A 67,039-nucleotide genomic window follows, 5' to 3' on the forward strand; every position below is an offset into this window, starting at 1 on the left:
AAACAGTTTTTAGACCAAATATAGATCTACCAATATCTACCAGAACATGACATGATTACATTACAAAGGTTTAGATGCCTTTTCTTTGTGGGGGTTTTATTTTACACTTACATTTTTGTAAAAACTGTTCTATGTGTTGCATTTGCTCCTCAGTGGCTCCTTTAATTGATCCATTTTACAGGAAAAACTATGGATATTTGAAAGTTTTATATTAAAAAATGTAAATGTTATATATGTTAAAAATGAATCAGCGATGTCATCAGCCATGTTTTTATCCAAACACGTTCTCATCCCAAAACGTAACATATATGTGACAAATCGTCGCTATGTTGCTCGTTCCCAGGCGTGAGAGCGGGTTGAAATTGATAAATGTAAGGTGATGGTTAATGCTAGGGTTAGGGCCGCGAAGAGAATAAAAAGGGGAGTGCTTCAATTAAGAATCCTGAGCGTTCATAAGGACGCAGAGGGGTACCTTTCGCATTACTATGAATCCTCGGGGCCGTGAAGCTGAATGAGTTTTATCCATAAATCATCCAAAGCCTCATTAATCTGTTTTTCAATGTCATCATCTTATTGTAACTTGAAACATAGTGACAAAGATTTACTGTCCTTAAAAAAATAAACCAAAATTAAACTCGTGTTTTTCTTGTTCATTTTGATGATTAATTAAAACGTTTTATAATTTAATCTTTGAAATAAAATCTTCATTTTTATCAAATGATTTATTCAAATAATAATAATGCAGTGTACATTATGGAGGGACGGGGGAGGCAGAAAATCAGAATATTCATTCAAAAAATATGATGGTAAAACACTGGGAACAATTTCTGCACAAGATTTTAAATGATGTTTTGCATTTGTTGTCCAGATATGCGGACATCCCATTTTGGGTTGTCTCGACCACACTACTAAATTTTGCTCTACAAGGGCCTGATATCCACTTACGGGGACATTATACTGCCACTGTTCTATCGAAATCTAAAACGAATGTGCTCATATGTGAATATCAGGCCATTGTAGAGCAAAATTAGGTAAAAAGATAATTCTTTGTTTTCACATTCATCACGTCCCAATCAAGCGCTCGGGTCTTAGGAAGTTACAGGACTTTTTTCAAAGTGGCTAAACAAACACTTTCAACTCCTTAATCAACTTCATCTGTGAAGATTTGAGCATCAAACTTCACCCAAAGAACCTAAAAAACGAAACACTGAATGAATCACTCTGGCACAACATATGGTCTGAAATCATCTGCTTCTGGACTGCAGAGAAAACGTGAAAAAGGCGCGCGTAATGTTAAAAAAGAGGAAGTAGAAGGGAAGAGGTCACAGACTTTACCGCGGAGGAGGCGCTTCGGTGGTTCTGGAGATCCTGAAACGAATCGACAGCAGCGCAGAGGTAAGAATCTGCGATTAGATTCATATTTTAAACCCGACACAAACCGCTGCGGTAGCTCGGTGTCAGGGTTTGAAGACTGAGTGTTAGATTATTGTATCGTACGGAGCGAAACCTAATAATGAGCAACTACTGGAAGGACCGCTGACGTATCCGCACATCTGTACAACAAATAAAGTTTAAAACGGAAGCAAAAATGTTTAAAAAACAAAATAAACAAAAAACTTCCCGCTCGTCTTTGCTCTTCTTTCAGTTTCACTTTCTTCTTCAGAGCCTCTCGATTTTACCCCCCAGTCCCCGTTTATAACAGCTAACAGAGTCACTGATCCTTACACCGTCCGAGAACATTTTGTTCCCAAATCGCAGTTTTAAAACGCAGTTTGGCGAATTTGTGCGAGTTGCCTACAACGTATTTCCACGACGGTGTTTCAGCTTATATTTGTCCCCAGTGTGATTCCACAGTGTTCCAGATGTTGCTTCCGCAGGTTGATCATTTTCACTGCCTCTGACTGCAGATGTCGTGTGGTTTGACAGGATTAAAGACCTCGGATGAAGAAAAACGTTGTGGAATAAGGTGCAGGTTTATGAGAGAGAGAAAGCTAAATAATAAAAATGAAATTAAAAAGCGTAGGTCTCCGCGGCTAAGAGGTTCAGCTCCACAGCTCCAGTTTCACATTACAAATGAAAGTCTTGACTTCTTGTGTAATAACAATCATATATAATGTGCTGATGGAGCTGCTTCATTCTTCTGTATAAATGTGGAGCTGAAGCCATTATACGTAACGGCTGTGAGGGTCACTGCGTTTAACCTCCAATAGTTCTTTAATGCCTGTAACATTACACCCATGTATGGTATTTTAATATTACTGCTCTTAGCACCATCACACATTCATCACACATCAAACTCTGTGTCTTCCTCATTTCCGCAGAGAACGCTACAGGTGGACAGTCCTCAAAACGTGGTTCCAGTGACGGTGAGTTCCGTATGGTTTATCAAAATGACGTAGTATAAGCTTAAATTTTAGTCTAAATTATTGAGCCGTGTGCTTTGACTATAGAACTTCAAGAGTGGAAACTCGTCTTTATTGTCCCAAAATACAAAAACAACAGAAAAAAGCCGTAAAAAACGAAACAAATGCAGAGAATAACATTCTCAGTATTTAAGAAAATGGATAACGTGCAGAGTTGTTGTTTTCTGCAGATTTGCAGCTTTTAATTTTAAAAGCTGGAAACTAATCAAAGCTGAAACGATTTTAATCAAAGGAAGCCTTTGAATAAATATCATGGTTTCTTTCTGAAGGGGGAACATTTTCTCAGCTATTCTCACAGTTGTAATCAGCACATTGGTTATTAGGGCAGCGTGCTGTTTTTATTAGCAATGTTTTATTAGCAATAGATCGAATAAAATAAAGAAAAGAAAAGATAACTTAATCCTGAAATGAGCTTATCTATGTATGTCCAGTGGAGCCAAATATTAATAACCTAAAGAAGAGCCATGATTTAGTTGGTTTTAATGTTTTCTGGTGCATCAGCCCATCGTTTATTGTTTCCAACCAACTGGAAACAAATAAGGTGCACAGTTTTAAATATGAGCAGCCCTTCATCCTGTGGACGGAAGGAAGTTGTTTATATTCTATCAGTGTAAAACATCATCATCAGTATTTGTAGTGGCGAATTTCTGTCCCAAGCTTCGAAAAAATAATTCTTCCACTTTTTAATGTGAGCTGTGCAGATTTATTTCTGATTCGTACATACAAACAAAAGATGTCACGGTCAAAAAACTATTTGCTGCTACAGCGCACATTTCCATTGCCATCCTGGCTCACTCTAACCTGCTACCACACATGCGCTGTAATGTTTTTCTTACCCGACACAAATTAAACGCGCAGCATTTATTCTCTAACAACATATCATACAAAATTAAACATGTAACATAATAACTGAAACAGTATCAAAAATATTTCTCTATAGATTGGCTCTAACAGTATTAATCAATAGTTTTTCCCCTCTGCTTGTTCCAGCTGGAGCATCTGGTGGATGTACAATGGCAGACGGTAGGTGCAGCATGAAGTCCTCTCCCTGTAACTGATCCTGACTCAAACTATAACTTAGCCTGAGGTCAAGAGTAATGAGAAAAAAAAAAAAAAAAAAAAAAAAATGATGTGTGCACTGTGAGGCACAGAAATGGAAATAAGTCTTTGAGATTTTGGTGACGTGCTTTGTGGTGTTCCTGCAGTCTAAAAAGAAGTATCATTTTAGCCAGCTCCTGATTTGAAAGAGTCTGCACTCAGCTGTTTGGTCTCCAAAATCAATGAAATGCAGCCAGATGCTGCTCCTTTTCCATTTTTGCTTGTTTCTTCACTTTTCTGTGGTGCTCTGAGTACCTGGTCCGTACCACTACACTCGCTGTTCGCCCCCTTCCTTTATTCACATAACTGTCTGATCCTTATCTGTCCCTGCATGCCATTGGTCACACGGTGTGCCCATCAAAGCTGCTGGTTGCATGGATTCTCAGCAGGGCTGAGTGGTTGAGGCTGAAGAGTCGGCTTTTGTCATTTGCTACAAAGAATGAGCTCTTTGTGTCGGCTCGTTTGTGAATGACACATCACTAAACCCTAAGTTCGGCTGTGGTGCTGCAGCATGAGGACAGAAATCACTCAAAAATAAATCATAATAATTTCTCTTGTGAGCACAGGTGGCTTCTGTGTAAAGGTTATGATCAGCTGACCGACGCTGCTACTATTTGTGGATTTAGCCAACTGAACTCAGCAGGCTTAGCTGGTGGTGGTCAGAGGGCCCGGTGGCGCCTGTGTCCGGCAGCCTCGCCTCTGTCAGTGCGCCCCAGGGCAGCTGTGGCTACAATGTAGCTTGCTATCGCCAGTGTGTGAATGTGTGTGTGAATGGGTGGATGACTGAATGTAGTGTAAAGCGCTTTGGGGTCCTATGGACTAGAAAAGCGCTATACAAATGCAGGCCATAAGCAGATGTTCCATGAGCTGTGATGGCTGATTTCCAATTCAATCAGTTCAATTTTATTTATATGGCACTGAATCAACGATTGCCTCAGTGTTCTTTAGTATGAAGAATGAAGCTGCTGTTAAGGTGGAATTCAGTATCATTACCTTAAATTTAATTTGGTGTTTGCTGCCCTTGATGTAACCTTGACCATGAGCACCACAGTCTGTTCTGCACAATCCAAAAACAACAACTAAAGCAACCATTCCCAAAGTCAGGAGTGCTGCTGCTAAAAACCCAGGACAGGTCTGGGCTGAGACAAAAATCTGTGGGGGCTCATCATGATGGGTCTGTCTGTCTAAAAAACCTGGACCCCCCATGGCTGACAACCAAGATCACGTGAAGTACCCTCTGAAAGTCAGCTAAAAGATGTGAATGAAGCATCCAGCAGCGAGCGAAACCAGCTCATTAGATTCTCTGTAATAAAAGAGTTAACTGCAACATTAACTTGACTCTTGGAAATTCAGGAAACACAATAATGTTTCAATGTCTGGATGAAAAAAGTGAAAGACATCATTTATGTTCTATTTTTAACATTTAATTAATTTTAATTATGAAATAAGTGTGATTTTTTTTAAAGCATTTTGTTATGAAAGCTGAGAATAAAGTGAATAAAATTTTCACATGATAAACAACCGTAAACTTTTATTGTATTTCTTTCCTTTTTTCTCCAGGAAAGCATTTTGTGGACAAACACAGAGTCCAGCTGATCCAGAGAGTGAGCAACATCGCACCCATTTTGGATGAGCTCCAAGACAAGGGAGTTATCGACCAAGAACAATATGACAAAATTAGAGCTCTGCCTACCTCTCAGGACAGGATGAGGGAGCTCTACAGTGGTCCCCTGAAAGCCAGTGCAGCCTGCAAAGACATCTTCTATGAAAGCCTTTTGGCAAATGAGAAATTTCTCGTTGAAGACCTTTCAAAGAAGTAAATGTGTTGGGAAAAAAAAACACATTTTTAGACCAAACGTACACGATCTACCTGAACATAACATGTTTACATTAAAAAGGTGGAGATGTCTTTTCTTTGTGGAAAATTGTTCTGCTATGTGGTGCCTTTGCTCCTCAGTGACTCTCCTTTAATTGATCCATTTTACATGAAACACTTTGGATATTTAAAAAATTTTTATATTAAAGCCTTTTGGCCTTTTGTTTCTGATGTAAACATAAGAAATATCAGACTCTTTGTTTTATGCTTTAATATCATAGTGGGCGGATTTAAAACACTGGTTATAATTTGGACCTGGTGACATCATACAGGCTACGAACGTTTACTCTGTTGTTAATAATTATTCCAGAATAAATGCACTTAAAATAAACTTTAACTTTTTATTTTATTTATTTTATATTTTGCTCTCCATAAAAATATATCCTGTCAAAATTATGCAAAGTAGAAATATGAACATGCTGCCAAAAAACCCAGAAAAAATAAATGAAAGAAAACACAAGGTTGGAGCCGCATGTAGACGAGCAAAGTGCGCCAGCTTTGTTCAACATTACTCGGCAACAGGGAAAGTGAGGCAGGTTGCACTGGTGCATTTGTGACAGCTTCACTTGAAATGCCTCCACCGCATCATACATGCCATGTCCATGAACTGACAGGTTTCCTTGCTGAGCTCAAACTCTGTTGAGAACTTTTCCCCAACTCAGCCAGCGGACCTCTGTATGATGAGGAATGTTGGCAAACTCTGAATCTATTTCCCACATAAAAGACTGAAATTGACGCTGATTTAAACCTTTAGCTCAGATCAAATTTACGGTCTGCGTCACGGTGATCATTACATGCTCCATTTTTAGGACTTTACCACACAGCCTTTCCTGGTGTGTGATGCAGTGATATGCTGTTAACTCACCGTACAGTTCTCCTACATCTTTACTAGATCCTACATCCTGCACAACACCAGCGCTCCATCTGTTGTCCCAGGGCAGTTTCATGTCGGTTACACTTTGAAATACCTTTTCAAAAATGTCTTTTCCTGTCGTTGTCCCGTGCATTGATTTAATGTTCAATATTTACACTCCACGGATGAAGATGGTCAGCTGTGCAATGTCCATCATGTCTGTACTTTCATCCACAGCAAGAGAGTATGCAATGAAGTTTTTGCTTCTTTCACACAACTGTGTTCTTAAATCAGTGGCCATCTCACCAACCCGATCAGCAATCGTATTTCTGCTCAGGCTCACATTTGCCAAGATCTGCGTTTTGTCTGGACACAAGACGTCGCACAGCTTCATCATGCAGCTCTTCAGAAACTCTCCCTCGGTAAATGGCCGGGCTGATTTGGCTCCTCTGCTACAATAGAACTTGCTTTCACAACAGCTTCAGTTTGTGGCTTTGCTCTGGTGACAAACGTCTGCTGAATTGGTAAATGGCCTGTATTTGTATAGCGCTTTACTAGTCCCTGAGGACCCCATATCGCCGGGGCATGCATAACAATAATAATAAATCTATATAAAATGATCTTGCGGGCCATAAAATGTTATTCCACAACTTAGACATCCACATTACTCACACTCACACATACATATAGGGCTGTGGGGGTGGACACACTATACAGCGTCCAGCCTCACCTCTGGCGCCACCTCTGAATTTTAAATTCATGTAAACATTGAGGGTTCTCAAGAGGGGCCGTGCTGACACTCGCTGCTCTCTGGCAGGAAGCCATGCCCTGCCATGTTTTAAAAGCACTTTAGAACAGGACACAGCAACACTACACATGAGCGGGTGGAGGGAGGTTCGGGGTCTTCGTACACCTCTGGTGGGCCTGGGGCTCTGGTAACAGGTTTGAACGTAGGAGCGTTAGGATTTAAAACGCCCAAACGCCCCTGCTCTCGTTCTAAATACGAATTCATTCCATCAGATTTACCATTAACCGCACTTGAGACTCGGGACATTTCAGAAACTTTTAAAACATTCACCTCTGCTGCTGAAGCTGCTATTTCAGTTTCTAAGTCAAGCAGCTCCTTTCTTTTCTTAAGCTGTGTTTCTTGTTCTTCCAAAGCATGCTTTTCTTTCAACAACCTCTGTCGAACAAGAAGGGCAGCCATGTCAGCTTCTGCCATTATGCGTGCTGACAAGGCAGATGAAACCATTGAGCCACTGAGTGATGATTTACTTTTCCTACAACTTCTGCTTGCAACATTAGAGACGCTATCACTTGGATTAACATCATCTATCGCAGCACCTTTACCAACATTCCCGGTGTGCCTAGAAGCACCAGAACCATTTCCAGCAGGTAATACATCAGAAGACTCAACACCAGGTGGATTTAAATGTGGCAAATCAAGCTCAGACACCTGATTTTTGCTCTGAGGGTTTCCCTTTGCATCACGAAGCCATTTCTTTATCTCTTCCACAAACTCAGTATTATGTGCTTTCACACTTATAAACCAAGCAGTTTGTTTCTCTTGCTCTTCTTGAGGAAGCAAAGGAAGCAAGGTTTCATGCAGACGAGTTGCCTCATTAAGCAACACAGACAAATTCTCTAACTGAGCCTGAACAGTGGAAACATTATCCTCAGATTGCTTTAACTCTTTAATAATTTTTACGACCTTTTTAATTTTATTAATCTTAGTATGACGTTCTGTTTGCAGCCTTTCAATCTGATTCTCCAAAGCCTTAGCAGTCGATTTCGGCTGTCTTTTCTTTCCATCCACATCACCACATTGTATTAATTGGTGTGTCTCCATTTTTCTTCAAAACATTACAAAATCCAAACGCTGAACTGCACCTATGCCACACAGCCTCATCCCAACACATCAACTTGATGACATTCCCTTCAATCAACCTTGGACACACACAATTAACAGGAGCAATATCCCCCTCTATCTGCCTATTAAACCTAACTAACTCAACCTAGTCTTCTGTACATACTAGCGGTGGGTATTTATGTACCTCCATACCGTCAGCTGTGAGGAAGACAAACTGTCTTCAACACAAACTGCGGCGGTACTCCCAAGCCAATGGCTTCAGCCGCCTGATGCACAATAACTAGAAAGCAAATCAGTACAACGCCTTGTGCAGCTGTACTGCTGAAACCTAACAGGGGAATAAGACTCCTGAAAGAAATCTGTATTGTGTAGCCAAAGGCTTAATCTAAAAGCTGCGTGGACAAAGGCAACAGCAAACCATAAGACTCTCACCAATAAAACTCATCTTATATGTATAAACAATCCAATAAAACCTATAAACTTTTCTGTTGACAATTTGTTGTGGCTCTTCCAACTATGGCCGCGGCAGGCTAAACATGAGGATACAGATGACGCGCAACAATAAAAGCATAAAATACACTTCTGTACCATTTGCTTCTTTTATTCCACATGCAGCTGTCCAATATACAAATCAGCATGTGGGATTAACTATTAAACAAATGCACAGACTGCACAAACAAATAACTGCTACTCACAAAGAACTGCACTAACTACTATACCAAACTACAACTTGGCCTATGGCATCAATTAGTGCATAAATACACATAAACCATCAAGTTCCAGTTAAAATACATCAAAATCATTCAAGCTGCGGTCAACAGAAAGTTTTGCCTCATGCTCACCTTACCTTTCTGCTCATCAACATCAGGTGCTGTAAACAGGTGAGTGCAACCACATTTATCATCTACCACACCCATGAAACACGCCCCACACGCCTGTGCACCAATACAGTGAGTCCATTTAAACCAACCCACTTAGTCAAAAAGGAACAACTCATATGGCTCCTACAGACATCATTTATGTTCTATTTTTAACATTTAATTAATTTTAATTATGAAATAAGTGTGATTTTTTTTAAAGCATTTTGTTATGAAAGCTGAGAATAAAGTGAATAAAATTTTCACATGATAAACAACCGTAAACTTTTATTGTCATTTCTTTCCTTTTTTCTCCAGGAAAGCATTTTGTGGATAAACACAGAGTCCAGCTGATCCAGAGAGTGAGCAACATCGCACCCATTTTGGATGAGCTCCAATACAAGGAAGTTATCGACCAAGAACAATATGACAAAATTAGAGCTCTGCCTACCTCTCAGGACAGGATGAGGGAGCTCTACAGTGGTCCCCTGAAAGCCAGTGCAGCCTGCAAAGACATCTTCTATGAAAGCCTTTTGGCAAATGAGAAATTTCTCGTTGAAGACCTTTCAAAGAAGTAAATGTGTTGGGAAAAAAACACATTTTTAGACCAAACGTACACGATCTACCTGAACATAACATGTTTACATTAAAAAGGTGGAGATGTCTTTTCTTTGTGGAAAATTGTTCTGCTATGTGGTGCCTTTGCTCCTCAGTGACTCTCCTTTAATTGATCCATTTTACATGAAACACTTTGGATATTTAAAAATTTTTTATATTAAAAATGTAAATTGTATCATTTAAAAATGAACTGACGATGTCATCAGCCATGTTTTTATCCATGACTCAAACTGTCATAAATTTATTTTCAGATTTCATTATCTTCTATAAAGTAAAACATAATGCAAACATTTATTGTCCTTAAAAATAAACCAGAATTAAACTCGAAGAATTCGTTTTAGTGAATAATTAAATTTTATAAATTGACCTTTGAAATGAATAAATAAATATAGTGACATAAACGCAGTGTACGATGTCTGCATCCGAGTTTAAACAATGTTGTCTACTTTTTTCCAACTGGCTAAACAAATATTTAAACACTTTAAAGTCACGATCCTCCTCAATCAACTTACTTTGTAATTAATCTGCAAAGCTTTGAGCATCAGACTTCACCTAAAGTACCTAAAATGAAATCAGGATCATTTACATGATGTCACTGGCCTTAATTACTGATTCATTAATGTGTGTATTAGCCTTTTGTTGCAGCTGATTTGAATTTGTTATATAGGTGACTGTATCTATATTCAAACTGTACATATTTTTAAATTTGCATTTTTTAAATGTAAAACGACCCTCAGGACTCTCCTCTGGCATCAAGTAAAATGTCAGATTTTAAATTCTAGTGTAATGAGTATTGCACTGTGCCTGTCTGCAGTAAAAAGGGTTTGAATGATGAGCCAATAATATCTACCTGAGCTTCCCAAAACAAGATATCAAACACGGTTTAGGAATCAAACATAACTCTACTTTTCTCCTCCCTCTTCTTTGAACCTGTTTTCTAGTTTTTCTAGAGGCAAAGTCATTTATTGCATCATTGCAAGAAATATGATGTCCACTCGTCTCCTGTGCCACTGAAGATATCAAGTAGTTATTTATTCACTCGAGCTTGGAACTCCGTTCTGTGGATACAATGAAGTTATCATTGCTTTGGGGAATTCGGGAAGGCTCTCCATCTCGGTAGGCAGCGCATTTCCATCAATATCAGCCTCTTTTCTGGTTTGCACCCTGTTCTGGTCGAGTACGACGGCTTCAGTCTTCATTTGTTCACATATCTCTTTTACTGAGACCTGTGCATCTTTGAAATGCGTTGCCCCATAACTGATTACATGTTCTTTGCTTTTCTGAGTGAAACAAACAAATGAAATAAGATATAATATTATGCACATATATATAGTATGTATATATTTAATTTTGTTTTGATCACTGATATTGAAACCATTTTTTTAATTAGGCTAGTGAAGTTGTTGTTGGTTTCTTATCAGTTGCACTTCTCCATGGATGGTGCTATCAACAGCCGCCTACGGTGAGTGTGAGGTCTTGTTACTATGCTGGTACTGCTGTTGACGGTGCTGCAGCAGCAGTCCCTACAGCTAACATGTTGGTTAATTTGACACATTTTGCTTTATGTATATTAATTTTTTAGAGCAGCAGACCCAGACTTCAAACACAGGTTTTGGAGAACCTGTTTGGCTTCTATGCCTTGTCCAAGCCGTTGTTTATATTTATGTTTAACACAGAGAGAAGCTCAATTGTTTGAATTTATTTACAATTACAGTTTTCAAAAAATTCTGACCGTAAACAGCTTTCAAAGCTTTGATATTATTTGAGAATATATATCAGGTGATGGAATTTAATTTAAAGGTTTCTATGTCCCATTGAGCTTTTTGCACTAACTAGTGACAGTATAAAGGTAACACAGTCGTAATTTTGATCTCAAATTTCTGAGAGAAATAACTGAATTTAAAACATGGCAGACCTCAGGCCAGATTTAATTGGTAGACATATATGCATGCAATATGAAATTTATTATCCCAGATAGTCTAAGGAGCTTGGAAAGAAAAGCGTCTGGACTTCTTTAAGTTGCTTGAAGACGTTTCACCTCTCATCCGAGAAGCTTCTTCAGTTCTGGGGTCAAATGGTGGAGAGTCCCAGATATAAACCTAGTGGGAGTTTCCTCCCACAGAGGGACAAAAGGACCCCCTGATGATCCTCTAATCGTCTGAGCCAAGGTGTGAAACTGGGTGTGGGTCCCAATCAGCCAGAGTTTCGGGTGTGTTCATTGTGAAACCTGGCCCCACCTTATCATGCGAATTCCTGAGGTCAGATGGCCCAGGATGTGAGTGGGCGTTAAGGCGTCTGGGAGGGATCTCAAAACTGGATTATAGATGGCAGAGAGTTGGTGTCGTAAACCCCGCCTCTGTTCAAAGATGGTCGCTCACAGTGGACATAGATGCTTCTTTCACTCCTCTTTCAAACCATCTGTCCTCTCTGTCCAAAATGTGAACATTGGCATCCTCGAAAGAGTGTCCTTTATCCTTAAGATGCAGATGGACCGCTGAGTCTTGTCCTGTGGAGGTGGCTCTTCTGTGTTGTGCCATGCGCTTGTGAAGTGGCTGTTTGGTCTCTCTGATGTAGAGGTCTGAGCATTCCTCGCTGCACTGTACAGCATACACCACGTTGTTAAGTTTGTGTTTTGGCGTTTTGTCTTTCGGGTGAACCAGTTTCTCTCTGAGCGTGTTGCTGGGTCTGAAGTACACCGGGATGTCATGCTTGGAGAAAACTCTCCTGAGTTTCTCTGATACACCGGCTACATAGGGGATGACAATGTTGTTGCGTCTGTCCTTCTTATCCTCCCTCGCTGGTGTCTGGTCTTCTTTTCTGTGCCTCTTTGCTGACTTTAAGAACGCCCAATTAGGATAGCCGCACGTTTTGAGTGCTTCCTTTACATGTGTGTGTTCCTTCTTTTTTCCTTCAGGCTTAGAGGGAACATGTTCTGCCCGGTGGTGTAGGGTCCTGATTACTCCAAGCTTGTGTTTCAGAGGGTGATGGGAGTCAAAGAGGAGGTACTGGTCCGTGTGTGTGGGCTTCCGGTAAACTTCGATGTTGAGTTTGCCGTTCCCTTCAATGTGCACAGCGCAGTCCAGGAAAGGCAAACAGTTGTCCTTTGTGTCTTCCCTGGTGAACCCGATGTTCTTATCCACAGCGTTAATGTGCGCAGTGAAGGATTCCACTTCCTGTGTCTTGATTTTGACGCAGGTGTCGTCCACATATCTGTACCAGTGGCTGGGTACTCTTCCTTTGAAAGAGCCAAGAGCCTTTCTTTCCACTTCCTCCAACCTTTACATTTGTTTTACATGAATGTTGCTGTATCATTTATGGTCTTTTAATGCTTACACTCTGTACACGTCTACATTAGAAATGTGGCTCACAAAATGAGCCAAGTTATTCCCTTTGTTCCAAATGATTTTTTAGTATTTGGACACTACAAAGAGTGAATCAGTCTATTAAAGAGGCTCAATCTGCTTGATTATTTTTTGATTGAACTGCACTTTCCAGACCTCAGTACAATGATACTTTCAACTTAATTTTGCAAAAGAGCACTTTTGTTTGTCTCACAACCACATGTAATCATATTTACGAGGGAGTATTAGAACCACATTAAAAATATATTTATCAGTGATCATTTAATGTCGAAAATTTCAAGATTAAGTTGAAATAGTGGAGATTACCGTTGTTGTTTCAAGACAACCGCTGACTGAGTGAAAGCATACATCAGAATTCGTTTTACTACAAGGAAGGAAATTATTCCTGTTTAGCACACAAACATATTCAAACGTTGAAAAGATCAGACGCAAACACACACAAACTCAGAAGAGTGGATTTACACAAAATCAAATGTCTAATAATGGACAGGTGCAAGGTTATCGATGGTTACATCCTTGTGCATAAAACGTCTTGTGAATTAGTTTCACTAACTCGTCTAAATAAGGCATTTTGTACAGGGTACGACGGAGTGGCAGTTTGTCGTGAAACAACAAGGATAATTCCACATTTCAATGCATTTTTTCTTAATATGGCTCTAATACTCCTTGCTGACGCCAGCAAAAGAAAGGAGGCATAAAAAAAAGCCCAGGTTGCCCCTCCTTCAGAGCAGTGGACCCCAGACTTCTTTGGCTTCAGCTCTGAGCGAGCTTGTAAACTTGTCCATGATCTCAAAGCTCCGAGTTTAAAGGGACTGATCAGAAACGGGTGAGTTTAATTGCAACATTCAGCAGAGCAGAAAGTCAACGGTGCTTCTCATAGATGCAGTAGGCCTGTCGGTGGTTCTTGCAGCACTTTAGAGATTCCCAGAAAAAAAGAGCATTTCACAGCCCATGTTGCAGTGTATGATAGAAATACACAGCCTGCTAAATATTGAAAACCGCTAACAACGGCGCCAAATTCTAAACCAGAATAAGCAACACACAGATACTGCAGTGAAGGAATTGAATGCGCCTGCAGTTTTTCTTTTAATGAACTCATTTTGTCACTAAATGGCTGTGAACATGATATTCGCATAGTCCGTTTATAATAATAATAATAATAATAATAATAATAATAATAATAATAATAATAATAATAATAATAATAATAATAGCCTAATATATAATTTTAAGGTTTTGACGTTTAGGGACATCTGATTGTTTCATGGTGAACTTCACTTGTTGGACTGTTACTGTCTGTTTGCCCTGATGTGTGAGTGTGGAAGTTGTTGCATCTTTGTGCGGAAAAGAAAAACTACGATTCTCGGCGTGAATGTTCGCACCACTCCGTAGTCAACGGATCTCGTAACATATAAATAACGAAATGGTCTCTTTTGTGACTCCCTTTTTCCAAAACCCTCTGCCAGAAGTGTTCTTTGTGCCTCAGCCTCATATACTGCCTCTCTGTTAACGGTTTGTAGACACCAAACAAGTTCGTGCGAGCCTTTGTCTCACTCTGCTTTTACGAATATTTGGCAGTAGGGGGCACTGAAAGACCTGTTTGTGCTTGTGTAGCACAAATCAGGACCAACTAAAGTTTGGACTTTCAAAGTACAAAAACAAAGAACAAGAAAATACCCACAAATATTTATGAAAACGTAGTGTTTTGATTCTTTTTTAAAAATTAAAATTATTGTATAAAAAGACAAAAATGCAAATGTGAACATTTCTTTCTCGCTCTTAACTAACTGAAGCCTTTCATTGAACTACAAACAACACATTACTCCTCTCTTTCTGGCCAGGCATCTGGCAGCACTTCTGCTCTGATTTTGTTCTTATTTAACAAAATAAAAATGCAGACATAAGTGTACACATTAGTTTCTAATTGCTAGTCAAAACTATTTCCTCTGCTCATATTGCCTTTTTATAAAATCATTCTTTACTTTTAAAAGAACTTATTTCAACAGTGCACATAACAACAAACGTAATGCACTAACAAAAAGTAAATTGCATTATATTTCTTAACGTCAATATACGGGCCACAAGTAGAGGTGAGGGTGGGCCGCAAGTGGCTCCCGGGCTGCGAGTTTGAGAATGCTGTCCCAGCAACAGCAACAGTCTTAATTGGCACTGTGTGAACTGAATACAGAACACGAGTCTTAACCTGTTTCCTGTCTCTTTCAGTGCTGTCTGGCAGAGACATGACGGTGCTTAGGTGCAAAGTTCTGCTGTTTCTAGCCACCATCCTGGTGTCTTGCAGCTCTTCACCCACTCACCTGAACATCAGAGTAGATCGTGGGAAGCTGCTGAGGTCGAGCAGGTCAGTCACTGTGAGTCACCAGCAGGACAATGCTCCAGAGTTTGACAGAAGTCACTACGAGGCCGAACTCTTAGAAAACAGCCCGCTGGGACAGTCTGTGCTGCAGGTCAGTCCAAACACAGGATCATTTAGAATTATCATTTTATATAAACTAATAAAACAATCTGTTTGATCAAGGGACTGAATCACATATGCACCATATGTTCTCTGAATCCAGCTACCAAGTGTCAAATGTTCCTTGCAGCAGTGCCACGTCCACAAATAACTTCATTTAAAAACATTGGTGCTAATAATTCATCAATAAATGATGTCAAATGATTTCTACAGTATGTCCATGACCCAAATAACTTAAGTTTGGTTGTTTTGCTTAAAAGAAAAAACAAGGCGTACATAATTGTATCCCACTGGCAGATATTTTTTTTATTATAATTTTATTATTCTTTTATTTCCTATTATTTTAGTACTTGTATTATTTTAACAATTACAAGTAATTTAGTGCTAATTTTGGAGTGTTTTTAGGGACTTCTTTGCAAACTCTCCTGAGCTCCATCCCAGTTTTAAAGGTTAAATGACATTAAAAAAAAAACATTACTGTAAATCCCAGATGATCGTTGCACAAATGCTGTCAGTCAACACTCACTCTTTGAATTGCATGGACTGAATGCAATTAAAAAGAATAAAAGTAGCTGTGTAGACAGAAAGGCCTTCTAACATCCAGTGAAATATTTTGCTGACTGCTTGTACCTCCAGAAATATTAAGTAGGTTATTTTTCTCTTCTAGCCATGCAACTCCAAACTGGGTTCCTGCAAATTTTGTGGTTTTTGTTCTTGTCTTGGACAATGTGAGGCTGAATGAAGTGCCCATGTTTTTCTCCCTTGTAGGTCAGAGCCAGTCATGCAGACATTGCCATTGGAGAGATGGACTACAGCCTTCATCAAGTATCAAAGACTGTTCAAAGGCTTCTGCGCATTGACAGTGTGACAGGCATCATCTATGTGAAAGGCCTTGTGGATCGAGAGGAAGAAAGCATCCTCAAGTTGTTTGTGGTGGCCAGAGATCGTGACCCCAGTTCCAGGATGAAGAGTTCCAAAGTTCTGGTGACCATAAATGTCACAGATCAAAATGACAATGCACCGACCCTTAACATCCAAGGTATAGGCTTAGTAAAATACCAGGATGGTGTGACTAAGATTTCTGAGGACCTGCCTGTTGGTACACCAGTGGCACTGGTCCAGGTGTCAGACTGGGATGAAGGGGAAAATGCTGTGGTAACGTGCGCAGTTGATAGTGATGTTCCATTTCAGCTCCAGCCCGCGAGTGATCAGAAGGGCAAATACTTCCTGCAGACAACGACCCTGCTGGATTATGAGAGCGTTAAAAATTACAGTATTGAAATTGTTGCGGCGGATTCTGGAAGCCCAGCTCTGTCCAGCACTCTCTCCCTCAATGTCCAAGTTACAGACGTAAATGATAATGCACCGAACTTTTCCCCTGCAACGATTGAGGTGGACTTTCCAGAAAACAACTACAGAGGACAAAAATTACTGGATCTTGTGGCAACAGATCCAGATTCTGGCATAAATGGACAGCTTGTCTATAGCATCATTGATCGTTTTGTCAAAAGGCTCTTTGAAGTTGATGCCAACACCGGGGAGGTTCGTGTGAGAACCGTGCTGGATCGGGAAGAGATGGACCGTTATGTGTTCTGTGTGGCAGCAGCAGACATGGGTGTTCCTAGTAAAACCGGCACTGCCACAATAATTGTAAATGTTCAAGATCAAAATGACAATGACCCTGTGTTTATACTCAAAGGCTACAGCTTTACTGCCGCAGAGAACATGCCTCCACCCAGTCGTGTTGGTGCAGTTGCTGTCTCAGATGCTGATAAGGATGAAAATTCCCACCTAAGACTGTTTGTGGAACCGGAAAATGGCATTTTTTTCATCCAAAATGGCACAGGAATCATCTTGTCTAGAATCTCCTTTGACCGTGAGAAGGAACGTTTCTACACGTTCCGCCTAAAGGCCGTGGATGGAGGTGACCCACCTCGATCCTCCTACGTGAGTGTGGTCATCAGTGTCTTAGATGAGAATGATAACGCTCCATATGTCACCAAACCAGACAACTCCTCCTACACATACCTATCATATTTCACCCCAGCAGGCACGTATGTGGAGGCAGTGAAGGCTGAGGACTCTGACACTGGGCTCAATGCTGAGCTGGACTATTTCAGTGTAGGTGGAAATCCACATGGTCTGTTTCAAATATCTCCCTACAATGGGCAGATCACACTGGCACAGGAAGTGACCGGCAAGCACAGTGGGCTACATCGGCTGGTAGTGAGAGTCTGTGATAAAGGCAGACCTCCTCTCTGCACCACTGCACTGGTCCACATTTTTATCAACGGTACCGAGTCCAACATCTCCCTCATTGAGGCGCTGGTCACAGAGAGCCTCTCCACCCCTTTGGAAAAGGATGTTGCCGGAGATCTATTAGGGAGCTCTGCTCTTGTTCGGCATAACAATATCCTGTACGGCAGCCTCGCAGGTATTGCTCATGTGATTCAGACATTCAGCTCTATAGTTTCTAATACGGCCAAAGAGGATTCCAACTAGAGTGGTTTGAAAATATATTTTACAATCAATCTGTCATGTCTCTGGGTCACGGAGCCAGTGCTTTATGTTATGAACTGTTAGTTCTGGTTATTATGATTTGTGATCTTCTTGTTATATTCGTAGTCTTTGATTAGGGTTTTCTGTGTTGCTTCCCCGTGCCTCGTCATGCCTGCATTGTCCCCAGCTGTGTCTCCCTCCTGTTTCTGTGAAGATTCTCAGTCATTATAGTCTAAGGAGCTTGGAAAGAAAAGCATCTGGACTTGAAGAGAAGTCCAGATGTTGCTTGAAGAGATTTCACTCTCATCCGAGAAGCTTTTTCAGTTTTAGAGTCAAATGTTGGAGAGTCCAACATTTAAACCCTATTGGAGTATCCCCCTCTTGTGGGGGATACTCCAATAGGGTTTAACCTCCTAGGGCCTGCCCTCCTAGGAGGTTAAATGTGGACATCCCATTTTGGGCCGTCTAGGCCAAAATACAAAATTTTGCCTGATAAAAAAGGGCCTGATATCCACATACGAGGATGTTATACTGCCACTGTTCTATCAAAATTTAAAGCGAATGTCCTCATATGTGGATCTAATTTTTCTCAAAAACTAAGATCAGGCTAAAAACAAACTAATGTTATTCCACTTCCAGCCACACAGCTCATCGTGACACCTTCATTCACTGATTTCAAACAACTTTTAGAGTCTTCCAGTTCTGTCCTGTACGCTATATAAGCTGATTTTTCTTTCTAATCTTGTTTTTGACATATTCAATATCATGTACATGAAATCATTCATCCATCTGTCTGGTTGAGCCGCATTCTTGGTAATGTAGGAATCTACTTTTGACCAGGAATACGTGGAAAATGAAATATGATACTTCTCCATTTTGGGGGTGAAATGTAACTCACTGCATTGTTTTCATGTACTTCATGTGAGCATTTTCATCGTAGATGAATATATACTTTTACTCTACAATGACCTAACACCTTCACTGTGTTTAACTTTGTTAATGATTAAATAAGTGCTTCTTAAACATTGTTGTTTCAATGCATATTGTAGCGGGTCAGGGCTGTTCGGGGTTCTGTTTGTGATGGCAGCTACATTGTAGCCACAGCTGCCCTGGCAGAGGTGAGGCTGCCGGACACTGGCACCACTGGGCCCTCTGACCACCACCAGTAGGCAACGGGTGAAGTGTCTTGCCCAAAGGACAAAATGACCGAGACAGTCAGAGCCGGGGCTCGAACCGGCAACCTTCCGATTACAAGACGAACTGCAAACACTTGAGCCACGATCGCCCGTAAAGCTCAGCTCTCTCTTCACTACGATAGACAATATAGCCTCTGGATCGCTGCAGTCACAGCACCGATCCATCTGCATCGTTCATAATAGAATCTTATGTGTCTTTGTTTGTTGTTGTTTCTCTTTTTGTGAAAGATGCTGGAAGCCAAATTTCCCCCGGAGACAATAAAGACTGAACAGCTCTTCAGAGGTGATTATTCTAGTTTTTAAAATTAAGAAAACATTTTAAAATGATCGTCTTACAGTAAACAGACATCACTGTTGTAGCTATTTGTACAGCAGCTTTGACAAACAAGGCAGTGATTGGTTTAAAGTTCTTTATATCAGATAAAAGAATATTTTGAAAATAATTAGTAAAAAAGCAAAAAAACAAACAAATACATGACAGTAACAAATTCTCAAATGTTTATCCAATTAAAAAATTCTCATTGATTAAAATATGACAAACAGACGTGTTGTAATCCTCAGTAACGTCAAACCTTCACCCAGTTGGTCCTGAAACTTTTCTCCTCCAGACGGAGCAACGACCACAAGAAGAGGGGAAAAGATCATGTTCAATATGAGCATCAAACAACAATATTTATATGAAGTATGAAGAATATGAACGAAGAAAAGCACAACAGGAACTCTGTAAAGTCTGTCACACACTGTACTGCTAGAAAAAACTGAATGTGCTGCTATGACAGAAGATATAGGAACTCACTGTAAAATCATCTCTCCGTGCTTCAGGATGCAGTCATTCTACATATGAGTAACAAAAAACAAACAAAACCACTAAAACAAATTCATTTCTTTTTACATTTCCTCTCATCGTCCACACAGCCACAGATACCAACATTGTCACATTAATAAAGAAAACATGTGGATAAATCTGATCATATTTTTAGCCCCATGTCACCAGTGAAAATATAATAATTTATCAGAGTTGATCAGTTCATGCAGCAAGCACCAAATCAAAGCCATGCTGTGTAGATTCACACAGATGTTGCTTTGCTCGCTGTCTGGATCAGGTGTGTGCAGGTAAAAGGGAAACATCATGGAGGCTCTGTGCAGGTTCACAGCTGCAACTCTGGAGTTTGAGGTTTAGAATCTCACGAATGTTAAAGTACAGATTCTGATCCATCGCCAGGACTAAGAGTGACGCATCTATCCTGCAGCAGGACAGCGAGCCCGAACAGAGAGTCAGAGACATAAAGAGTCCTGCAGCAGATGGTCAGACCCACAGACCTGATCTCAGCATCACGTTGATGTCAGTCTGAGAATAATAAATGAAACAACTTTTCTCTGTCACAAAATGCCCAATCAGCAAATCCTGAATCCATCACTCTCTATGATCCAACAGCCAAGACTGACTCCAGACAAAGTGAAGGAAACTTTGCTGACAATCAGCTCACATCCAGGTGCTGATCACATCAGACCCTTCTTAATGATTCAGGCAGCCTTTCAAACATTTCCTGTCCAGCTGATATTATTGTGTTATGTAAATATAAGAATCACAGCATCAGTGATATTAAATATGAACACTCTGAGATGTGGTCCACAGTAAGTAACCCTTAATAAGGACTGCCCCAGGTTGCAGTTTTTGTTGCTCTGCATTATTTTGATGAGTTCACAGGAAGGTGAGTGAGACAGAAGTGTACACAGTGTGAGCACTGCAGTGCACCGTCTTGCTCCTCATCTTCTTCAGCCTCAGATTCAAGCTCCACTCCAGTGTTTACTGTGGATCTTTCTGTAGAGTTTTATATCACATCTCTCCAACTGCTGCCACATTGCATGCAAGTATTGATGACATGATAAAACATCCACAGACAGCTGTGAAATGTGTTGTTCTTGCAGAAGACTAAGGCTTACAGAGTTGCACCAGGAATGGTAATTTTTCTAGTACTGCTCATGTGATTAGGCAGAGGATCAATAGGGGGTCCACGACCCTCTTGGGGACACGTCCCATAGGGCTTAAAATCTGGGACGCTCCACCAGTCGCTTCAAGAAACTGAAGAAGCTTCTCGGATGAAACGTCTTCAAGAAACTGAAAGACGTCCAGATGCTTTTCTTTCAGAGCTCCTTAGAACACCTGCTGACACTTCCAGTTTCCTGAACATCGTCCCCATTAAGGATAAAACTCTATCCCACCTGTCTTCAGTCAAGTCAGGGACACCAGTTCAGTGCTGCAAACAATAGATATCTGAGAATATCTCAAACTGATCGTCCTCATGTCCACAGAGCCAGCAGCTTCATACAGAAAATGGCACTATGTGGTTCAGTTCTATATTTGGTATTTTACCACAAGTTCTGTTGAATTCTTTAACATCTAGAAACATTCGTTAACTGGTGCTAAAAACTGGTGGTAAAAGTAGAACTGACTCGATTTATGCATTTTGACAGTCCAGTCAACAGCATCAGTAGATTTGGAAAAGCTGGTTGGTGCCATTGTTGAACAAGAGCTTATTCATTCATTCCCTGGCATTTTGCAGTACTTCAAATATGAGGTCAGCAACCAAAGGGAACCCACCACAGCCAAACACAAAGTGCAGTTCTTTTTATACACAAATCATGTGAAACATCTTAGCTTGTACTTTACCACTTCTTTGGGATTCATCTGAAAGTGAAACAGATGAACCAGTAAAAATACAGAAACACCGTATTTACTGGGCTGATCTACCAGTAGGCGTTAGCTTTAATAATAACTGTCGTTAGCTGAATACAGCCACAGATGATGTCGTCTTCACTGCCCTGCACTCTCTCTTCATACATGTGAAATATAACAAACTCTCTCTCAGCAGGCTGTTTGTGAAGCTGACTGGCAGACTCGTCACTCTGGTCTTCAGGAACACATTGTGCAACTGGATACTGGACTTCCTGTCAAACAGGCTGCTGTTCAGATTGTTAATCTTCATGAAGTTAGAAGACAACACAACCATCATCACTCTGTTGGAGGAAATCAGCTGTTCAGGAAAAAGCCTGGGACTCACAAACCCCTCCAGCATGATAAGGAAGTGATTCACAGAGGGCTGAATACATGAATATTATATTTATCTCTGTAAAGAAATAAATATAAGCAGGATTGAGTTTAGTGACTCGCTGCCACCGAGAGCTGAGAGACTGAGAGCTCCTCCTTTAGAATGAAAACTTGAAGACAGAACAAAGTATGTAAGCTAACGAAAAGTAAAATTGTGGCGGGAGAAAAGGTGTGATTGACTGTTCACTAGGATTCATCAGCGTTCTATGTGTCACATTATATAAAACCACAGAACAGGTAACATTGATGAACCTACCAGCCGACTGAGAGCTGACAGCAGCTGCTCCCACTGAGGATCCTGCAGCTGTTAATAAATAACAAGGAAAGTTTTTAGTTTCTTAACAAATGTTCAAACTTTTTAACTTTCATTATGCTAGCAAACTGAAACATTAGAGACTCAGTGCCACCAAATTAAAACAATTAAATAACTACACCAAAGGATATTCCACTAAACTCTGGTCTACTAAAAAAAAAAAGAAAATCATTCATTTATAATATCAATAAAAGGTTGCTCTAAGTTTTTGAGGAAAATTTACTTCAATAAATTAATTGGTCTGATTATCTGCCATGATAACAGCAAACTAATAAAAATGTCTAATGGAAACACAGACTGTAGTTCCTCTGCTTTCCTACATTTTTACTTTTTAATGACTGCACTAGTGATCATTTCATTTGTTGGGCTCGTCAGTTAGTTATATTGCTAGAGACAGAAGGGCAGGCACGCAGACAAAGGCAGTTACAGGGAGGCGAGTCTCCCCACCAGCAGCTTAAACTGATTTCTGGGGTAATACTCTACAGTAAAACAGACCCCAAAGCTTTTGTTGGAGCTATTTGTTCTTATTTTTTATTATTTGGAAATTTGTTAAAGTTTGTTGTTAGTTTATTTATATTTTGGGGTTTATTTACAAGTTTATTTGTAGGTTAATATTTGTTTCAGTGTTTTGTTTGTTTGATGTTTGTTAAATTAGGCAGTAAGAGCTGTAGGGCCATTTTGTTTCTATAAATAAAGAGACTGGTATAGGACCAGCATGCACTGGGGTGGGCCTATGTTTTTTTTACCAGAGCAGGAGAAGCAGCAGGGAGTAACAAAAAAAAATGGATCTTGTTATTGCCAAACTGGATAAAATAAACCATAAAAACGCAACTTTCAAGTTTGGACAGTGGACTTCTTTTGCCTGCGTACGAAATAGTATCTCGGTGCAGCAGTGGCTTGTGGACTTTTAATTGTGGGATGTTTGGTTTGTCAAACAAAAGGAATTGCCACTATAAAAAGTAAAAAACCTGCCCGTGGACAAAGGAATAATCTTTCATTAATGGATATGTTGGATATATGGATTTCAAGGATCACCGTCAAACTCGAATAAAAGTTACTGGATCGTCTGTGAGTACTCCCGACAGATTTGATGTTGAGGCCTGGATCAACATATCACTCGTTCATCAAAGCTGGTGAGTGATAATATTGTTTAAGCCGTAAAGGCAAACGGTGACGCTATTGGAGTTTAAAGACATTATTTCACTACAAAGACTGATGAACTGAGTTTGGATGTACTAAATTTGTGCATAATAGGATCGCTAATTGAAACATGCCAACGCCCTCTGTGGAAATGTTTGTTCGCTGCAATCAGCAGGTAAATTGATGTCATGTTTGCGCGTTATGCTATGGATTCTCAGTGTGCTGTGCATCTTTATAATGTTTGAAATAATCCAAGAGGACAATAAAAATGTCGGATATTAAGAGTAAACAAGAGGATAACACTCAGATGCAAGCAGAGAAAAGAAGCATCAAACTTACACCAAAAGGTTAAGGTCAAACCATAATCAAGTAAAAAAACAAAAATCCATATCCAGTAATACGACATGTGAGCAGCATGGAAGGAGATGTGCAACACACTTTTTATTTTTTCAGTTCACAATGATGCCATAAAGTTTTGAAGGCTTATAGAAGCCAAAGATTTCAGCCAATTCTGTCCAATCACATGGGTGAAGATGATCAAATACACCATCTTAGTATGCAATACTTCAAGGTCAAAGGTCAGGGTCATGCCATACAGGACAAAGCTTCAGTTTCAATTTAATCATCTCTAAAATTTAAAGCAACATCTTAGTCATTGGGGAACATAAGTACAGTTAGTATTGATCAGTTTTCTATGCGTTTCATTATATTAAACTCAGGTAATATTGATGAACCTACCAGCCGACTGAGAGCTGACAGCAGCTGCTCCCACTGAGGATCCTGCAGCTGTTAAAAATAACAAGGAAAGTTTTTAATTTCTTAACAAATGTTCAAACTTTTTAACTTTCATTATGCCAGCAAACTGAAACATTAGAGACTCAGTGCCACCAAATTAAAACAATTAAATAACTACACCAAAGGATATTCCACTAAACTCTGGTCTACTTAAAAAACAAAAAAAGAAGAATAAAATCATTCATTTATAATCTGAGTAAAAGGTTCGTCTAAATGCTCCTTTCGTGTGATATCTTACCTTCGGCTTGACCAGACTCTGGATGGTCATCTGGAATTCAAGGAAAATCAAAATATGGATACTTGACATTAGAGTTAAATATGAAAGTTTCATCTGAATAAAGCCGAGTGTTCAAGCAGCTGGTTGCCATGGGAACCCATTCTCTGAAACGCTCTATGCACTGTTGTTGAGCTAATCTGAAGGCCACGTGAAGTTTGTAGCGACTGACTCTGCAGAAAGTTGGAGGCCTCTGTGATTTTACGTGGCCCGTCACTTTGTGGCTGATTGGCTGTTGTTCTTTGTTATAATACCACTAACAGCTGACTGTATGTATAATATTTTGTAGCAAGGGAATTTCACCACAGCACTAATGTTGTGGATTTTCTATGATATATATGACATATGTACCTGTACACACTGGACATATACTCACATATGTAATCATATATACTTCTATATACTAAATATATACTTATACTGGAGTATTTTTTCTACTCGTTCAAAATCACAAGACCCACATATTTAGGTCAAAGATTATCTTCAATAATATTAATGAAGTTTGTGCCCTTTATTGTACAAACACATGCTGATCAATACTGTTTGAAAATGTACTAGTTAGGATCAATAAGTAACCTTTGACTGTGTTATGGCCAACGGTGACTGGTTCAAACAAAGGTTTCTTTGGCACTGCTAAAGTATGCGCATAGGACACTTTCTCTGCGTTTATCTGTAGCACCTCACGGTGTGTCCAGCCCTTTCGATGCCTATACGGCAAACAAACCTGCCCCCTGTGCGTGAAGCTGGGATTCTGGTTCTCACCTCAGCCACCAGAAGGCAAGAAAAACCTTTACTCGGCATAGAAAGCAGCTTACGTCTGGCATGCGTACCTGACAAAATTGTCAAATTGATTAACTGTTAACTGCCGTTTTCTCATCAAACGGACAAAGTGAGCCAATTCAATGATGGATGTAAAAGTTATGGGGCAGGGTCAGAAAGTTATGCATCATACGTGGAAGATGAAAAGAAAGAACAAAGGATGAAAGAGTACCCAACGGCAGGCGGAGGGGTCACTGATCCCATATAAGAGGAGGGTCGATATGCCCCGCTCTGCTGCTTCTTCCCTGTCTGTCTGTTGTGTGTCTGTGCTGTTTGTGCTTTGAGGCTCTACACTCCGGGGTTGCTTCGCTTTGCTTGTTCACTTTTTCTGTCATCCTGGTTTATTGTACTGATTTCTGCTGTTCATATGACACTGTTTAATAAACTCTGTTCTAAGAATTCTACTCTTTTCCAGAGGATCTTTTTGAGTGATTGGATTTTAACTGGATCTGAAAAGCTGGACGTCCACAGCATTGGTGGGATAAGGTTATCATACTGGCTTCAAAATGTGCGACTCGACACTTGTTGCACAGGTGGCGTCCTATCACAGGACCACTGAACTGCTGAGAACGAGTGATTCTTTCACATGTTTGTAGAAGAGTCTGCATGTCTTAGTGCTGATTTTATACACCTGAGGCTATGGAAGCGATTTTAACACATGAATGAAAGGATGTGGATGAGCGAGTGAATACTTTTGGAAACATAGTGTCAACCAAACTGCTGCAGACTCTTTTAAGTTTGATGGAAAAAAAAACATCTTACATTTGACATTATATGACATACAGTATTTCTTATATTAGTAACAGTGTGGGTAATATTGCTTCATAACCACTGACCTGCTTGAATTTCACATTTCCATAGTGGCTCATCAGCTGGTTCACCATCAGCTGGGTGAGTGTGCACCAGTGTAAGTATGAGTTCACTGCCTGGATTCTTAACGTACACCTCATAGAAGTTTTGCCTATTGTATCTGAGGGTTAACTCCTGTGTTTGAAAAACAAAAACAAAGGAACTTTAAAATACCTCTGTGAGCGCGCACACACACACACACACACACACACACACACACACACACACACACACACACACACACACACACACACACACACACACAGTTGTGGTTCTTACATCTGGCTATTAGTACAGAAATGGAGCCTCCAAGTTTTACATTTTACTTTTTAAATCTACTCATTTAAATATATTTGATGGACAAAGTGTAGGTGACAGAGACTAAAGATAAAAAGACAGTTTATCTGTGGACTTGTGATATTATTTAGATGCAGTAAGACAGATGTAAGTGATTTTCAGTCAAAACAATGTTGAGGCTCAGACTTTGAGTTTTTTAAATATGCTCTAATATGACCTGAGCACTTGCCCTTTGACCTTGTTCACATCAAGAGTTTTATAATGAACTAAAACTAAAACCAAAATTACCAGAAAAATGTGAACTGGAATAAAAACATAATGACCTACAGACCTTTTTACTCAGTTTAATCACATTTGTTTGTTTTTTTATTATTATTCTTTTTAAATACACAACTTCTTACTTTCCTTATCTATCAGGTCATTTTGGGAAAAGGTGATGGCATTTAAATGAGCCATTTAAAAAAATAGCAGCACACTAATATAATTACTTTGCAACTCAATGTTTGAACTTAAGAGTTTTAGGATTTTCTTCAGAACTTGATTTTCCTGAAACACTAATGTTGACTTTTACCATTATTTTATGTTCTTCAGGTAAAACTATCATCAGCACCTGAAGAAGACTGAAATACAGCATCAAACACTGCTGTGTTAAAGTGTGTGCAGCTGTGCTAACAAAGACAGCTGATAGTCCCTGGTGTGATGGCCCTCACCTCACTGACTCAGCCAATGCAAAGACACACGTATGTTTCAGAGCAGCCGTGTCATTCTGGCTAAAATAAGGCCTGATGTGTTTTCTGCCAACAAGGTTTCGATCCACATGTAGCACAAACTTTACAAACTTTACCTTCGGCTGAATTTTTGCACTTGTGTTGTCGGCTTTGAGGCTGAAAAGACGCTCGGTTTGCAGGTACTGGTCTGGGGGATGCTTTATGATTTTTTTAAAGTTCAAATGGGATTTTGTCTCATCATTTTTCTCACGATATTTCTCAGCAATTTCCTGTTTAAGAAAAAAAGGAAAACAAAAAAGCAAAGTAATCAAAAATAGGGGTTAACTTTACACCAACTTACACCATCTGTGTTTGAAATGACATTTATAACCAAGCAATAAGATTTTTGTGAGAGAGTATTATGGTCTGCTGGAAAAGAAAAAGGGAGGAAAAAGTCACATTAATGAGAATAAAGTCAGAGATTGTTGTGAAATATTGTGTCAAACTCTGAGAGGGAGAGTATCACCATGTGAAGGTGATCAACATTTTGCATCTTCATGGGTGCTTTGTGAACTCTCGGGTTAATAACAAGTGACTAATTTTTAATAATCAGAGTTTTGTTATATGAAGTCTGTATGATGTAATATTATAAACTCTGGTCTGGATCCAAATAATCTCCAGATTACAGTGAAGAGATTTATCAGCAAAGTGACTCTCACAGGTGCTGCTGATGTTAAAAGAAAAACTATGATTAAAAAATATTCTTATAATCAAACAGAAGAGATTTATTGTAGCAATAGAGACATTTTTACAATTGGGTTCAATATAAAACACATTTTTCTTTCAGTGTCTCTTTTGTCTTTTGTCAGTCGGTCCTAATGTTTGGAATCTTGTCCTGTTTCACATCATTAAGATGTTCAGTTACCTGTTCCAGAGCAGGATCCTGTCGTATCAGGTAGACGTGGAGTTTGAGGAACGATGTGTTGGGTTTATAGTACATCAACATGTAACAGCTGATTTTTGGAGGAAATATGAAACGTATCAGAGCCGCTATCATCGAGAAATTTGGCTCAGTTAACTTGACATGTGTTGGTGTGACCTCAGACACTTTTTCCACAACATCTCCACAGTCATCTATGTGAAGGACTGCAAACGTGTCCAATATGTCAGGGATGTCATCTGCAGGAGAACACAACAACACAAACATGGTGAGAAGAACAGTTTATAACAGTTTGTGCGCTCACTGTCAGAAACGTCAAACATCTGAAAGTCTTCCTTCATGTCCTCTTACCGATGCAGATCCAGTGTGGCAGGTGAACTTCATTTAACTTCCCAGCAGTGACTGTGACGTCCATCAGAGGACCTGCAGGCATGTATTGTCTGCTCTCCATCCTCTCCATGTGTCCCTCCCAAGATCTAAACTGGTACTGAAAGCTGGTCTTTCCCTTACAGACCCAGCGCAAGCCCGACACTCTGCATTCAAAGTGTCCTGCTGCAGACTGAAGGCTGAAACAGGAATTAAATACACACTCATGAAGGAACAACAGAGTGAATGGAAACACAGAGAGTAGTCGTGTGAATCGGATGCAAAATGAAGAATTTCCTCTGGGAATAAATCCAAAGCTGAACTGTTTCCTGTAGTTCCAGTTTGCTGTGCTGCAGCATTCAGGAAGTTGATTTACCTGTAAGTTGGAGCCTCGTCTGCATCTGTACTGTTCACCTCAGGTTCAAGTTTAGTCCAATCACTGCAGTCCTGCTGCAGAGGACAGTCTCTTTAGTCAATAAGTACACATGTTTATAAAGAAAGAAACTTTAGCAATAAATGGATGAATGGAAGGGATTACCGTCAGGCTCTGACAACCTTCAAGCTCTGAACTTCTTTCAGTTTTTCGTCCTTGTTGAGACACAAAGAATTCAAATGAATGATGTTATGCTGACATATAAAATCATCCTCTAACTGTCCACATGTTTGCTGTTTGATCACTTTATGCTGTGCAGTGCTGCTTCAACATCAGAACAACATGTTCAGCAGGACGTGCAGCTGAGTGACGTCTAAGATGATCAAAAGCTGATGAATCCAAATATTCTCACCAGTGATGTCAGAACAAGACAGAGACAGAGAGAAAGGTTGGATTCAGCTCTGATCATTTATGCAAAGTTATTTTTGGACGTCTGTTGTGTTTCCTGTTTATTTTAATGTTTGTTGATTAGAAGTTGTTTAAACAAGTTTATTGTAAATTATGAAAATCTATTTATTAAACTTTGTTTGGTCTCACCTGAGCTGCTCTCTGACAGCCTCAGCATCAGATCAGGTCTGTTCATGTCTGTTAAAACCTCCATGGTCGCCTCCACAGACTGACGACCAAGTTTATCCACCATCACATCCACAAGGTCTTCTGTCCTGTTTGTATACCAGTACCTCTCCATTTGTGGCAGGCTCATCTTAAAGCACGTGAACGGCAGCAACTGCTTGAATTTCTTTAGATCCTTTTGACTGAATTCATTCAGTGTTTCCAAGAGAATCTGTCTGACAGCTTCCTGTTCTTTTTCCTGTAAAACCAAAACAATGTATTAAGTTACTGTATAATATCTCTGTTGGACAATTTAAATATTTCTCTTTATTTAATTTCCAGAGAAACTGTAGTAGAAATATCAAATATTAATAAAAAAAAGATGTCTTCATGAATATTTATATGTTTTAGAATAATCACTGAAGAGACAGCTGGCGGTTTTGATATTTACTTCACTCTCTTTATGAACTGCAAAACTTCAAGTTTCATAAGAAAACATTATTTCATTTCTATCAATACTAAAAACTATTTTTTGTAAAAGCTGAGTTAAAGTCACACTCACTCTCTTCAACAGTGCAGCTCCATGTTCATCCACAGAGTGTTTCTCTGAGGAGGAAAGACATTTACCATCAACTCTGAGGATTCAAACATCATCACACATCCAAGTAGAATCAGCCTTCAGACGACACAGATGATTTAAAAGAGAAAATCATGTGAAACTAAATAAAATGACATAAGAACCCAACAAAGAAACCCTCCATCCTGTCCAACCAAAGTAACTGGGGGTTCCCAGCTGTGATAATGAGAGAGGGTACACCTGTCCACCTCAGGTTTTAAACAGACAGACAACCTTTCACACCCACATTTAATTTAGAACCAGCAATAAAGCCAACAAGCATGTGTTTGGACTGGAAACCAGAGCACTCTGAGGAAAAGCATGCAGGCACAGGGAGAACATGCAAACTCCACACAGAAAGGTTCCAGCCAACCAGGAGGCTCAAACACACAACCTTCATGCTGTGAGGACACAGTGCTAACCACTGCACCACCATGACACCACCAACACAAAAACCTGTTGATGACACAGAGTTTACACTCATGCATGTTGGTCTTACCTCTGGATGCTGAGCTGCTCTCTGGTAACTTCTGCACCAGATCAGTTCTGTTCATGTGCATGAAAACTTCTCTGGTCACCTCCACAGACTGATGACCAAGTTCATCCACCATCAGATTCACTACATCTGCTCTGGTTGATGACTGACTCAACCTATATGAGAAGAATGACAGATTCCTCCAAGGAATGATCGTCTGCAGGAGCCTCTTAAATTTCTTGAGCTCCTCACGACTCAAATCATTCAAAGTTTCTAAAAGCAGATGTTTAACAGCTGCCATTGTTGCCGCCTGGAACAATAAACACAATCACGGGGTCACATATTTATTTAGCCAAACACAAGCATCTATTTACTAGTTGCGGTACGTTTATGAAAAAAATGAAGAAAATATAAAACTGTGATCCACTTTTATGGGTTTGAATACTTTTTCTTTACAGGCTGCAGTTCTTCTCTCACTGTGCAGATAAAAACTGAAATATATCCATCAAGAATCTTTCCCTGATTTCACATCATCTTTCATTCTTTATTAATATTTGTAAGTAGAATAAAGTTTCCTGTTTAAGCTGAAAGTGTTTGATGTTTTCAGATTTCTCTGTCCTGTTGAAGAGTCAGGACAAATGTACATGCTGACACTTCCTCAGCTCATCCTCAGTGGTAAAGACATCCTGACATTAGTGTTGCAGAAAATTACTGCTGAAGAAGACAAACTGAATGAAGCTTCAGTTTGTCACAAACATCCAGCAGAAATCATGAGAAAAATGAGTCAACATGAGAACTGATGATACTTTAGTCCTCTGACTTTCAGCCTGCTGTCTTGTACTGAATCAGAGATGTGACATGACTCACTTTGTGGATCAGTGCAGAGCGTCGTTCATCCACAGAGTGTTTCTCTGAGGAGAAAAGTGCTCAAAGTCACTCATGACAAACACATTTAACAACTAACTGACAATTATTCAGGAAATATGACTTTGGAAAAATGGACAATATGCAGAATTACACTGAAACCTCCTCAGCAATAATAAACAGTATGAAGGAGTCATTTTTACTCCTCCTCACAAAGTATTTGGATTTAATCTGGTCTCATTTTTATGTATTTATTGAAGTAGATTTTTCCAGAACAGCCATAAAATATGTTTTAAAGATGTGTTTTTTTGTCTTTATTACAAATATTATTTATAAAGTCAAAGAAGACTTTAGTCAGACGTTTATGAGACATGAAAACAGTTTTATGACTTTAATGAGTTTTGATTTTGTTGTCTTACTTCGAGGCAGTGAGCTGCAGTCTGACAGCCTCTGAGCCAGATCAGTCCTCTTCATCTTCTTTAAGACCTCCATGGTCTTCTCCACTGACTGTTGGCCGTAAGTCTGCACCATCAGAAACACTGTGTGCTGCAGGTCTGTCCTCATGTACCACATCAATGAGAAGACTGAGTCATATTTGTCATGATGAATTTGTAGCAGGTTGTTATTGAACTCTCTGAGCTCCGGCTCATTGAGACCATCCAGAGCTTCCAGCAGCAGCTCAATAACAGACTCCATCGTTTCTACCTGGAAAATTCAAAGAAAATGTTCATGAGATAAATGTGACATTTCTCACTTTCAGGTTTGTTTGTTTTCTCATCAACACTTTACAAATGTAGATGTGTTTAGATGACATCATCCATCACATAAGGTGATGATGTCATTGGTCATATTTGTCACAATGATCACAAACAGCTGATTAACAATTATTCTGCTTCTGTTAACAAGTTCAGGACTTTTCTGACCTGCTGCAGACCTCCCTCACTGCACACGCTCAACTTATCAAACTTTGACTTTTCCAATCAAAATCAAATCATTTGTTTCTATTGAAGATTTCTATCCTGTGTTTATGAAATGAAAGCTGGATGATCTGAAGTCAGACAGATGTGACATGACTCACTTTGTGGATCAGTGCAGGCCAACGTTCATCCTCAGAGTGTTTCTCTGACAGAAAAGAAAGATTAAAAGCTTCATTCATGACTGATTTAACATCAGTGTTAATAATCAGACACTTTGAAATAACTGATGCTTTGATTTCATTCTGATGATCCTTGTAAGTTGGATTAATAACAACATTAAACTTGTTAACATGAAGTCATATTTGATGGGAAACTATCAACGTGTGAGGAAATGATCCAGTTCTGTTTCATTCAGTAATTCTTCTTCTTCATCTTCTTCATCTTCATATCAATGAGTGTATTTATTGATTCATGTGTTTTCTGGACACTGACCTTTCTCTGTTTCCTCCACATCAAATCCTTCAGCTGATGATCCTGCAGCTGCAACACATTGAATACAAACTGTAACTACATGACACAGACACTGTGTGTGTCCTTTATGTGTGCTCATCCTGAGTATAACACTGAGTCCTGACAATAAAAAGCTTTAATATTTCACTTTCAGCTGTGCTGACTGAAGGCAGGAGGAGGCCATAGTTACACAATCACAGAGAAATCACTGAAAAGACTTTGAATCATTTACCTCATACAGGTCGTCTGTCTCCATAGTGGAGTTTCAATCAAAGCTAACATAAAGATCCATTTACAACACAAGACTGATATTAATGAGCTCAAAATGCAAAAAACAAAGAAAAATATTTTCAAAGGAAAGAAGTTCAAAGAGCTTTAAAACAACATTTACTAAAGAAAGTCACTGATTCAATAAGCTGAATATTTTTACTTTAAACATTGAAATATGAAAACAAATCTGTTTAATTTTACTGTGTTTGTACAACCTGAATGTGTTCATTTATCAACGTCTGTCCAAAATAAATCAGAGGAAACATTCATCCATTTATAAATGATAATAAAGTTTATATTATGCAGTTCTTGTTGTGAGTTTCTCTGATTTAATTCTTTAAATTAATTTTTACTGTAAGGTGTAATATTATATTTAAAATCCTTCCACACACAGTTAAGAATAATCCCAACATATCTGTTGTATTAATTTATGCAGCTTATGATTATTGTACAGCTGTCCTTCTTGGCCAGGACACTCTTGTAAAACAGATTTTTAATGTCACAAGTTTATTTTTTCCTGGTTAAATAAACTTTAATGAATAAATAAAATGTATTAAAGTTATTACAGACACTCTGACAGATTATTTCCTCTTACCTTTGAGTCCTGAGCTGCTCTCTGACAGCCTCTGCACCAGATCAGTTCTCTGCATGTCTGTTAAAACCTCCCTGATCACCTCCACAGACTGATGACCAAGTTTATCAATCATCTCATTCACTATTCTTCTTCTGTCATCATTCAGTTTGATTTGTGGAAGACTCTTCTGAAAACAAGTGAACTGCAGGAACAACTTGAATTTGTTGAGATCCTGATCACTCAAATCCTCCAGTGTTTCTAGAAGCAGATCTGTAACAGCTGCCATTGTTGCAACCTGGAAAATTCAAAGCAAACATTCATAAAGAAAAAATGTTTCCTCACTGAGAAAATTACAGATTTATGTTTTTGTAGCTGTTTTAAACTTTGAATGTTTTCAATGTTTTCTCTGAAACACTTTGTTTTCTTTTATTATCTTATTTATTAAGATGTATTTATGTAAACACACTTTTTAATAATCTTTGATTTTTAATCTAAAAACATTTCTGTGACAACTGTTTAATCTAAATGATGAAATTATGATTTTCAAACTGCATCTTATTGAATCAAAGCTGAACTCTGCAGAGTCAGACAGATGAGACGTTACTCACTTTATGGATCAGTGCAGACAGATGTTCATCCAGATGTTTGTCTGAAAAAAGAGAAATTAACAGAAATAGAAATAAGTGTTTAATAAAAGCTAATCGAGCTTTAAAAAATACACAGAGATCAAAAAAAAAGTTACATTTAAACCTGCTGAACATCATTTTCTGCTCGTCAACAATGCTCTCTTTGCTCTGTAAATCTGACTGTTTCTAATATGAACTGAAGCAGAAACACTTTTATGATTTCAACATGTTTTGTCTTTATCTTACTTTGAGCTTCTGAGCTGCTGTCTGTCAGCCTCTGAGCCAGATCAGTCCTCTTCATCTCCTTTAAAACCTCCACGATCTTCTCCACTGACTGTTGGCCAAAAGTCCTCACCATCAAAAACACCACGTCCTGCACGTCCTGCAGGTCTGACATCTCAGGCGGACTCATGGGGCTCATTGAGCCACGTTTTCTTCTCAGGATCTCGATGAAGTCTCTGACCTCGCTGCCTCTCAGATCAGCCAGTGTCTCCAAAAGCAGCTCAATAAGAGACTCCATCGTTTCCACCTGGTAAAAACAGAGGTCACATGACAGCGATGCACCATTCAAATATCTGTTTGATTGTTAATCAACAGAAACATTTTAGTGTGCTAAAAATAAATTCATGTTTGAATCCAATTCTTTCTAAAAACCTGAAAAGATTACCTTTGACCTTCAAAGCTGCGTCTTTTTAAGGTCATGACCGGTCGACCAGATGTAGAGCAGAAAATAACCTCCATGAACATCTGGTGCTCGGTGGGTACCTGCTTGGATTGGTTTTTTATTTCTTGGCTCATTTTTTCCTCTTTTTGAAGGATTTAATTTTCATGAACAGGTTTGTGACTCTGTTTTACTGCCTGACTGTAACTCTGTCAAAGACTGAGCTACAAAAACTGCAGTGAGTCTCCTGATTTTACAAACAGAGGGGAGCTTTAACTGCTCACATCTTTACTGATAAACAGAAAGACTTGAGTTTAATCTGCTTTTAAAATGTAAATAAGGTTTAATATTTCTATACCAATCATGTATAAAACTCATGTGTACATGACAAAGCTGCAGCTTGAATTTCATGTGTATGATTTGTGTTTAAGATGAAGATCATTTTCAGTCTTCATCTACTGAATCAAAGCTGAACTGTGTGAAGTCGACTGATGTGACGTTACTCACTCTCTGGCTCAGTGGAGGAAACTGTTTGTCTGAGGAGAAAAGAAAGAGAAAAAGTCAGATTAGAAACTGTTTTATCATCAGGCTTTATGAGGATTTAGAACATGAAAGATTTCACATCAAAGTGACACTTAAACCTCGTTAACTCGTTAATAATGATTTTAGAGAGAGGCCTAACTTTGTGAATGAGAGCACACACAGGATACTCTGATCACTTTTATGTGTGTGTATATATACTCACACACATATATAAATATACACTACATGTCTTTGAACGTGACGGGAGTCGACTCCAGACCGGGCGTTTCTGTCCAATGAGGGTCCCAGGCTGCCTCTCCCATGCTAACCAACCGTAACTTGGACATAACTTGGACATTCCCAGATAGACTTAAAGGAAACTCATTTCTGTTTGTATCCATAATCTCATTCTTTCAGTCCTCAGAGCTTGTGACCATATGCATGGGCAGGAACATAGCTCCACCTACAAATCTAAAACATCAGGGCCCGCTCTCTCCTCACCAGGGCAGATCAGCAGAGCATCCACATCACTGCAAACACAGCACTAATCTATCTGTCAGTCTCCTGCTCCACTCTCCCCTCCCCTGTGAACGACACCCTTAGATACTTAAACTCCTCCAAATGGGGGAACTCGTCCGTGACCTGGAGTGAGCACTCCACCCTTTACCAGCTGAGAACCATGGCCTAAAACTTGGAGGTGCTACTTTCACCCACTTGTTGCACATTCAGATTCAAACTGCCCCAGTGAGAGCTGGAGGTCGTGACTCCATGAAGCGCTTTGTCTCTCCAAAGCGTGCTGCACATGCGTGTCTGTTACATGCTTCCTTGATATGGGTTGCGTGACCAGAGAACTCCAGCTCTCTCAGGTACAGTAGATGCAGCTACGTCTCCAACATTCTGATAACTTCTAGTCTGGAAAGTTCCCCATCCAGACGATGAAGGCAGTGATGGCATCTGAGTCTTTCTTCTTTATAAACACTGACAGATACTAGATACTGTGTGTTACTTTAATTTAGGACCAGCTGCAACTGAATAAATTCACAATACAGTTAATAAGTCCCATTTATTAAAACTGTAAAGGTGGAATTGTTTGACTGGAGTCCTCTGACACCTACAAACATTTGTATTTTTAAAGAAGCACCAATCAAAGCAGAAATAGAAAATTGTGTGAAACATTAGCAACAAACTAACAAATTCATTAAAAATTTAAATGATAGAAAAAAACACATCTGTGAGGTATGACAAAAATCTACCACAGACTTCAGTCAGTATGATGAGGGTTAATAGTGACATAATTATAACCTGTAGAGCTGCTTGAAGACTTTCCAACCATGTTGAATGATGTTGGATGTTTTTGTTCTGATCGGATCAAAATACTGTAACTGAGCTTGTGTAACAGTGTTTATGGTGTGTGTGATTCCATAATAACCACAATGGATTTGTGATGTTTATTGGCTCAATGGCGCCCTCTCTCAGAGGCAGTGGATCACTGCACTGTGTGGGATCATTAGGTATCAGCGCGTGTGCGACCACTATACAGAGCATGTGACCTCTGTAGCTGTCTAACTGTTAATAAGAAGAGTTTCAGTGGTTTGTTGTAATTGTGAAGTCCTGAAACAGTCACATAATATCACTGCACACCGGCTATAAGCTGCTATTATTTTGTAGTGTGCTGTGTTTGAGCCTCCTGTAATGAGCCAGCCTGCCTGACCTGCACATATTCTGCTCTAATCCACGTTATAAAAAGCAGCACGAAAATATAAACGTCTTTGTTCATCATTCACTACACAACACAGAGTCAAGAGATTTTTCTATCAGTCAGCACCTGGTTTCATATGAATGTGATAAACTATGTGCAGTATTCTCACATATTTAAGTCTTTGTTCTCTTATTTGTGGTTCCTGAGGTGATACCTGATAATCTCTGCACCAGATCAGTCCTGTTCATCTTCATTAAAGCCTTTCTGGTCTCCTCCACACTCTCTCCTCTGTACGTCTCCACCATCAGCTCCACTACATCCTGTGTGTTTGCTGTTTTCAGTCGGCCCCTTGGCTCGGATGATAGATCTTTCTCCAGTTCAATGAGTGACTTGAACTCAGCAAAGTCCTCTGGACTCAACTGGTTCAGTGTTTCAATGAGCAGCTTCTTAGTCGTCATAGTTACCACCTGGAAAATGAAGAAATCATATTATACATGAAGGACAGCATGTCTGCTGTTTGTTCATTTGATGGATGGAAACTGACTGCTTTGTATTTCACTAATGACAACATTACTGACATGGACGTTTGTTACTTTTCCATCACCCAAATGAAAACTGTGATTGGACGTGAACGTCAAACATCAGCTTGAACCTTGAATAAAATTGAGAGGATTAGTTTTTGTCCCCAAAAGGACGTTGAGTTGTTTCTAAATAGCTGCAGAAAAAGTTACACTGGGAAGTAATAAATGAACCAGTACAATGTCTTGATGCATTCTCAATCATCCAGGAAAGTAAATCTCCAAGCTAGTGGAGCTGATCACAGCCACAGAAACAGCAATTCGTAACAACAATATTGCAGAAGTGGAAGCAGAGCAACTACGGACGAAAGTTTCGGCCTGTCTCAGCAATGCAAAGCCCCCAGCATCCAACATCCCCATGGAGGAGAGGAAGGCACTCACATCACTTAGTGATGACAACAACATTATCCTCCTTCCAGCAGACAAGGGTAGGTGCACAGTATTGCTAAACCAGAAAGACTATCATGAGAAGATCTTGTCACTACTCAGTGATGAAAATACTTATGAGCCCCTGAAACGAGACCCAGGAAGTGGCTACAGCAAGAGGGCGATAGACTGTCTGAAGCAGTTAGAACAGGACAAGGCTGTTGACCGGACCTCATACCACAGGCTGTACCCAGGGGAGTCTACACCAAACCTGTACGGTTTACCAAAAATACATAAACAGGGTGCACCTTTAAGACCGATTGTCTGCAGTTTCACCCATCGTGGCCAATTTGTACATGGAAGAAGTGGAAAAGAGGGCTTTGCTATCCTACCCTGGAACACCACCAAGCCATTGGTTCAGATATGTGGATGACACCTGGGTGAAAATGAAATCCCAGGACGTACTACATTTCACGGATCACATTAACTCGGTGGACCGACACATCAAATTCACCAGGGAGGATATGAAAAGTGGCAGGTTAGTCTTCTTAGACTGTGAGATTTCCATCAGTAATGGGGGACATCTAAAAGATGACGTGTACCGTAAACCTACACATACGGATCAGTATCTAAGGTTTGACTCTCATCATCCACTGGAGCACAAACTGGGAGTCATCAGGACGCTACAACACAGAGCGAACACCATCCCCACTGACACAGCAGCCAGGGAGGCAGAAGAACAGCACATCAAGAAGGCCCTGAGTGGTCTTTGATCAGTGGGTTTTGGTCAGTGGTTGTTGATCAATGGTCATGAGAATTTGCATAATTATGATTAAGGAACTGACCTCCCAGCCTATTGTTCCTTCACTGGGCTGGTTTCAGTCATTATGCAAATGTACTGTTTATAAGATTTGGGGAAACCTGCAGTCAGCTGAGACTGAAGAAGTCACTCGGATGAGTGACGAAACGTTTCTCCCACAAAACGCTACGATCAGATGAACAGAATCAGCTTTTGGAGAACCAGTACAATGCACAACAGTCTCATTTTCCCCGGTAAAATTAATTATCCATCCCTGGTTTGTACAAACTTTACAAATTAAAAATCTCAATTCGAACTGGTCAGAAACACACAATAAACAAACTGTTATTTGTTTATTGTAAAAAAAACCCACAAACCTTTAAATAACATTTATAATAATTATTGTGTCATTATATCTGTGACTCTGACATTCACCATCCAGGAAGCAGAGTGTGTGAGGAAGATCTGGTGTCTGATGAAGATGAGAGATTAAGCTGCGCACAGATAACTTTAACCCTAGAATACTATCGCTATTTGATTTTCAGCATTTACATGATTTCTCTCTCCTGCAGCTGTTAGTGTGTCGAGGAGACTGTGCCTTCACCAGGGAAGTCTCAAATGTCCCAGGAATGGGTGGACCAAAGACCAGCTTTCCAGTGTCATTATCTTTTTTAGGAATTTTGTTGTTCTTTGCCCTAATTTTTCTGTGATTTTGGAGCATTATTTTAGGGTCCCCACATGACACTTTTTTCATTTTGTTAGACATGGCACAGTTGAAAGTAAAAGAAGACAACTCTAATTTGTCATGTGTTGTAAAATTTTGATATATTTTGATGACAAGTACTTTTTGTTGGTCATATTATATCGGGTAAAAATCACCCGGCATTAGTGATTGTGTTGCTGTTTATAGCGATAGTGTTCTAGGGTTAAGATCACGTGACTATCGTGGCCTTTTGAAACCGCCACAACCAGAACTCTACCGTGACCGAGACCTCCGGTTCTTTCCCACAGAGCTCTGCACCTCTGCTTCAAACCAGCAACAGTCACATGATCTAATATAACTTATTATTGTATCTCATTCCCTGTTACACACACATGAAAACAACTCCAACAAGGAAGCAGAACTACGAACGTGAACTTCCAGGAGGAAGCAGAACTTAATGCCGCGCTTACCTTCAATACTTCATGTAAAATGTGAACACCAGGAATCACTGCTGATGGAAAATCATTCTTCAGTGTTTGTGAAGCAGCTTAGTGTGAGGCACTGTTCTCCCGCTGCTTTCTCTCACTTTCTGTAAACGCTGAGGCGGAAAAACTTCCGCTTTTCTGCGTCTCTCTCCTCCCAGCTGTCAGCCCGCCTGAATAACGGAGGCGCCTTGATGCGACTGTTGTTCTAATTTTGCGCCATAGAAATAAACCGAGTTGAAATAGATGTTACCGCCTTTCCATCAACGTTACCTTTGGCTCAGGTATGAGTAGAAAGAGTGACGTCGTGTCTCTTTAATCAGTCTCTGCATCTCCAAAGCAACAACGGATACACCGAGTTTAATAAATACTGAATCCGTTAATAATAATAAAAAGTTCCATAATCCAAAGTAAGCATCACATTCACATGCTAACTAGAGCTACTTATGTCTGACTGAACACTCTTAAGCTGTAATTTACCACAGACGGTATAAATCTTTAATACTGTGTGTTTCTGTTATTCACTAAACATCTGTCAACGATCAGGAAGACCTGCAGTCTCCTGGAGAGCCAACAGGGGGCGAAACCAACCCACTGAATTAACAATGGTACAGGGAGGGACGCTGGTTTGAGGGCGGAGTCCTTCACTCTGTCGTCAGTGGAAACATTATTGCTGCAGACTCCACATTAACACTGTGAGAAGCATCCAGTTTCAAAGATGCTTCGTCTGTTTCATCGTGTATAATGTTCAAGATGAGGATGATTTACAACCTGAATCTACTGAATGAAAGCTGAGTTAAAGTCACACTCACTCTCTTCCACAGTGCAGCTCCATGTTCATCCACAGAGTGTTTCTCTGAGGAGGAAAGACATTTACCATCAACTCTGAGGATTCAAACATCATCACACATCCAAGTAGAATCAGCCTTCAGACGACACAGATGATTTAAAAGAGAAAATCATGTGAAACTAAATAAAATGACATAAGAACCCAACAAAGAAACCCTCCATCCTGTCCAACCAAAGTAACTGGGGGTTCCCAGCTGTGATAATGAGAGAGGGTACACCTGTCCACCTCAGGTTTTAAACAGACAGACAACCTTTCACACCCACATTTAATTTAGAACCAGCAATAAAGCCAACAAGCATGTGTTTGGACTGGAAACCAGAGCACTCTGAGGAAAAGCATGCAGGCACAGGGAGAACATGCAAACTCCACACAGAAAGGTTCCAGCCAACCAGGAGGCTCAAACACACAACCTTCATGCTGTGAGGACACAGTGCTAACCACTGCACCACCATGACACCACCAACACAAAAACCTGTTGATGACACAGAGTTTACACTCATGCATGTTGGTCTTACCTCTGGATGCTGAGCTGCTCTCTGGTAACTTCTGCACCAGATCAGTTCTGTTCATGTGCATGAAAACTTCTCTGGTCACCTCCACAGACTGATGACCAAGTTCATCCATCATCAGATTCACTACATCTGCTCTGGTTGATGATGGACTCTGTGATTTGTATGACAGACTCATCCAAAGAAAAATTGACTTCAGGAATCTCTTGAACTCCTCGAGCTTGGAATTCCTCAAATCATTCGAAGCTTCCAAAAGCAGTTGTTTCACAGCTGCCACCATTGCCACCTGGAAAAGTCATTCAATTTGCAGGACATTTATTTATTTATCCATTTTATCCAAATAAGCTCTTTTAGAAAGTTCAGTATGATTTCTCATAATCACAAAAAAGCAGAAATCATGAGAAAAATGACTCAACATGAGAACTGATGATACTTTAGTCCTCTGACTTTCAGCCTGCTGTCTTGTACTGAATCAGAGATGTGACATGACTCACTTTGTGGATCAGTGCAGAGCGTCGTTCATCCACAGAGTGTTTCTCTGAGGAGCAAAGTGCTCAAAGTCACTCACAAGAGACTTACTTACCAACTGACAGTTGTATAATCTTCAACATTACATTTAAAGCTCAACCATGATAGACACTGTTTGTGTTATTCAGTCTCTCAGACTGAAGGAGTCACTTTTTGTCATTTTTTTGTTCCTTGAACACTCATAAATTCTGATTTGGACAACAATCTGTCTTTTCTCTACAATATTTTTATGAAAGACAAAAACTTTACTTATGAGACATCTTAACCACCAGAGTTCATTTAACTTATTTCATCTTTGTTGTCTTACTTTTGGGTTCTGGGCTGCAGTCTGACGGCCTCTGAGCCAGATCAGCCCCCTTCATCTCGTTTAAACCCTCCATGGTCTCCTCCACTGACCGCTCACCGTAAGTCAGGACCATGAAAAACACCGTGTCCTGCAGGTCTGTCCTCATGTAGATGATTCTTTGGATGTCTGACTAATGTTTGTAATGAATTTTACGCAGGACTTCCTTGAAAACCTCAAGTTCCCAGTAACTCAGACCAGCCAGGGTTTCCAAAATCTGCTCAATAACAGACGCCAACGTTTCTACCTGAGAAAAAAAAAAAAGGTAAATGCGACTTTTCTCCAGGTTTTTTTTCTATCTCATCAACGTCTCATAAATGTTTAGATTACACCAGACACAGTTACAAGCAAATGATGTAAGTGATAATTACACACCTGATTAACATTTATTCCAACCTGATGAATTTAATCTTTCTGTTTATCTTTTCTACATGTAGGAGTTTTTTAAACTGAACATGTTCAGTGAACGCTGCATCATTTAAATACAGTCATAGGTGATATTACTCACTTTCTGGCTCAGCGCAGCCCAGTATTCATCCACAAAGTTTCTCTGGGAGAAATATTACAATATCATGGTTACCATGAGAAAAGAAAGTGTAGTATCCCCACAGCAGACTCGTCCACAGTTTAATGCTTTTCAGCACAATCTTTATTCATACTTACACTCGGTTGCTGTTACAAACACACACGGCTGCAGCTTTTCAGCCGCCACAACAACAACTCTCAGGATCAGGTACAGATTTTAAAGGCGATGCTGGCAAAGTTAGAAAGGTGCCGGCTGTGAACAACACCTCATCTATCTATTACTTCATTTGCTCTCTTTAGGCTCCACAATGATTGTCTGTCTAGTGTCTGTCGTCCACCTTAGATCCATTCATAACTTATTTAACATCAGGGTTAATGATCAGAAAACAATTAAGTGTGTAAGGAAAGAATTTAGTTGTTTGTAATCTTAATATTAATGTCTGTGTTTTATTTAACAATATCTATTATTAAACACTTCAGTGAAGAAAATCCTCCTGCCTTCTTTCAGGAAGACAAAAAAACTTCCATTGTTCAGTTTTTGTGACTTGGTTCAAAGATTTTGAATCAACTCTTGATAAATTTTTTTATTAGGGATAATTATTCTCTTACCTTTGAGTCCTGAGCTGCTCTCTGACAGCCTCTGCACCAGATCAGTTCTCTGCATGTCCCTGAAAACATCAATGGTTACCTCCACAGACTGTTGGCCACGTGTTTGCACCATCGCGTTCACTATATGTTTTCTGTTTGTACTCGGTGGGAATTGTGGAAGGCCCCTCTGAAAACATGTGAACTGCAGGAACCACATGAACTCCTTGAGACCCTGATCACTCAAATCCTCCCGTGTTTCTAGAAGCAGAGCTTTAACAGCTGCCATTGTTGCAACCTGGAAAATTCAAACATTCATGAAGAAAAATTAAATATTAATGTTTCTGTTGCTGTTTTAAATATTAAAACTAATTGAAATCACGTTTTCTCTAAAAACTTAAAGATAAAAAAGCCAACATTTATAAAGAAAATATATCATTTCCACACTAAGACATTTTTTGGCATTTCTGATAATGTATGATTTTTCTGATGATCACCTAAAACACTCAGACACTGTGCAAACGAGCTGGCCCCAGTGTTTTCTGGCATTTTCAACTCCTCACTGCAGGCATGTCATGTGCCTGCCTGCTTCAAGTCCTCTACCATAATCCCTGTCCCCAAGAAACCTAGGATCACTGGACTAAATGACTACAGACCCGTGGCTCTGACATCTGTGGTCATGAAGTCATTTGAGCGCCTGGTTCTCTCCTATCTCAAGACCCTCACGGCCCCCCTCCTGGACCCCCTGCAGTTTGCATACAGAGCCAACAGGTCTGTAGATGACGCCATCAACATGGCCCTACACTTCATCCTGCAGCATCTGGACTCCCCAGGAACCTACGCCAGGATCCTGTTTGTGGACTTCAGCTCTGCCTTCAACACCATCCTTCCAGACCATCTCCAAGGCAAGCTTTCCCAGATGAATGTGCCTGATCCCATCTGCCGGTGGATCACTGACTTCCTGTCGGACAGGAAGCAGCACGTGAAGCTGGGAAAGAATGTCTCGGACTCCCGGACCATCAGCACCGGCTCCCCTCAGGGCTGTGTTCTTTCTCCTCTGCTCTTCTCCCTGTACACCAACTGCTGCACCTCCACCCACCAGTCTGTCAAGCTAATCAAGTTTGCAGATGACACCACCGTTATTGGACTCATCTCGGACAGGGATGAGTCTGCCTACAGGAGGGAGGTTGAACGTCTGGTGTCTTGGTGCAGCCACAACAACCTGGTGCTGAATGCCCAGAAGACAGTGGAGATTATTGTGGACTTCAGGAAGCACACAGCCCCACTCCCCCCCATCATCCTGACTGACACCCCCATCACCTCTGTGGACTCATTCCGCTTCCTGGGTACCACCATCACCCAGGACCTGAAGTGGGAGCCCACCATCACCTCCGTCATTAAGAAAGCCCAGCAGAGGATGTACTTCCTGAGGCAGCTGAAGAAATTCAACCTGCCAACACGGACGATGATGCAGTTCTACACTGCAATCATCGAGTCCATCCTCACCTCCTCCATCACCGTGTGGTACGCTGGAGCCACTATCAGGGACAAACAGAGACTGCAGCGTGTTGTGAGCTCTGCTGAGAAGGTGATTGGCTGCAGACTCCCATCTCTGCAGGACCTGTACACCTCCAGGACACTGGGGCGTGCAGCTCGGATCTCAGCTGACCCTTCTCACCCTGGACACAGTCTGTTTGACCTGCTCCCCTCAGGCAGGAGGCTCCGGTCCATTCACACCAGAACCTCTCGCCATAAGAACAGTTTCTTCCCCTCTGCTGTTGGACACATGAACAATAACCATATGACTGTTCGCACCACAAACACATGACACTGCACTGTCATGTGCAGTGCAGTGTGTTCACTGCATCATTCCATGTTTGCAATGATCACCACCTGCACTCATGTATATATCTTTCTACATAGCACTTTTAATTCTTATTCTTATTTTTATTTTCATGTCTATTTAAGCATTTATGACAGTATGTTTGCACTGAAGCACCGCAGCAATTTCCTAATGTTGTAAACCTGCTCAACATTTGGCAATAAAACCCTTCTGATTCTTCTGATTCTGATTCTGATTCTGATTCTGAAAACACAGATACATTTAGTAACGAGGACCTGAGCATTCACAGTGTGAAGACCTTGTTGTGTATTCACTATTATTATTATTATTGTTTGTGAAGGTTCTCAGTCATCCAGGTCATCGTAGTCTAAGGAGCTTAGAAAGAAAAGTGTCTGGACTTCTTTAAGTTGCTTGAAGACGTTTCACCTCTCATCCGAGAAGCTTCTTGAAGACCATGGCATGAAGACCATCACTGGATTCAGGCCAACCAACAGCAGGGGAGCTGAGGGAGGTGAGAATAGAGCCAACGAGTTGAATCTGTTTTTCAATAGATTCAACACCACAGTGTCTGCTCACTCCCCCACAACCTCACCTGTAGTCAGCCTGGAACCCAGAGCCACACCACTGTGCCAGCCTCTCTCTTCACATGGCGCTGTTGCCTCCTGTGAGATTCCTGACACCCCTCCCCCACCCATCACCTTCACTCAATACCAGATAGAGATGCAAATGAGGAGACTTCACTCAGGCAAGTCTGCTGGACCAGACGGAGTGAGTCCCCTTGTCCTCAAGACCTGTGGCCCCCAGCTGTGTGGAGTCTTTCATAAACTGTTTATGCTGAGTCTGAGTCTGCAGAGGGTCCCGGTGATGTGGAAGACATCATGCCTCGTCCCTGTACCAAAGACGCCACGTCCCAGTGGCCCCCAGGATTACAGGCCCGTGGCACTGACCTCCCACATCATGAAGACCCTGGAAAGGCTCATCCTGGACCAGCTGCGACCCATTGTAAGACCACATCTGGATCCCCTTCAGTTCGCTTATCAGCCTCGTCTCGGAACTGAGGACGCCATCATCTACCTGCTCAATCGTGTCTACACCCATCTGGACCAGCCGGCGAGCACTGTGAGGGTCATGTTTTTTGACTTTTCCAGTGCTTTCAACAGCATCAGGCCGACCCTCCTGGGTGATAAGTTAGCAGCGATGCAGGTGGATGCTTCTCTGGTGTCCTGGATTGTTGATTACCTGACAGGAAGACCACAATATGTACGTCTCCCACAGTGTGTGTCTGACAAGGTGATCAGCCACACAGGGGCACCACAGGGGACTGTCCTCTCCCCCTTCCTCTTCACCCTCTACACCACAGACTTCAGCCACTGCACAGAGACCTGCCATCTTCAGAAGTTTTCTGATGACTCTGCGGTGGTTGGATGCATCAGCAGGGATGATGAGACAGAGTACCGGGCTGTGATCGACTCCTTTGTCACGTGGTGTGAGCAGAATCATCTGCAGCTCAACGTGGCAAAGACCAAGGAACTGATCGTGGACTTCAGGAAGACCAGGAAACACTTGACCCCTGTTTCAATCCAGGGGGTCAGTGTTGACATTGTGGAGGACTATAAATACCTTGGAGTACACATTGACAATAAACTGGACTGGGCTAAAAACACCACAGCACTTTACAGGAAGGGCCAGAGTCGTCTCTATTTTTTGAGGCGACTGAGGTCCTTCAACATCTGCCAGAAAATGCTGAGGATTTTCTATGAGTCTGTTGTGGCCAGTGCGATCCTCTATGCTGTTGCATGCTGGGGGAGCAGGCTGAGGGTCGCAGATGCCAACAGACTTAATAAACTAATCCGTAAGGCCAGCAATGTTGTGGGGATGGAGCTGGACACCCTCAAGGTGGTGTCGGAGAGGCGGATGCTGTCCAAGATAAAGACAATGTTGGATAACACCTCCCACCCACTCCATGACATGCTGGTCAGTCACAGGAGCTCGTTCAGTGAGAGACTGAGATTACCGAAAAGCACCACTGAACGACACAGGAAATCTTTCCTGCCTGTGGCTCCCTGTACAAGGCATCCACTTAACACACTGGTTACTGCTATAACTACACATGTTTCTTTTCCAACTATTTATTTATGAGTGACTTATGTATGTACAGTGGGGCAAAAAATCTACGCCCTTGCCTGGTGTAATGTTTTTCAGCTAAAAAGAAACATGGCCTGACTCCTACCTAACTATATAAAGAGCAACTGAAGGTTAAATGCAGCTAATATGTCCTGTTTTAAGCCAGGCACTTACACCTCCACTCCCCTGCGTCTCAGCCACCATCGCTCTGGCAGCAAGAGCGCCAGAGCCAGAGGAGGGGGGAGCTGGAACAAACCATTTTGGGAGGGGGGAGGGGTTATCTATACTTTTGTTGTTAAAATGTTATGTCTCAACCAAGTACTGTATGCTTTTTATATTTTTAGCAGTGTGTCACACAAACAGCAAATATTGTCAAAAAAAGTAAGAAATCTTTGGGGGTGCTTTGATTCATTCAGCACCCCCGAAAATGGGCTAAAATCGCCCCTGCTCCAAACATTGTGGTGTCTCTACTGCTGCACTTGAACGTGTCCTCACCCACAGCATCTCATCATGATATAATAGTTGCAATAGGTTTGCAGTGGATAAGAAGGATTGCAAAAATTCAGTCATGGCAGTATAAAAGACAACTTTCATGCCTGAAAATGGGTCAGAGGTGAAAAGTTGTATTTTCGGGCTTTGAAAAGTATCATGTTGAAAATGAATCTTCCTTTAACAAACTGAACAATTTTCTGTTAATCAGAGGTGGAACAACCATTTGAATTGCACATGTCTGTCATGTGACCTCTGTTTTTGCCAGGTAGAAACGATGGAGTCTCTCATTCAGCTGCTTTCAGAGACACTGGGGAATCTGAGTGACAGCGAGCTCATGGACTTAAAGAAAGGCCTCAAGAGGAAATATAACTCAGCCGTCCCATGGAGGTTGCTGAAGGTGGCAGACACAGTGTTTTTAATGTTACAGGCTTATGGCCAACAGTCAGTAAAGAAAACCATGGAGGTTTTAAAGGAGATGAAGATGACGGATCTGACTCAGCAGCTTTCAGACAGCAGCTCAGAGCCAACAAGTAAGTAAATAGTTAAAAATACCAAAACTTGTTCTCAACATATTCCCTCATCCTCTCTGTGCAGAGCTCAGCTTTTATTCAGTAAGATGCAGAATGACAATCATAATGTAATCAATTAGACTGGATAAGCTCTTTGGGTGGCTCGGGCCCATCGTCCTGTAGGCCCACCACCTGCAGGGGGCAGTGCAGTGGGTGGGTTTAACATGTACTGAGTGGTGGTCAAAGGCAGAGGCCCTTCTTATCCAATTCTCAGTTATATGTGTGTCCTAAAAAAAGTGATTCATTTGCCTGAATAATAATAATAGTGGTCTAAGAAGCTTGGAAAGAAAAGCATGTGAGTGGGTGTTAAGGCGTCTGGGAAGGATCTCAACACTGGATTATAGATGGCAGACAGTTGGTGTCGTAAACCACCGCCACTGTTCAAAGATGGTCGCTCACAGTGGACAGAAATGGCTTCTTTCACTCCTCTTTCAAACCATCTGTCCTGTCTGTCCGTGTGTACATTGGCATCCTCGAGGATGCCAATGTACACACGGCTTATGACACCAACTCTCTGCCATCTATAATCCAGTTCTGAGATCCTTCCCAGACGCCTTAACGCCCACTCACATCCTGGGGCGTCTGATCTCAGGAAATCACATGATAGGGTGGGGCCAGGTTTCACATTGAGCTCACCTGAAACCCTGGCTGATTGTGACCCACACCCGTTTTCACACCTTGGCTCATGTGATTAGGTAGAGGATCATCAGGGGGTCCTTCGTCCGTCTTTGGGGGGAAACTCCCACTGGGTTTAAATCTGGGACTCTCCACCATTTGATCCTAGAACTGAAGAAACAGAATCAGAATCAGAATACTTTATTGATCCCTGGGGGAAATTATTTTTTGTTACAGTGCTCCATTTTAAACCAACATTAAGACAAGACAGACAATACACTAACTAAGAATAGTACAATATATACATATATATACATACATACAGTGGGGCAAAAAAGTATTTAGTCAGCCACCGATTGTGCAAGTTCCCCCACCTAAAATGATGACAGAGGTCAGTAATTTGCACCAGAGGTACACTTCAACTGTGAGAGACAGAATGTGAAAAAAAAATCCATGAATCCACATGGTAGGATTTGTAAAGAATTTATTTGTAAATCAGGGTGGAAAATAAGTATTTGGTCAATAACAAAAATACAACTCAATACTTTGTAACATAACCTTTGTTGGCAATAACAGAGGTCAAACGTTTACTATAGGTCTTTACCAGGTTTGCACACACAGTAGCTGGTATTTTGGCCCTTTCCTCCATGCAGATCTTCTCGAGAGCAGTGATGTTTTGGGGCTGTCGCAGAGCAACACAGACTTTCAACTCCCGCCACAGATTTTCTATGGGGTTGAGGTCTGGAGACTGGCTAGGCCACTCCAGGACTTTCAAATGCTTCTTACGGAGCCACTCCTTTGTTGCCCGGGCGGTGTGTTTTGGATCATTGTCATGTTGGAAGACCCAGCCTCGTTTCATCTTCAAAGTTCTCACTGATGGAAGGAGGTTTTGGCTTAAAATCTCACGATACATGGCCCCATTCATTCTGTCCTTAACACGGATCAGTCGTCCTGTCCCCTTGGCAGAAAAACAGCCCCATAGCATGATGTTTCCACCCCCATGCTTCACAGTAGGTATGGTGTTCTTGGGATGCAACTCAGTATTCTTCTTCCTCCAAACACAACGAGTTGAGTTTATACCAAAAAGTTCTACTTTGGTTTCATCTGACCACATGACATTCTCCCAATCCTCTGCTGTATCATCCATGTGCTCTCTGGCAAACTTCAGACGGGCCTGGACATGCACTGGCTTCAGCAGCAGAACACCTCTGGCACTGCGGGATTTGATTCCCTGCCGTTGTAGTGTGTTACTGATGGTGACCTTTGTTACTTTGGTCCCAGCTCTCTGCAGGTCATTCACCAGGTCCCCCCGTGTGGTTCTGGGATCTTTGCTCACCGTTCTCATGATCATTTTGACCCCACGGGATGAGATCTTGCGTGGAGCCCCAGATGGAGGGAGATTATCAGTGGTCTTGTATGTCTTCCATTTTCTGATGATTGCTCCCACAGTTGATTTTTTCACACCAAGCTGCTTGCCTATTGTAGATTCACTCTTCCCAGTCTGGTGCAGGTCTACAATACTTTTCCTGGTGTCCTTCGAAAGCTCTTTGGTCTTGGCCATGGCGGAGTTTGGAGTCTGACTGTTTGAGGCTGTGGACAGGTGTCTTTTATACAGATGATGAGTTCAAACAGGTGCCATTCATACAGGTAACGAGTGGGGGACAGAAAAGCTTCTTACAGAAGACGTTACAGGTCTGTGAGAGCCAGAGATTTTCCTTGTGTGAGGTGACCAAATACTTATTTTCCACCCTGATTTACAAATAAATTCTTTACAAATCCTACCATGTGGATTCATGGATTTTTTTTTCACATTCTGTCTCTCACAGTTGAAGTGTACCTCTGGTGCAAATTACTGACCTCTGTCATCATTTTAGGTGGGGGAACTTGCACAATCGGTGGCTGACTAAATACTTTTTTGCCCCACTGTATGTATGTATATATATGTATATATTGTACTATTCTTAGTTAGTGTATTGTCTGTCTTGTCTTAATGTTGGTTTAAAATGGAGCACTGTAACAAAAAATAATTTCCCCCAGGGATCAATAAAGTATTCTGATTCTGATTCTGTTTCTTCAGTTCTAGGATCAAATGGTGGAGAGTCCCAGATTTAAACCCAGTGGGAGTTTCCCCCCAAAGACGGACGAAGGACCCCCTGATGATCCTCTACCTAATCACATGAGCCAAGGTGTGAAAACGGGTGTGGGTCACAATCAGCCAGGGTTTCAGGTGAGCTCAATGTGAAACCTGGCCCCACCCTATCATGTGATTTCCTGAGATCAGACGCCCCAGGATGTGAGTGGGCGTTAAGGCGTCTGGGAAGGATCTCAGAACTGGATTATAGATGGCAGAGAGTTGGTGTCATAAGCCGTGTGTACATTGGCATCCTCGAGGATGCCAATGTACACACGGACAGACAGGACAGATGGTTTGAAAGAGGAGTGAAAGAAGCCATTTCTGTCCACTGTGAGCGACCATCTTTGAACAGTGGCGGTGGTTTACGACACCAACTGTCTGCCATCTATAATCCAGTGTTGAGATCCTTCCCAGACGCCTTAACACCCACTCACATGCTTTTCTTTCCAAGCTTCTTAGACCACTATTATTATTATTCAGGCAAATGAATCACTTTTTTTAGGACACACATATAACTGAGAATTGGATAAGAAGGGCCTCTGCCTTTGACCACCACTCAGTACATGTTAAACCCACCCACTGCACTGCCCCCTGCAGGTGGTGGGCCTACAGGACGATGGGCCCGAGCCACCCAAAGAGCTTATCCAGTCTAATTGATTACATTATGATTGTCATTCTGCATCTTACTGAATAAAAGCTGAGCTCTGCACAGAGAGGATGAGGGAATATGTTGAGAACAAGTTTTGGTATTTTTAACTATTTACTTACTTGTTGGCTCTGAGCTGCTGTCTGAAAGCTGCTGAGTCAGATCCGTCATCTTCATCTCCTTTAAAACCTCCATGGTTTTCTTTACTGACTGTTGGCCATAAGCCTGTAACATTAAAAACACTGTGTCTGCCACCTTCAGCAACCTCCATGGGACGGCTGAGTTATATTTCCTCTTGAGGCCTTTCTTTAAGTCCATGAGCTCGCTGTCACTCAGATTCCCCAGTGTCTCTGAAAGCAGCTGAATGAGAGACTCCATCGTTTCTACCTGGCAAAAACAGAGGTCACATGACAGACATGTGCAATTCAAATGGTTGTTCCACCTCTGATTAACAGAAAATTGTTCAGTTTGTTAAAGGAAGATTCATTTTCAACATGATACTTTTCAAAGCCCGAAAATACAACTTTTCACCTCTGACCCATTTTCAGGCATGAAAGTTGTCTTTTATACTGCCATGACTGAATTTTTGCAATCCTTCTTATCCACTGCAAACCTATTGCAACTATTATATCATGATGAGATGCTGTGGGTGAGGACACGTTCAAGTGCAGCAGTAGAGACACCACAATGTTTGGAGCAGGGGCGATTTTAGCCCATTTTCGGGGGTGCTGAATGAATCAAAGCACCCCCAAAGATTTCTTACTTTTTTTGACAATATTTGCTGTTTGTGTGACACACTGCTAAAAATATAAAAAGCATACAGTACTTGGTTGAGACATAACATTTTAACAACAAAAGTATAGATAACCCCTCCCCCCTCCCAAAATGGTTTGTTCCAGCTCCCCCCTCCTCTGGCTCTGGCGCTCTTGCTGCCAGAGCGATGGTGGCTGAGACGCAGGGGAGTGGAGGTGTAAGTGCCTGGCTTAAAACAGGACATATTAGCTGCATTTAACCTTCAGTTGCTCTTTATATAGTTAGGTAGGAGTCAGGCCATGTTTCTTTTTAGCTGAAAAACATTACACCAGGCAAGGGCGTAGATTTGGTTTTGGCATTGGTGGGGACGGATGATTCAACCACCGAACCCTGCCCTGTTTCTTTTTTTCCCCTTTTTGTCTTTGCTTCTTGATAAAAGGAGAAGTATACTTGCCTACATATGCTATTCTACATGCTTTTAAACCATTTAAAATCACAATTCATAGTTTTATATGTGAATTATATAATGTTAAATTACTATTAAACAAATGACTGCCTAAGTATTTCAGGCTTTAGTTTACTTCAGCCATAATCCATATAAATCAGGTATCATACAAAAATAAAAACAGCTTCAAATACAGTCATGACAATAAAAGAATATGACTTTAAGGACTTAAAACATTACTTCAGTTATAGCACACCAACATCTCTGATACATTAGCACTAAGGGAACACTGAATGACCTGCTGGTTTTTGTCCATAAAACTACTCATCTCAGATTACCACAAAGTAAAAGATCTCTCAGCAAGATTATGCAACATTTTAGGCACTATTGCCCCGATCAAGTCAGTGAGCTGAGATTTTTTCTTCTAAACATGAACTACTGTTACAGCAACATGGACTACTGGTGTCCCACACAACTCAATGTCCACTATGTGAAGCAGCCAAACACAGGCCTGCTCCTCTCGTTAACTGAGATAAACTGCTGGCATATTGGTTTTACATCTATACTGTCCAGTCTCTCCTGGTGGACACACAGCAGCATTGTTTAATCTCATTTGAGTCATTGTTGACCGTAGCCAACTTTTTAGTCTTCTGAGATCACTGAAGCTTCTTTCAGCCTCAGTACTTGCGTTTTATCCTCAGATTAAAATTATTATTAAGTGCCTGATGTGCCTCATGTTTGGCCCTGGCTCTTCCCCTCTGACTGCACTAGGACATATTGCCACCTGATAAAATAACACATTGATTTGTGCCATATAAAACGTGTCAATTCAGATTCTTTGTCAAATATACACTAATGAATCAATTAACATCAGCAGCCCAACAATTGTCATGATAATAAATACTATTTAATCTACAGCACCAAATCATCAGTCAGTCACCTGTGACCTCGCATATCACCTGTGTCTGAGCTACATGGCAGAGCTGCCTCTGTCACCTGATCAATAACAGTGAGACATTCCACATACATGCAGTCACACATGTGCTTCAAATACAGTCATGAACCAACAACAATGTTTGTAGTGTGAGTGCATTTTTAAAACAATTTGTGCAAACTGCACTACAAGGATATTTGCAAAAGCATGACTACCTCATGACATTTTGTCTCAAAAAATAACCCTATGAATACGTCAGTGCCATTAGGATGAAATTATTGTGTCACCAACATTTTAACGTTAGACATATAATTCTAACAGCCTCTGTAAACTAATATCCGGGCTGCTCGAGGCTGCCGTTTTCTCTGACAGTTTCAATCAAAATTAGAAATGCTGCTCTGAGACTGACAGAACTAATAGTGCTGCCTGTTGTGCAGTTAGTTTCCAAAACACGTTATTCATGGTTACATACAATTTTAGACTGATGTGGGCCAAAGCCTAGCACAGCCTGTAACGTTATTATGACGGACACATTTTATGAGTTAATTTGGCTTTAAGTGTGTAACAAGTGTCACCTGGCAGTTTGTTGCTCTCTGCCAGGTGATTGGCTGAAGAGCTGTGAAAAGGTAGTGGGTGTGTGGGGTGAAGTCAGCGCTCTTCTGTGGAAAAAACCCAGAGGCAATTATTTCACTCGGGTGTGAGTGGGTATACTGTCGGTAAGAGACTTTTGCCATTTTTGTTTGGATCGTTTGCTATTGCATGTGCCTATTTTTAATGTGTCATTGGACTTTTTTAGTGTGACCTCACTTTTGTTTTTTTTGTTTAATTGTTTGTGCCACTTCCCTTCATCTCCCAATCGCAGGCCATGCATAGCACTGATTCCCAGCTGCGCTGAGACCCGAATTGTTTGCAGTGTGTGCCACGATTGCAGTGTCGCTAAGCGGGGTGTGACGGGTTTCAGTGTTGTTATTTTCGCACAGTTTGTGTGGTAAGTCTCATGTGCAGCTGGGATATCAGCAGGATGTGTTGTAAGTCCTGTCTGGAAGTGACTGGGAATTAGTATGTCTAACTCATGTAATAAATAAATGATCAATTTATTTCTTTGCCCCGTTTACTCATCCCTTGTCCTCTGTTACATTTTGGCGTTGTTACGAACAGGATTCAAGGGAGTGGCCATTTTGTTTTGTTATTTTGTAAGGACAGCAGGGACAGGTTTGTAAGATTGGAGCAAAGGAGCAGCCAGGTCTCGATCGCCATCATGGAGGGAAGCGAGCAACAAACAATGGCCCAATGTATACAGGAGTTGGAGAATGAACTTAGACTTGAAAACGGCATCTGTGGGTACAGAGAGGCACTCTACATCAACAGGAGCTACAGGAAGTGAATCAGAGACTGTGAGACCCAATCCTGTGGTATATGTACAACAGGATAGAAAGTTGCCAACATTTACAGGGAAGTTGGACAATATGGGCTCACTGACTCTAGATGAGTGGATTGAGCAAATGAGAGACTTTGTGCGCACGAGAGGCAGAACAGAAAAAGAGCAAGCTCAAATTATTTTTAACCATTTAGAGGATACTGCACGCACTGAGATAAAGTTTTTGCCAAAGGAACAGAAAGAAAATGTTGAGAAATTTTTGCTACACTGAAAGAAATGTACAGCTGCTTAGATTCCCACATTTCTTTGCAACGCAGATTGTTCAATCGTAAACAATTAGAAGGAGAGTCCTTAATTGACTTTTCTCATTCTCTGATGGCGTTAATGGACCAGATTATTAAAACGGATGAGGAAGCCGCAAGAAAAGCTTCAAAAGATCTGCGTGATCAATTTTGTGATGGTGTTAGAGATCTGACACTGAGGATCAGGCTGAGAGATTTGATTAATGCCAACCCACAGTGGACGATTCGTGAGGCGAGAGCCGAAGCGACCAGGTGGATAGCACAGTATGAGAATCAGCCTTTTAGGTCTAGATATAATCAGTCTGTTTCAGTCTCTGCAGATATGCAAGCTTCTTGTGAAAGTGTAGATTCTAGAACATCAGAATATGCTGAGTTGGTGTCCCTTTTTAAAGCCCAACAGACACAATTAGAGTTGGTCATTAAGGCATTAAACCCACAGGAGGTGGCTGCTTCTAGCAATCACACTTCTCGACGTAGAAGGACGGTAAATGATAAACCAATTTGTTTTAGGTGTGAGCAAATTGGACATATTGCCCGACATTACCCAATTCTGATGGAAATCAGCATGAAAGAGCAGCTAGGGCTTTCCCAGGAGTATGAGGGTAAGTTGCGGCCAATAGCTTTTGCCAGTCGGACCTTAAAGCCTACAGAGCGGAATATGAGGAATTATAGTTCCATGAAGCTTGAGCTTGTAGCTCTCAAGTGGGCCGTCACTGAAAAGTTTAGGGAGTATCTTTTGGGTCATCGTTGCACTCTAGAACCTGGGGAGGAAGATGTTGCCAGCTTGGCGCAAGGGTCTCGTAGGTCAATGAAGAAGACTGCTGGACAGCACTCAAACCCATTTAAATTGCCACAATCCATTATAAAATGAGCAAAATTTTAAGTGTGCTCTCTTTTCAGCTCATCGTCGGGTCGCCAATGCCCTTTGAAGGGGAGGGTTGTAACAAGTGTCACCTGGCAGTTTGTTGCTCTCTGCCAGGTGATTGGCTGAAGAACTGTGAAAAGGTAGTGGGTGTGTGGGGTGAAGTCAGCGCTCCTCTGTGGAAAAAAACCAGAGGCAATTAATTCACTCAGGTGCGAGTGGGTATACTGTCGGTAAGAGACTTTTGCCATTTTTGTTTGGATCGTTTGCTTTTGCATGTGCCTATTTTTATTGTGTCATTGGACTTTTTTAGTGTGACCACGAATTTTAATAGAAGAATTGATCAAGCCCTAGATCGACTGCGCGCAGGGAAACTGATCAATATTGTAGGTATATTGAGTTTGTTTTAGCTTCATGATTTTGAATGGTTTTATAAAATTGCTATTTTATTGGGTAATATTTTAATTGATGTTTGTTTTTTCAGCTGTGCTGTCTCTGCTGTCCTTTTTTCGTTCTTTTGATTGATTTGTAATTTTGTTTTGGTTAGTCCGTCCAGCCGTAAAGGTGGTTATTGATTGAGAGTAAGTTGTGTAAGGGCGGACTAACCTCCCTTTTGTTTTTGTTTTTTTTGTTTAATTGTTTGTGCCACTTCCCTTCATCTCCCAATCGCAGGCCATGCATAGCACTGATTCCCAGCTGCGCTGAGACCCGAATTGTTTGCAGTGTGTGCCACGATTGCAGTGTCGCTAAGCGGGGTGTGACGGGTTTCAGTAAGGTAAGGTAACTTTATTTATACCTAAAGGCAAGGTAAATTTGCTTTACAGAAAAATGACAGCATTTGACATCCCTTTAAAAACACACATACCTAGTAAAGATATAAACCTCACTGTGGCACATATATAGTAATTTTAATATTTCGAATCAAAAACAGTTCTTATTTAATTCAGTGACAGCAACGGGGACAAAGCTATTTTTATAACGCTTTGTCCTGCATCTCGGAAATAGAAACCTCCGTCCTGAGGGAAGAAGCTGAAATTCACCCCTTGGAGGATGGGAACCATTTTTAAGGATTGATAAAGCCATCCTCTGTACCTGCTTAGAGTACAGGGAGGCTAAACAAGACTGTGGCTCACCTATCAGACGACTGGACCATCTCACTATCTGATTTAGAGAGTTTTTCTCTGTGACAGAGGTCTGACCAAACCATGCCACCAAACAAAAGGATAAAACAGACTCAATAAAAGAACGATAAAACAAAGTTAAAATTTTTTGGTCAATGTGGAAATGAACAAGTTTCCTAAGGCAATAAAGGTGCTGGTGACCCTTTTTACAAACTGATTTGCAATTTTGATCAAAGTTCAGTTTTTCATTTATTATGGTCCCAAGATATTTATATGATTGTACTTGCTCTATTTTCTGACCTTTAATTAAAGTGATCCGTCCCCATTTTGTTGTTTCCTAAAATCAACAACCATATCTTTTGTTTTAGATATGTTCAGCTGGAGATAAGACTCCTCACACCACTGAACAAAGTCATCAATGACTGGACCGTGGTTAATTTCACCCTCTTTCAGTAAGCTGACAATAACAGAGTCATCTGCATATTTAATAATGATCCTGTTTTCATGTCTGCCCTGACACATATTTGTATAGAGAGTGAATAATAAGGGCAATAGGACGCACCCTTGAGGAGAACCTGTGGAGGAGAACACTGGGTCAGACAGAACCCCATTTATTCTCACTCTTTGTGACCTGTCTGTTAGAAAATCTAAAATCCAGCCCACCAGGTTTTTCCTGATTTCAAACTGTTCTAAAAGTCTTTTAATTAAAATATGGGGCTGTGTTGTATTAAAAGCCGAAGAAAAATCAATGAAAAGAAGTCTTGCAAAAGTCCCTTTACTCTCTACATGTTTAAGAATTAGATTTAGTAAAGTCAAACGTGCGTCCTCCACTCCTCTGATGGGCCTGTATGCAAACTGCATTGGATCCAGCTGACCTTCAGTCTCTTTCATAATCACATTTCTGATGATTTTTTTTCAAAGACTTTCATGACAACTGAAGTGAGGCAACAGGCCTGAAGTCGTTTAGAATTTTTGGACGACTAGATTTAGGGACAGGAACCACGACTGCTTCTTTGCAAAGAGAGGGCACATGTTGTGTTTGCAAGGATTTGTTAAAAATAACCTCAAATATAGGACTGAGTTCATCAGCACAAGATTTAATTAGGCGGCCACTAATATTATCAGGACCCTGGCTCTTGTTCACACTGACTGTATGAAAGGCCTTTTTAACATCGCTGAGTTCAATAATAAAGTGCTGAGTATCTCTCAGTTTCTGTTTCAGTTCCAAAATATCCTCGCTAAAATCAGAAGAACTAAAACGAGCATAAAACATGTTCAAAGCATTTGCAAAATCTGTCTGAATTAAAACCATCTAAAATGACCTGACTGCCGCTCTGGGGATTTTGAAACCCTGCTATGGTTTTCATACAAGTCCAGGCAGACCCCAAATTTTTTGCAGCAAATTTGCTTTCAAGAAGGTTTTTGTAGCTCTGTTTTGCTTTCAAAATCTCGATTTTCAGTTCCTTGGTGGCTGTCTGAAAATCGGTAACAGCCCCCTCTTCAAAGGCCTGTCTCTTTTTCCTTAAACAGGATTTGACACTTTTAGTGACCCATGGCTTATTGTTAGCGTAAATCTTAACACGCTTACGGGGTATAATCATGTCTTTACAAAATACTGCATAAGAGCTAGTAACATCCACCAAAGCGTCGAGATCTTCTCCACAAGACTGAATAAAAACTTCCCAATCTGTACACTTAAAACATTCCTGCAAGGTAAGCACAGATTCTTCTGACCATATGTCAACATCCTTAGTCTTTGTCTTCTCTCGTTTTAAGACAGTTTTATAGATGGGCAGAAGATCCCAGCGGAGGAAGCGGGAGGGATTTATAAGCATTCTTCACCGATCCGTAACAGAGGTCCAACATTTTATCCCGTCTGGTAGGACAGGATACATATTGATACAGATTGCCCAAAGTTGATTTAAGGGAGACATGGTTAAAATCCCCCATTATAAAGTTTGGTGCATCAGGAGAAAGCGCCTGCAGCTTCTGCACTACATCTGAAATGATGCTGCAAGTGGAGGCGGGGTGAGCCTTCGGGTGAATGTAAACTACGGTTATAAAAAGTTGTGGAAACTCACGAGGGAGATAAAAAGGGCGTAGTGACACGGATAGAAGTTCAACATCTGGTGTACAAATACATTCTCTAACAGTCACAGCGCTACAGTAACGTTTGTTCACATACAAGCATACTCCCCCTCCTTGAGATTTCCCTGTTACACAGCTGTGCTTGAAGTCTTTCTGGAACCTGACGTTTCCCTGGAGTTCATCCAGTTTGTTCCTAAGAGACTGAACATTTCCAAGGATAACAGACGGCAGGGGAAACCGACTGACCTGTTGTCTCCTCATACGCAATTTAACACCTCCACGTCTCCCTCTCTTCCTCTTCTCACTCGTTCTGTTAGAGTCTTTATGTATAAAATCCGGTATACATGAGGTGAGGTCCTTACCATCATACGGTAAGTTAAGTTGTAACAGTTCGTCGCGGGAGTAAACAATCCTCAGCTGACTCACGGCCTCGCCCACCTCATTGGAAACAAGCCAGCACAATAGAAATCCAACAAAAATGAAGAAGAAAGAATCCATGACGTTCTCACTGTTGTGGAGCGTGTGTCACTTTGTAAGAAACTGTCACTTCTTTCAACCAAAACACATGCCAACAAATAAAACCGAAAAGAAATAATAAAAACTTAAAAACTTAGGATGCCAAGCTCTCTCTCACTGCCGGTCGCTGCGTGCGCATGCGCCCAAGAGTGGCGGACCTAAAAAGTGTTGTTATTTTCGCACAGTTTGTGTGGCAAGTCTCATGTGCAGCTGGGATATCAGCAGGATGTGTTGTAAGTCCTGTCTGGAAGTGACTGGGAATTAGTATGTCTAACTCATGTAATAAATAAATGATCGATTTATTTCTTTGCCCCGTTTACTCATCCCTTGTCCTCGGTTACAATGGGATGTCCGCATATGTGGACAACAAATGCAAAACATCATTTAAAATCTTGTGCAGAAATTGTTCCCAGTGTTTTACCACTATATATTTTTTGAATGAATATTCTGATTTTCTGCCTCCCCCTTCCCTCCATAATGTACACTGCATTATTATTTGAATAAATCATTTGATAAAAATGAAGATTTTATTTCAAAGATTAAATTATAAAACGTTTTAATTAATCATCAAAATGAACAAGAAAAACATGAGTTTAATTTTGGTTTATTTTTTTAAGGACAGTAAATCGTTGTCACTATGTTTCAAGTTACAATAAGATGATGACATTGAAAAAGAGATTAATGAGGCTTTGGATGATTTATGGATAAAACTCATTCACAGCTTCACGGCCCCAGATGATTCATAGTAATGCGAAAGGTACCCCTCTGCGTCCTTATGAACGCTCAGGATTCTTAATTGAAGCACTCCCCTTTTTATTCTCTTCGCGGCCCTAACCCTAGCATTAACCATCACCTTACATTTATCAATTTCAACCCGCTCTCACGCCTGGGAACGAGCAACATAGCGACGATTTGTCACATATATGTTACGTTTTGGGATGAAACGTGTTTGGATAAAAACATGGCTGATGACATCGCTGATTCATTTTTAACATATATAACATTTACATTTTTTAATATAAAACTTTCAAATATCCATAGTTTTTCCTGTAAAATGGATCAATTAAAGGAGCCACTGAGGAGCAAATGCAACACATAGAACAGTTTTTACAAAAATGTAAGTGTAAAATAAAACCCCCACAAAGAAAAGGCATCTAAACCTTTGTAATGTAATCATGTTATGTTCTGGTAGATATTGGTAGTGTAGTGGCTATCTTTGTTTCTTCTTGGAGTTCTCTATTTCTCTTATATCTAAAATAAGAGTCTGGATGGACAGAGGCTGTTTTACGCGTCGGTTTGTGCAACAACGACGGTAAAACCATCGTGTCGCTCCGCCATTCGCTTGCTTTATTTTTTTACAACCTTTCACAACAAAGCACCATATCCTTTTTAGGCCTTTCAAAATAAAACATGTAATGACTATAAATGGCGCTAACATTCCGGCCTCTAATTGTTACTGCTAAGGCATAACAATTACATATTAACACAATAAAGCGTCATTTAATATCAACACTCATAATCTAACTGGCGTAACCAAACATTATATGAAACATAAGTCATATGTGTTAAACATATATCTGTTACACATGAGGCTTAGATTCAAACTGTTGCCTCCATTTCAAGCAACAAACATAACTTGTCGATAGGCCTCTCCAAAACGCTAGTTTTGGTTTTGACAAACACACGTCTGACAAGTCCATGTGAGTCTGGAACTGTCCTCTCAACCTTTCCCATTAACCAGGAACTTCTTGGTGCACTGTCATCAACTATGAGAACAACATCTCCTGGTCTCAGATTTCTCCTAGTCACTAACCACTTCTGTCTTTCTTGTAGAAGCGGCAAATACTCTTTGGTCCAACGCTTCCAAAAAATGTCTGACAGGTACTGCACCTGTCTCCACCTTTTTTTGCATACAAGTCCTCTCTTTGAAACAATCCAGGTGGCAGTACTGGCTGCCCTTTAAGAAGAAGTAGATGATTAGCTTTCCTCTCCTCAGGAGCTGCCTCTGCAGGAGGGGGAGATACAGGAGAGGTGGAGGAAGATCTCAGCCTGGGTGTTTATTGTCTTATGTAGTCTGGAAGATGAGTGGATGGTGGGGTGGGTGCAGTTTTCTCTGTGGTGGGGTTGGGTGGACTGTCCCGGGCTCTGTGGGGCCGGGCGGCGCTGCTGCACTGGGCCCGGTCTGGATGGGCCTGGGCCCCCTTTCCCTGGCGGGTCGCGGAGTATGGGGGTGCCTACTGGGGTCAGCGGGGGAGCTGGCCCCAGGGAGGGGTCACCTGCCCCTCCCTTCCTTCCCTCCCCATCTCCAGCTGCCTCCCTCTTCCCGCTCCACCACAACCACCCACACATGCAGGGCCTTGGAGTAGGGGTATGTCACCAGGGTGCAGAGGAGGCTACCCCCCCCCCCCCCCCCCCCCCCTCTGTCCCCTTCTGGCTGCCTCTGCCTCAATTTTATCCCACAACTTAGACATTCACATTACTCACACTCTCATTACACATACATATAGGATCTTGGGGGTGGGCACGATACACGGAATCCAAAGTACCATCAGGGTGTACACCTCACCCCTGGCATCGTTGCCCACCTCTCAATTTTAAATACACGTAGACATTGAGGGCTAGCAGGAGGGACCATGCGCTTACCTGCTGCTCTCTGGCAGGTAGCTCCAAGCCCTCCTGGGTTTTAAATGCACCTTAGAACACACATGCATCAACATTACAATGAGCGGGTGGAGGGAGGTTCGGAGTCTTCTCTCACCCCCGTTCTCTGCGACCTGCTGGAGCAGGGGGGCTAGGACTAGGAGGAGGAGTTGGCCGTCCGACTGCGGTCTGGAGTGTGGAGCCTTCCTGCTGCTGCGGAGTCGGGGCGGTCTGCCTCCCCCCACCGCAGGGAAAAGGGAAACACCACCTGGGTCTGGGTGCAGTTCCCCCCTCCAGGGGCGGGGGCACCTAGACCCGGTTTGTAGAGTACGCTTGGGGAGTGTGATCGTGTGTACAACGTCTCTTTATGTCTGTCTCCACGTTGGTTGAGTGTGGAGTAAGTGCATATGAGAGCATGAGGGTGGGAATGGATGTTTGTATCTGTGTGTGCCTGTATGTCTGTGTCTATATGTCAGGCTGGGTGTCAGGCGCCACCTCTCTGGGGACATCTCAGGCCCTCCAAGGTTTGGAGGCCTATCTCCCCCTACCACCACTTCCCCTGCCAGTGGCGGACCCCCTCAGACATCGGTGCGTTGGTGGTTCTTTGTGTCCGGGGATGGGCGTCCAGGTACACACAGCTCATAAACATACCTCCAAATGTATCGACTCCTGTTACATACTTTGTATGCAAAACACAACTGAGTGGAGAAGGAGTACATAAACCATTACCAGGGAACCAAGCAACTTACCAGACTTGGCAAGTCCAAAAACCGTGGGTACTCTCCGAATATTCCAGGCTCTGAGACTGGTGTATGTTTCCTCCATGCCTGACATGATAATTGGAAGGTTCTCAGCTGAGGGCCGCAATAACTTGGGTGACCCACTCATCTGTGCTGCTGGTATTCCCATCCTCTCGCATGAGCTTCTTGTCTTCACCACAGTCATCTGTCACTTCTCACTTCTTATAACGTCTCTGCCCCTGGTCGAGATTCCGTCTAAGGTTGCGCAGTTTAGTCTCTAGGAATCCACAATGAGAGACTGGATCATAATAATGCTCCTTAGTTAGAAAGGACAGAGGTATATGGGTAACAGCTGAGCAATTTTAACTGAGAAAAAAAGCTCTAATAAATAATTAGATAAAGGTTAAACGATACACAGTAAGTGGGAACAAGTGCAATTTACAGTATGTAGTGGAATTTAAATTACTAAAATGCTAAATTTACTTACAAATCCTTCCCCCTGTCCTGCCACTCAGGGATGGAAAAGTGGTGATGATGCTTTTCGCTACAGTTAGCTTCTCTGCACTAAGAGGGTAACTGGAAAACAAAGGTAAACTTTTTTACTTCTGTGCACTTCAACATTTTTAAAGGAAAACATTCATTGCAAAATTTTAACAAAGTACAGTAAAGTGCGATACTTACTAACCACACCTCTCCACCAAATCCCCAATGCAAGTCTTCACAAGGAGCCTCCTCGATGGCACCGACAGGTTTCATACTCCTTAAGAATCTGTGGGGCTTTCCTGAGTGACTTCAGGGGTTGAATTTGTTCTTCTGTGGTAATGGTAGACTGTGTAAAGGCAACACCAGAGACTTTACCTCTCTGCAATAATCTTCAAAGTCATGACAGCAAATTTCCACAGAGCATAAAAGCATGAGTTTACTCAAAAAGCTGCAGCAGAAGAAGGCGGTTTCTTAACTACCGTGATTATAACTCAATGAATAAAATAAATTCTGAATAATAAATAAATTGATTTTCTTCTAGTTGCTACTTGGTGAATAAATCTGATCCTGACTAATAGTTAATAACTGTTAAAACACATTTCATGTCTTAGGAAACTGGAGAAATGCAAAGTGTACCTGATTTTGTCTCCCCAAGAGAGGTTTCCATCGGTGGCCCTCCAGCTGACAGGACGATAGCCTCACGTCTACCTCACTGTCAACATCAATATATTCCATGAAATCAGTGTTATACTTTAGCAACTATCAAGCACACAGCCCATGTGCTGAGCTTGGCTTTGACCTATGATGTCTGTGGCACTGCTGACAATAAGAATTTTCTTTTTTTTACAAATTTCTTTCTCATCTATAAAAGTGGTTACAAGGACTTTGACAGATTCTAAGTTGTCATATGTGTGCTGAAAAAATGAAACACATGGCTAAATAAGTAAGATAATTTGCATGGTCAAGTTGCTGTTGTTTGGTTTTTTTAATAACACTAAATATTACTTCCTCAGAATTTCTGCATAAAAAGAAACTATATCAGAGCATGTTTCCAGCAATAAGCCTTAAAAAATAATGTGCACATACTTTAGTTAATCATACTAGATGCAAAAACTGCTTTAACTGCTTGAAAAAAATAATTATCTCTGTCAATATGAGGTATATTTTATGTTAAAGTTACTCAGTCTTTATTCCTATTCTGTGCTAGTAGTCGCGGTGATAACTACATTTGCTATATTCAGAGCTAATGACAATATTGTCATTTTACTCAACACTGCTACGGTATTGGCCTGCCGTTGACAATTGCTTCAACTTCACATAGCAATGTCCGCAAGCATTCATCATCCAGAGGTTGCTGCTTTAGGATCTGGTTAAGAATTTTTCTAACTGAGCGAATTTGTCTCTCCCAGATTCCTCCAAAATATGACCCTGCTGGGGGGTTAAATATCCAGGTGATGCCCTTTTGCACGAGCATTTCTGAGATTTTTGAATGATTCCATCCCTTGATTGCTTCACGCATTTCCCTTTCTGCACCCACAAGGTTAGTGCCATTGTCTGATCTCATGACAGAAACTTGACCTCGTCTTGCAATAAACCTCCTGAATGCATTTATGCAAGAATCAGTCTCAAGTGAGTGGGCAACTTCTATGTGTATTGCTCTAACAGCAAGACATGTAAACAATACACCATATCGCTTAACTCTGCTGCGCCCATGCTTGACCTCAAAAGGTCCAAAATAGTCTATGCCCACATTCGTGAATGGAGGTTTGTCAGGAATCAGGCGATCTTGTGGCAAGTTTGCCATTCTTTGTTCACCAGGTTTCGCAGATGTCCTTCTACATGTTACACACTTTGACAGGATCTTTCTTATTGCTGAATCTGCCTGTGGAATCCAGAATCTTTCTCTCAGCCTGGATAATATGTAATTCCTTCCTCCATGGCCTGTTTCTTGGTGAATGTGTCTCAGAATCAAAGTAGAAACATGATGACCTTTAGGGAGAATCACCTGATGCTTAACATCGGTTGGTAGTGCAGACTCATGCAACCTACCGCCAACCCTTAAAACGCCATCCTGGACAAAAGGATCCAGCTTCACAATGTGACTGCTCCTTTTAAGCTTGTCACCCCTTTGAAGACTTGCAATTTCTTCTGCGAAGCTTTGATTTTGACAAAACTTAACAATCTCAGTTTCTCCCTTTGCAACATCTGCAGTAGTAAGTGAAGATCCCTTAATACATGTTTTGAACTGCTGCATTTGACCTGCAACCTTTTCAGATTTCCTTTTGCTGCTGTCACAGCCACTTGCTTGTGACATGAGAAGCCTCCGATGCGCACTTAACCTGCCAAGCAGCTGCTTGAACGTAAGTATCCAGGAAACTGCCTTTTTTAGACGGTACCAGTCTGAATAGTGAGAGATCAGTTTGTTCACTGGATTTTCAGGTAATTTTGTAACATCTACACTCATTACCTCTTTGACTTCGACATCATTTTTTGGTATTTCTTTAATGTCCGGTGGAATTGGCCAGTTTTTCTTATCTTTTGTCAAAAACTCTGGCCCAGCAATCCAGTTTGAACACTTCATGAATGTCTCTGTGTTCATTCCTCTTGAAGCGTGGTCAGCAGGGTTTAATTCA

The 67,039-nt window shown here is 41.1% G+C and overlaps 3 protein-coding genes and 1 pseudogene across 5 annotated transcripts in view; 3 read left to right on the top strand and 1 right to left on the bottom strand.

Moving 5' to 3' along the window:
- The window catches only part of LOC146659944 (apoptosis-associated speck-like protein containing a CARD), an 8,620-nt gene extending 2,948 nt beyond the window's left edge, over positions 1-5,672 (top strand). The window contains exons 1-4 of one of the 3 annotated variants that reach the window (XM_085423935.1): positions 1,342-1,395; positions 2,322-2,366; positions 3,414-3,446; positions 5,082-5,672. In XM_085423935.1, coding sequence (XP_085280061.1) covers positions 3,437-3,446; positions 5,082-5,341 — 270 coding nt within the window. In that variant the 5' untranslated portion in view covers positions 1,342-1,395; positions 2,322-2,366; positions 3,414-3,436 and the 3' untranslated portion in view covers positions 5,342-5,672. Of the gene's footprint in view, positions 638-1,341; positions 1,396-2,321; positions 2,367-3,413; positions 3,447-5,081 lie in introns of those variants that run through there. The other 2 variants (XM_085423936.1, XM_085423934.1) reach the window with 2 other exon arrangements.
- LOC146659943 (apoptosis-associated speck-like protein containing a CARD pseudogene) overlaps positions 1-9,619 on the top strand; it is a 17,954-nt pseudogene extending 8,335 nt beyond the window's left edge.
- Positions 9,620-15,197: 5,578 nt separating this feature from the next.
- On the top strand, positions 15,198-17,932 carry LOC146659945 (protocadherin-1-like). The gene is made up of 2 exons (XM_085423926.1): positions 15,198-15,422; positions 16,199-17,932. The coding sequence occupies exons 1-2, from the start codon at positions 15,198-15,200 to the stop codon at positions 17,930-17,932; spliced, it is 1,959 nt and encodes a 652-aa protein (XP_085280052.1).
- Positions 17,933-24,402: 6,470 nt separating this feature from the next.
- Positions 24,403-40,938, bottom strand: LOC146659946 (uncharacterized). Its single transcript, XM_085424216.1, has 21 exons — positions 40,370-40,938; positions 37,668-37,920; positions 35,740-35,768; positions 34,818-35,100; positions 34,554-34,594; positions 33,967-34,240; positions 33,084-33,131; positions 32,753-32,796; positions 32,094-32,379; positions 31,678-31,721; positions 30,835-31,120; positions 30,282-30,325; positions 29,705-29,978; positions 29,273-29,322; positions 29,111-29,184; positions 28,720-28,934; positions 28,354-28,607; positions 27,566-27,718; positions 26,412-26,559; positions 24,721-24,750; positions 24,403-24,473 (listed from the first exon to the last, which is right to left on the bottom strand). Exons 2-21 carry the CDS (start codon positions 37,909-37,911, stop codon positions 24,403-24,405), a joined length of 2,892 nt encoding a protein of 963 aa, XP_085280342.1. The 5' UTR covers positions 37,912-37,920; positions 40,370-40,938.
- Between the last annotated feature and the right edge of the window lie 26,101 nt (positions 40,939-67,039).

The sequence above is a fragment of the Rhamphochromis longiceps genome, linkage group LG11, assembly GCF_057381845.1.
Source record: "Rhamphochromis longiceps isolate RC_006_pf linkage group LG11, R_longiceps_female_GT1.1, whole genome shotgun sequence".
NCBI lineage: Eukaryota > Metazoa > Chordata > Actinopteri > Cichliformes > Cichlidae > Rhamphochromis > Rhamphochromis longiceps.

Coding starts and splice junctions, on each gene's coding strand:
- LOC146659946 (XM_085424216.1), bottom strand. CDS start 37,911: ATGACGACTAAGAAGCTGCTCATTGAAACACTGAACCAGTTGAGTCCA. Junction 29,323..29,704: donor GCTGTCAGAGAGCAGCTCAG/GTGAGACCAAAC, acceptor TGTCTCAACAAG/GACGAAAAACTGAAAGAAGT. Junction 24,751..26,411: donor GAAATGTGAAATTCAAGCAG/GTCAGTGGTTAT, acceptor CTTGAATTCCAG/ATGACCATCCAGAGTCTGGT.
- LOC146659945 (XM_085423926.1), top strand. CDS start 15,198: ATGACGGTGCTTAGGTGCAAAGTTCTGCTGTTTCTAGCCACCATCCTG. Junction 15,423..16,198: donor TGGGACAGTCTGTGCTGCAG/GTCAGTCCAAAC, acceptor TCTCCCTTGTAG/GTCAGAGCCAGTCATGCAGA.